Source organism: Phaseolus vulgaris, chromosome 3, assembly GCF_000499845.2.
Source record: "Phaseolus vulgaris cultivar G19833 chromosome 3, P. vulgaris v2.0, whole genome shotgun sequence".
In the NCBI taxonomy this organism is placed as follows: Eukaryota; Viridiplantae; Streptophyta; class Magnoliopsida; order Fabales; family Fabaceae; genus Phaseolus; species Phaseolus vulgaris.
This window is the reverse complement of record NC_023757.2, coordinates 41317620-41377228: the sequence shown is the minus strand read 5'-3', so window position 1 is coordinate 41377228 and position 59609 is coordinate 41317620. Positions and strand designations below refer to the sequence as shown.

Below are 59609 nucleotides of genomic sequence, written 5' to 3'. Positions count from 1 at the left end.
GAAGAATATGGGAGTAGTGCCCCCTACACGCATAGTCTTCAATGGAACTAAACAGCCACACACACTTCTATCAGTGCTTGACGTTAGCCAAAAGGACAGATTACTATACAGCCAGGCATCACAGCACATTGTTTCAACGCCTTCATAAATTCTGCTACTAGAAAGCCATACACAATTCACATCTCAACGCTGGCAAACTTATGCCATTGTCTTCAAAACCCTTTCCCTTTCCTTTCCTTTCCTTTCCTTTCCCCATATATATTTATATAATACTACTTTACTCATAAGCATAAACACAATATGGATGAAGCTTTCTTCATACAAGTTTTTACTTTTAATCAACCAACCATGGCATCTACTGAAATGAAACAAACTTTATAGTTGAAATGTATGATTAATTAGGGTTATTTTTGAAAGAGATAAGCGAAATTGAGAAGAATTTTGAATTGGTGATTGGGTGTATTTTTGAATTGTAATAGTCTAATTAATGTAAACGAGTTACGTCGATGTCTGATTGACAAGCACGAGTCCTTGTCCTTTGTCATCTTCTCAAATGTGCACATGTTACTGACCCATTGTGGGCTTGTCCTTTCTAGTTCTTTACTTTGAGATGGTGTTGGTGGAGGCTCCTCATGCCTACTTGAACATGTATTATACTCATGGATTAATTGAAGAATCCATGCCTTTCAACATCAAACATGTCTATGGTTTCGTATTCTTCTCCATCCAGTCCTAGCACAATAAGAATATTTCAAAATCCTGAATACGCAGATCTTGTGGAAGCGGCCGGTTGGTCACTTCTGTTTTCTTTCCCTTCTTCTAATTTGTACGTATTTTAGTTCCTCCTATATTTGCAAAGCCATGCAGTGAAAACTAAAAATATACACATGTCAGAGGACATGTTCAATCATCCTATCTTTTCTGGTTAAATTAATAAATAATAAGAACGACACAAAAATGAAAGAAATTGTTTTAGCGAATAGCTTTGATGATGGCAGATAGCTATTGTTGGAGAGCATATAAAAGTGAAATTCAGAAAAATTATGACGTTGTCCATGATTTGATCCAAAGGAGAGAAGATAAGGGTCCACACTTCATATATTAGAGAGTGGGGGAATGGTCTTATAATTATTAGAATCTTACAAGAGTTGTTGTCACAGTAGCAAGGGCCAGCAATCTGCCTTTTGAGTATCAAATTGGACCCACTGCAGATATAAAATTAACGGCTGAGTCTACTTAGGTAGTTTAATCTTTGAGGTTTGGGGCAAAACCAATTTACTCTCATCTCATGCTATGATGATGGGTGCCAAGTTTTGCCATGTATATATATACAGTTAGGTAGCTAAAATGTATTGTTTTGTTGCAGATTTCATATTTTTTCTAGTTTTGGAAGAGAGATAGGTGAGCTATCAATTGTGGAAGACAAGTCCAGGGTTGTATGGCTAGAGTGAGGACAAGCATTCCCTTCTTGAGCTCCCATTTTAAGTTTTGTCCTCTTCTGAATCAGAGGGCGCCACCTAGCTGTACTAAGACTTGCCGTTACTTATTATATATACCTCCAAAACAAACAGGTGATCTTCGTGCAATAAACACACACAATTGAGCCCTTCTCTTGCGTTCTAGCCAATTAAAACAACCACCGCTCCCTCTTCATCATGTGTTATTCCTTCATTGGCTCATGTACCAATAATCATTAATGCTTTCCTCACTAACTACTCTTACTACTACTCCTTTTCTGCCTGTCCTTATACATACCCCTCTTCAAAATTCATTTTATTTACACCACCAAAAACCTTCTCCTCAATTCCTCATGAATTATCTTACATTTTCCATCTCTTCATCCTACCTACTGCCTCCTCCTCGCCCCTACTGCCCAGCTATTTATAAATCTACATGCTAGGGTTAGGGTTACTCGCCAACTATATATTAATTGTATATAGACACAGCTACCGCTATATTATATTATATTATATATACATCTCTCTCTACATCTTCTTCTGCTTGCTTTTGGATGAAATCATGAACTGAAAGGATCCATCTGTCCATCCAAGACTCTTTTCTGTTGTCTGGTGTTCGCAATCGAGCGGCGGTTAGGGTTTTGCGAAGATGAAAAAGAGACAGGTGGTCGTCAAGAGAGATTACGCCACGTCTTCTGCGGTGGGGAATATTCGATACGGGGAGTGCCAGAAGAATCATGCCGCCAACACGGGAGGCTACGCAGTGGATGGTTGCAGGGAATTCATGGCTAGCGCCGGTGAGGGAACGAGTGCGGCGCTTACGTGTGCGGCTTGCGGCTGCCACAGGAACTTTCACAAGAAGGAAGTACTGCTCGGCGTAAACTGAACCAGACCAACCTTCTCGCTCTGTGATTCGTGAGTGAGTTCAATACCCTCTTTCTTATTCTCCCCCTCCATTCCTACCACCCACAATCAGAAACCAAAAAAAAAATAGAGAAACACAATATATATAATATATATATATCGAAGACTTTGTGTATCAAATTACCTGATTCAATTCACCTTTTCTTCTTCTATCTTGCTTCCTTTGGTGCTTGCAATTAAGTGTTGATTGCTGATACAATAGACATTGATTCTTGTGAAAGAAAATATTGAACTTGTGGACTTCTGTTCTTGGAATATTACTCAATTGTTCTCTTCTCCATCTTTTGCTCTTCCAAATCTTCTTCCTTTGTTGTTTACAAGGCTTAATCTTGCAAGGAAGGGACAATAAAATGAAGAGAAGATAAAGCGATCCACCATGTTCAAAACTTAGTACAATCATTTCTTAAGCCAATTACGCTCCTTTGTCATCTTCTTGTTAACCTTTTCTCATTCACCCGAAAATAGATGGAATCTTGGATAATGAATTTAGTGGAGATTACGCTTTAAGGACTACATCTTTCAAGAATAAAGAACATGACTTCAATATTTAATCATATATTGTATTTTCTCATTAATTATAATTAGTCGCTGTTTTATCTAAATAACTAAACTTAAATGTTAGTTTCTCGCTGAAAATAAACACAACAAATATTTATAATATTTATTTAAATTTTCTCCAAATTAGCATAAAATAATTAATCGAGAGAATTAATATTTTTAATGCATTAGAGTTCTTTTTATTTATTGAATGATTTTCATTTAATACTTTATAGACATTACTCTACTGCTCTTTTAGTTTTTTGTTGTTGTCTTTTTCTACTAAAAAGAACAAAATCTATACCAATTACATATGCACACGTTGAAACATTCTTTAATTTAATCATCATTATCCCTGCCTTTTAAAATACAGTCTAATGTTTATGTATGCCTGGAGACATATAATGAAAAGTAAAAAAATATTAAATTAGCAATATGTTAACTGTTTATTATCTACTTGTTAAGTGATTTTAAATATTCAGAAAATATATTTAAAATTCATACTATAAACTTATGAGTACCAAATAAAAAAAAATTCAATCTAATTAACTAGATTATATTAAATGTTTGACAGCATTTCCAATATGTTTCTCTTTTGAAAATAATACCCTAAACAACTCAAATCAATTTGTAATCATCTACAAAATGCCAAAATACCCTTGCTGGTTTTACATTAATTTTATATCGAATGTTTTTTCTACGTTATGTAATAGGTTATGTATTAGGGTTAGTTAACTCTTCAAATAAACCATATTTATTATTTCGTGCTGATAAAAAAAAATAACTGATTATTATTTTGAGTTTAGGCGGGGTCCATAAGCTTCTTTGTTTATGTGTATACAGTATATTGCACTAAACACTGAAATTTAGTGAGGTGAAGAAAAAATTCTTTTGGTTGTGTTTAAATGTTTTTTTATTGTTGAATCTACTATAGCTTTATAGGTGCGAAATAAATATTAACATTGACTGATAGATGAAAATTTGTTGATATAAAAATGTTGGTTTTGCTTTATTTCAGATTATAGTTTACCTTTTATGCAATAGTGTATTTTTTTTCAAAATATGAGTTATTTTTTTCAAAATATTAGTTATTTTTTTATTGGTTTAGCAAATAAAATCAGTCTAACAAATACTGGGTTTTTTTAATTGGTTTTGGAATTTCTACAGCATTTGTTCTTGAAAGTCTCCTTTTCTATATTAATTGTAAACACAATTGATAAAAAATATTGTTTTAGAAAAAAATAATACTATAATTACATTAATTTCTTCTTGATATACAATTTCAAATTCAAAATTTCAAATACATAATAAAAGAGATTCAAAATTAAAAATAATAACGTCAATTACAAGTACAATGTAACACCTATTTTGTCGTAATTTTATGTTAAATATTTAATATAAAAGATTTGAAAGATTATTTTATGAAAATTAATTATTTAAATTTATGAAAATGATGTATAACTTCTATAAATTGTTTTAAATTTATTTTCATAACTGTATTCAAACATTTAACATGTAAATTCTCGGAAACATTTTATTTACTAAGTGTTTAGAAAGAAAAACCTATTGACCAGTTCATCTTATTACGAAAAAAAAAAACATTATTCATTTAAAAATTAATTTAATTTATTTCAATTTCTTATTAAAATTTGGAAAAAAGGATAATTACTAATGAAGTATTTTTTTTTCATCGCACATTAATGAAGTATTTACTTTCAACTACTTATTTATGAGATTCGGCTAATCTCTGTCTGTACCAATGATTTGTTTTTAAACTACTTTAATTTTAATAACTTCTAAATGAAGCTAACATTATAAGTTAATTTCCAATGCAAAAATTAACACAGCCTTAATTTATCTCTTTATAGGTTTAGTTTCCTCATTTTTAAGACATAGGTCTACTTTTTCCTCCAATCCACAAAGATCTTATAACATCCTATTTAATAATATATTATTTACACTTTAATTTAAAAATATTTAATATTTTCTTACACAAAAGTGGCTTTTAATAAAAAAATATTTTTTGTATTTCTATTAAGATTCTAGATTTAACTTTATTGTATATGATCATACTTTAATAGAAAATTTTATAAAACTCAGATCTTAGATTTATAATTCTATATTTAAAATGTTCTAAATATATTTTAAAATAAAAATTTAATTTATAATTTTAATTAAATGAAAATAAATTTTATATAAATTTTATGTAAACAAATATTTTCACAATTTTTAAATAGTATAAAGAAGCTTAAATGTTCAAATTTATTAACATTATGCTTTTTAAATACAACTAAATTCAAATAATTTTAGTAATCTCTCAAATTTAAGTTTTATAAATAAAAGTATTATTAAAATAATAAGCTTCATCGTAAAAAAATCCAAATAATTAAAATAGGTGATCAACGAAATAGATGGATATTAAAAGAAAGGGAAGTCATTAATAATATAATAGATGAATATTTCATTCACTACAAAAAAAATGGGATATTTAGCGAAGGTTAATATAATCTTAGGAATTAATTTAATTAACAGAGAATTTTTTAATCTTCGTTAAGTTTCAAAGATTATTCTAAAATTTCATTAAAATAACAGAAGTTTATTTAACATTTGTTTAATTTCAAAGATTAATTTTAAAATATCGACAAAATTACGGAGGTTTTTTTAACCTTCATTAAATTCTAAAGGTTTATAAAACCTCAGTAAAATAACAGAGGTTTTGTTAACCTTTGTTAAATTTCAAAGATTTAGTGTAGAACCTCAATAAAACACTCTAAATTTTTTAAACTTCAATAAATAAATATAATTAAATCTATTTATAAATAAATAATTTAAAACTATGTAGTTTTAATATATTTTATATATTTTATAACTGAATTCTCTAAATTGAAAGTGTAACTTTACATTACAAATATGTTTTCTAAGGTTTCAAAAACTTATTTTAAAAGCAAAATAACCTTGGATCATAATTATTTCAACAACTAATCTTGAATAATAAATATTTCAACAGTGTTTTGTATATTTCTTATGATTTGCATATTTCTTATGATTGATGGTAGTTGATTTATAAAATTCCTAGTTTTTTTCGTTACAAGCTCATACTTCAAAAAACCTGACTTATGTTATTTTAGCTTTTGATGTACGTATATTTTATGTGCATAGTTTTAGTTATAATTGTTAAAATTTAATTCTCATAATTTTGAAATATTTTAAATTAAGACTCTTATTTTAAATGCATCCAATAATTAATTCACTGTGAAATTAAAAAGTAATAAAATTAATTTCTTCTCGCAATTTGTTCTTGCAATCTTTGAAGCCCTCATATCTAAGAACACACATGGCTTTGAAGCCCACATCTGACAGATAATACAATTATTTAGGATATATAAAGTTGGGGTAGTCGGTGATGGAAGAAGCAATATTGGAGTAAGAAGAAGATAATGTTTTATCTAGTGTTTCTTCTCTTTTAGATATAATAAACATAAATGTGGCTGAATTGTGATTTCCTGCTAGGACTGTCGTTGGCGGCCATTGAGCCTGTGTCGGAGAACAATGTGTATATGGTGGAAGAGAGAAATCAAGATGATCGTTAGAGATAATAGAAAATGGAGTTGAAGGTTATTTCAAACGGCAGGTCTTTTATAGAAATTTTGAAACTCGTGATATTTTACGAAGGTTTTAAACTCATGGTATTTTACGGAGATTTTGAAACTCATGATTACGGAGGTTCTTAAACTCATGGTATTTAACAGGGGTTTTGAAAGACTTTTTTTGAGGTTTAAAAAAACTCACAGAAAACACATTCTCATGTGATGGTTTAGCAGGATAGGGAACATATATATATATATATGACAACTATGGCAGACACAAGCAAACATTCGTATTGGTATTGTAGGGACCGTCTAGTGTGGAAAAGAGAAAGAAAAGTAGTGAACCCATAATGTCTCTCTTCTTTGCCTCTCCATTATTCGCAACTTTCCCTCTTCATTTCCTCAATATTCTTCAATATACTCAAAACTTATAAATCCATCCCTTTGATAATGTTATATCATCTCCACATATCTTTTCAAAATAACATATTTACGTCACAAAAATAAAATAAATTGAGCAAAAATATTGAAATTTCCTTTTTCACAAAGCAGGTGATAAAGTTCAATCATAGATTTTTTGTATGAAGATTTACCCGAGTATATTGGCACTATTTTTTTTTTCTGGTTTGGTTAGTTATTTTTGGACTGTGATGCATTGTTGAATTCTCTTGCACAATTGCTTATTTTGTCTGGCATACGATTAATAATACATCCTTTGACTTATAAAAAAAACGACACTAATTTTCTTTAGTTTTTTCAATTTGTGTTTGTCATCATTGACATATTTGAACCAGTTTTCCCGCTTCCTTGTGGTCTCAATTTTTTTAAAAAAAAGTTTCTACACACAAAAAATTGTGGTGCAAATATATCTAAGGTAAGGCATAACTTATTTGGTTTTTGGCCAATCCTAAATATTTTAAAATTATCATAAAATATTTCCCTTATTTTATTTTCTTTAGATATAAATCATACCATCTCCATGCTGAAAATAGACCAGTTATGGATTGGCCTACCAGAATCAAGGGTGTTGCTGGTGCAGCAGCTAGAGGAATAGCTTACCTGCATGAACACTGTCATCTATGCATTTTTTCAGGGAATTATGCAGTTTTTACTGCATAATTTTATAGCAACTCAAATACCTATTTTATTTATGAATGTGATTATTGTTTTGGTTGTTTATGATCTTTTTGTGGATGTTGGTTTTTTTAATAAGGATTGAGACATTTTAAAAATATTTTTTTATTTTAATTTTATTTTTTACTGATTAAAAAAATATATAATAAATATCTTGTAAATTTATTAACTATGAGACATATATTTATACATAAATAAAAGATAGTAAATTTATCCTGTCATGAATGGTTAGCTTCATAAAGAGTTGTATGATATCAACCACAGTAAACTTATTAAATTATTCATTACAATATTCAAATAGTGTTAATCATTTTAATAAATCAAGATACATCAATACATTACTTTGTATTTGTCAAACTCAAAGGTATTATTCCTCTAAATGTCTTAGCACTTCAACTTGTCAATTGCTACTTCAATCCACTCTTTGATGTCTTACCGATATGTCCTTCTTTAGATAAAAATTACACTCTTTGTTAGTGATAGAATTTTTTTTTTTATCAGACTTTAATTTAAAATAAAAAGGAGTTCTTATCCCGACCAGCAACTTAGTAAGTTTTATAATTTGAAAAAAAACACTACCTTTAAAAAAAAAGTTATTTTGACCCGCAAAAATTAATGTTTTCACTCTCATAATTTTTTTGGATCACATTTTGCAATAACTTAGATGTAATTTTTTAAATTAATTTTTTTAGATAAAATGGAATAAGAAAGGATTATAGATAGAAAAGACCTATAGGAAGAGTTAGTAACAAAAAGAAAATCCTAACTAACAAAGAAATTAAGAGTGGATCAAAATATACATTTGCTTTTTTTATCAAAAAATAAAATTAAAGTATTCGAGATACTCCGATCCTTATTTTTTTTTTTTTATAAAGTTTTCGTGTTAGGCATCACTATGCAACTTGACATCTCAGCTAAGCTGACACCTCAAGTAACAACAATCATTTGTCATCACATGAAAAAAAATATTATTAAAAAAAGAAAAAAGAAAGAAAATACAAAAATATGGGGGGACTAAACCAAAACCCATATGTTAACACAAACGATACATAGGTAGATTATACTTATTCATAAAGAATTCTAAGAACAGACTAGCTGGGAGTCTATTATACCAATGAAATGATTCTCTATGAATAAATCCTAAATTAGCCAACTTATCAGCACACGCATTCCCTTCACGAAAAATATGAGTTACCCTAAACCTGATTGTCCCACAAAAATTAAGACAAGTATTCCATCGATTCTGAAGCATCCACGGAACATTAGTCCTAGCAGTAAACACAGCACAAACCAAGGCAGAATCACATTCAAGCCAGACATTAGTAAGTCCCATTTTTTGAGCTTCCTCCATAGCATGTATAACTCCATAAAACTCAGCAACCAAAGCAGTTTGAACTTCAAGAAACGCTGAAAAAGCACCAATAAATTCTCCCATACTCCCACGAAAAATACCTCCACAAGTAGCAAGACCAGGATACCCCCTAGCAGCCCCATCAGTATTAATTTTGACCCAGCCTGGTGAAGGAAATTCCCATCTAATAGGAAGAGGACGAAGAACTTTACCACTACGAGTCTTAATACCGAAAAACTTAATCACGTTGAAGTCCAACATATCATTCTTCATTGAAGCTTTAGACGAATTTCCCACTAGACAAGTTAAATCTTTAATTATCAAAATAGCCTTAGAAACCCTAATCTTATCCTGAAATCTAGCATAATTCCTCATACGCCATATCATCCATATAGAAAAGGTTATCACCGCAAGCTTAATCAATTTAACCAAAGGACTACCATCACTCTTAATAAAAGAAAGTAGATCATCCTTATTAGAGAAATGAGAAGTAAGAAAAATTTGTCGTACCCAACTCCAAATATGCAATGCGTTAGAACATTCAAAAAATAGATGTTGAATAGATTCCTCTTGCTTTTCACAAAGCGAACACATAGAACATATATGCAAACCCTTATTCTGAATATGTTGATCTGTAGGAAGTCGCCCATGAAAATTTTTCCAGAGTACTAGAGTTTTGGAAGGCGGAATAGATGAAGACCAAATGAATTTACCCCAACCACCTGGAACTCCTGGTTCCAAGAAAAAAGTCCTAGCCGATTTAAGAGTGAAACGACCAGACTCATTTAGAATCCAATTAGGAATATCCTGTTCCTCTCTAATTATTATATGATTAAAAAAATGAGGCATCTGCTGTAAAGAGAAGAGAATATTCCAATCACAACCTGTCCAAAATTGAGAGACTGTATCCAGAATGCTAACACCATCAGATAACCCTGCAATATTTGCTAAAGAAGCAGTAGAGCACCATTTATCATTCCAGAAATTAATAAAAGAACCTGTACCAACAGTCCAAGAAGTATAGTCAAGTATGGTAGAATAAAATTGCTTAATTCCAGGCCAGAGAGAGGAAGATCTATAAACCGTTCTAAATTCATATTTTGATTTAAGAACCCTGGCTTTCAAGAGTAAAGACCAAGGTTTGTCGCTATAAGCAAAGTTCCAAGCAAGCTTAAGAAGATATGCATTATTTTCATGAGATCCTTATTTCCATGTATAAAATTGTTTCTATTACAAAAGTTTGAAAAAATAATTAAAAATATGAATATTCAATTATGCATGAAGTTATATTTACAGAAATTACATATAACGATTAACTAATAAGATTTAGATGTGTAGTCTAACAAATTTTATTTTTTTTTGGTAATAGTAGACATTTTTGTTTATATACTATGAAAACAATATATAACGGAAAATTCGTACTTTTTTATTAGATCAATCACAGTCAGCAAATCATAAACATCATGAACGGATCTAGTTTGTGACTGGTTTGGATTAGAAAAAGCATCTAGTACGACAAAAAAAAAACAAAATAAATTACTTTCAGACATGTTGGCACTTGTTGAGCGTTTGTTTCCAGAAAAAATGAGTTCCAAAACATTTTCTTCGATCTCATCTTTGCGTCTTTTGCGTCCTACGAGCCGTAATTGACCACTGTTTTATTACAAACTTATAGACAACTACATTCAGAAATACCTCTCTCCTTTTTCCTCCTATTTATTATATTAGAATCGATCATATATTTTTTGAGGGGCCTATATGTTCCTTATTACAAATGTTGTCTTTCTTTTTTTAACTAAACAAACTCAAAATTACCATTCGAACTTATTCACTCATTGCCCCAGGTTAATGTTTATGTTTAGTTTTATATTCAATTAATATTTTATTCATACAAAACATAAATACAGCAAACTTAACTTGGAGTAGATCAATCTAGACACTTAAACCAAAATAAAATAAAATTTTGACATAGATTGATCAAGTTGAACTACATGGTGGATTATATTGTTTCCATGATGCTAACTCATACCGATATGAGTTGGATGACTTGATTATTTAACTAACCAATAGACGTTCTAATATTACTTTTTGTCGTGTATCTATCTCTTTAGTCAGTTTGTTCAATATTACGAAGTGAACTTTAAGTCTAATTCAACATCATAAAACCGACTTATGAGGCGAGGTTTCCGTCAACATATAAACTATGAAGGGCTCTAATCTCTAGTTGATGTGGGATCTCTAACACATTTCTCTCACGTCGAGAGTGACAGTTCGTGCGTGGGACAACATATTATGGATGGTCCGATAACGGTCCGATAGCGGGTGACACGATAGACTCAACAAAAACTTGCTAAGATATAGTATCAGAGCCATTTTCGAGCCTATCCTAGCGAATGTTTGTTGGGCTTATCAGGTCACCCGCTATCGAGCCGTTATCGGACCACCCATAATATGTAATCTCACGCACGAGCTGTTACTCTCGGCGTGAGGGGTGTGTTGGAGATCCCACATCGACTAGAGATTAGAACATTTCATAGTACATAAGTGGGTGCAAACCTTACCTTATAAGTCGATTTTATGATATTTAGTTAGACTTAAATCCACTTCGTAATATTCAACACCATCAAATTGCTTAACACATTCTCTAGTATAAAAGTTAATTTTGCACAAGGCCTAATTTTTTATGTTGATACTGATATTCAATTGAAGGTTTTTATTGACTCTAACTAGGATTTATGTTCAAAGACAAAACAATCTACTATTGGCCTTTGCATATTTATTAGTACCTTTTTCATTTCTTGAAAATCCAAAAAGCAAATTACTATCTTTTGTTTTTCCTCTAAAGGTGAGACACCAATGACTTACTCATGTTTTTCATGATCTTCACAATCAAGTTACATGACACAACTTAAATCCTACTTTTCATGAAAGAACCAAACATATAAATATTGACTATCATGTCGTCCATGAAAAGCTCAATGCTCAATGTTAGTGTTGTGTGTGCGTGCGTGTGTGTGTGCGTGTGTGTATGTGTGTGAGAGATATGTGAGATTATAAATTTGTAGCTATTATTAAATGATAGAATCAAGAGAAAAGAATGATGTGTAATCTATGTATGATGCATGAAGTTTCTTGAACGAGTTTGATTCATGAAATTAAATTTTCGATATATTTGATAAAGGATAAAAAAAAGTACTCATTTGATGCTTATAAGTAACAATATTAAAGGACTAAGTTCATATATATTCTAATTTTTTCTGATGTGAAACATATGATCACTGAAGAACATATGATCATTGATATATTTTCTGTAGAACTATCCATTGTTGATTAGTTGAAAAATCTGAATTATTGAATATATATATATATATATATTATTAATTGTTGAATGATGCAAATGGTAGATCATAGAAGGAAGTTTGATACAATATATGGAATTAACGAGCACATGAATATGTTGTTGGTGGCTTGAGTGGTGCTTGCATTATACGTATACGTATACGTATACGTATGTCCTAGAAGAGTAGGCAGCAGGAAATGTTAAAAGTGTTGAAAAAGGTGATGTGGTAGGAAGTAGAAACTTATCCATTATACATAGGTAGAGGACCTACATTGCCATTTGCGAAGGTGTCTCTTTCAATTAACATTTATTTTATATATAGATATAATGTAGAAGACAAATGTGTTGAATCATCCCCTCATAATCCTATACTTCTACTAACAATACTAGTCGCAAATGGCTACATCCAAGTTCGACAAAGGCCTGCAATATCCTATTTTATTTTATTTTTAGTTAATCTGCCTCCACACTTTTTCATACCGATAACATAAATTGAGAAGAACATGATAGTAAGTGAACCTATAAACTTAAATTTCAACTAAAATAGATTCTGAATTAATATTAAAAAAGTAATTCAATTATCAATAATTTATTTACATAAAAAAGTACTATATATAATAATAAATATACTAATTAACAAATTGAATAGAAAAAAATAACTAATTAAAAATGGTAATAAGTTTTTTTTTTCTCATTATTCAGTAGAAATTTAAAGTTAGTGAATGAAGAATAAAATATAGAAATGTTTATTATAACAATTTAGAGATCCTAACTATAATTAGTGATGTAAAAAACAGTTTATAAGTAGTGGTGCTGTTGGGAGCGGTAGACGGCGACAATGTCGAAAAGTTCAGTACGATGATAATATTGTTTATAATTGTGACTTATAAAAACCTTGATGTTTGACGTGAACGTAAGAAGATGAAGTATGATAATTAAATAAAACTTAAATATGGTTTTATTATTTATCAAACATATCCTTTTCTGTATATTATTTTCTAATTTTATTTTATGTTTACAATTCATTTTGTTAACGTTAGTAGGAGTTGTTAACTTCCATGTGAACCACCACGTGCTTCCTTTTTTTTTGACGTCTGGAGAGATTTGAGTACCTCTACAGGATATACCTCAATAGAAAACTGAAGAGTATCGGCAGCAAGTGAAGACAAAATTGTTTAGGCCCAACAGAAACATTCGCTAGGATAGGCTCGAAATGGCTCTAATACCATATTAGGAAGTGGACTTTAGGCCTAACTCAACCCCATAAAACCGGCTCATAGGGTTGAGGTTTGCACCCACTTATATACAATGAAAGGCTCTAATCTCTAGTCGATGTGGGATCTCCAACAAATTTCTCGTAGTGTTGTGATTTTATCCTCTCTGAACAAACAAAACCCAAATTCATGAATTTTCTTTTTCTCCTCAAATCTAAACTCTCTGTCCTCTCTTCTCTCTTTTACCATTGTTTTAATAAATCATGGGTCAATCATATAAAGATTATTATATCATTTTCAATCTAAATTCTTATAGTAATATCTTTGTATAAGTAGCTATAAAGATCGTGATAGTTAATTTTAAAAAATATATATAACATGTAATATTACTTTTTCTTTTCCTTTGCTTTTGTCAAACTATATAAAGGAGAGGGTAAATGAGGTGAAAATGTAAAGAATTATTGAATTAGGGTAATTTGTCATTTTGATTAACAAAATTACCAAAAATATCGAGAAATATAAAAGAAATAAATGAAATTTTAAACTATTATATGATAAAAAAATTTATAATACACAAGAAAATTTAAACAAAAATATATATTTTACAATAAAACTTATTAATAGTATATGATAGTGTAATAAATTACAATAATTTTTATTTTATTAATAATATATTATTTAAAAATTAAGTAAGTTTATATATCATACTTGTAGATATGTCACTTGGTCTTAGAATAACAAAAACAAAAAATTTATTGCCTAATCTTCTTCCAAATGTAGTTTCTAATTATCTTTATTTATCTTTTAACATAGCACATTGTAAAAGAAATGATGGTATAGGAAAAGGGGATTTGAACAAAAGACTTTATTAGAAATCGCTAGTCAATATTATATATGTTAATTTTTAGTCTATAACTTTCGAGTTTTAAAATAGACTTATTGAATTAGATATATTTTTAAAAATAAGATGAAAAACTAATTAATAAATGTAAGTTCACATAAAAATATAATTACATAATTCTTTTATATAAATAATTTTTTTCTTTTAAAGTAAAATATGTTATTGTGTAATTATAATTTTAAATTTTTTTAAAGTAATTATTTTTTTAGCATTTTTATTTTTTTTTAGAAGTTGTATATTTTTTAAGTTAGATAAATAATTTTATTTGGAAGATTTTATCTAATATAAGAATTAACCAAAAAAGATATTTCTCAATTTATTTATTTTTTTTATATTAATTATTTTATAATTTGTATTGTGTGTACTTTTTACATAATCTTATATATTGTTATAATTTTTTAATTTAAATTACATAAAAAATAAGAAATAATCTAGCCAATGCAAAAAGTTATATAATAAATTAGTAATAAACATATGTAATAAATGATTAAAATAATATAGGGTTGGGCAACCATGTATCACTGTCATTTTAAATGGAATAAAGCAAGAAAACAAGCATGGGCGTTGGTGCTTGACCTTTCAATTTGAATCACATGGGTCTTCCTTCTTGATGCAACTTCTGAATAAACCTATATGATGTCTACCTAGTCAATTTCAAATCACCACGGGATCTTATCATATTATTTATTTCACCAAATTTTTAAATAAATTACCACTTTTATAATTTATATTTTTCTTTCTTCTCCTTTAATCACATTTATTATATTCCTTATTGTTTCTTTCATTCATGTAAAAATATACATTGTAAAATTAGTTATTAGTTATAATAAAGCTTAAAACATTTTTATATTTATAACATTTTATAAAAATATACACATATAAAAAGTTCCTCTATTTTCAAATAAGGAAGGTAGACGAGTAATAGCTATATAATAAATTTTATCTCTTTGTCTCCTATTTTTTTATCATTTTCAAGAAATCAGCACAATAACTACAAAAATAACTTAAAATAGTTTTTTTTTTTTACTTCATCAACTTATCATTACTATCATAGAGTCTTTAACCTTTATTTTCATGTGGTAAATGAGGGAATTGATTTCTCTGTATATATTGACATTATATTTAATTACATCTTTCTCAACACTACAATAAAATCATGAAATAAAACTAATTTAGATACCAAAATAATTAATTACAATAGTAACTAAATTAGAAATTACTTTATAAACAAAAAAAATTGGTTTATAAATTAGTTTATGTTATTCTTAAATAGTTTTTAAATTGGTACATAATTAGCAACCAAGGTTTTTGCTACAAAATTTAAAAACTAAATGATGGGTAGTTAAAACCTTGGTTGTTAATTAAATATCAATTTAGAAACTATTTAATAATAATATAAACTATTTTAAAAATTAATTCTTTTTTTAGTTTCTAAAATGATTTTTAATTTAGTTAATATTACAACTAATTATTTTGGTTTCTAAAAATTAGTTTTTATTTTATGATTTTATTGTAGTACAACTAACACATATAAGACAAATTATAATTGAATTATTTTTTTTAATAAAGATACATGAATAATGTTTTGCTTATGGTTTGTTAGAAATTGCATTAGTAAAAATCAACATCAATCAATTTCATATATGAGACGCATACACATGCAATCTTGCAGTACATAAATTCTAAACAGTATAATTGATTCCTCTCATATATGCAATATCTTGCAGTACATAGACTCTAAATATGTTGATCCCTCTCATATATACAATCTTGCAGTACATAAACTCTAAATAGTATAATTGATCTCTCTCATATTGTTCATTTTACTGTTTAGTGTACTACCAACATCAATGATGTACTTGTTATTTCATAAATAAATAATTAAGCCTTGAGTCAATTATTTCCTAAATGTTTAAACTATCACAGTGCTTGAGCTTATGCTTTTATATATTTTAGAAACTGTGTACCACTGTATGGACTCAACATTTGAATCACCATGTCCATCTTTTATATATGCCTTAACAAACACAGGCTTAGAGATGTTTGGAAAAAAAACCACTTTCATCCTTTGTAAACATGTTTAATAGGAAAGATAATGAGCAAAGCATCAACCAGCAGTTTTGATTACACATCTGCACATGCTGCATTTATGAAGATTATTTATCTGCTTCATTCATGATGGCAAATAATTGTATTATATATATGGTCCAATCCAATTTAGCTCTACTTTGCTGTTTGTGACCTATGAGTTGAATAAAATTAATTTTAAATGTTTAAATTATTGAATTATGTCCTCAACTTAAATTTGATTAAAAAAAATAGTACACTGTACATCCAATCAAAACATTTGTTTTCTTTTTAGTTTTTCCTTCAAATTTATAATCCGTTAACAAAATTAATCACAAATATAATAAGTATTTGGTGTTTTTTATATCTAAAAAAATAGTTGATGAAATAGTCTGAATTTACTGCATAAGGTTTTTAAAGCTTCCCTCTCATTGTTTCTTGACTACTATGATCCAACATATAACAGAAGTGCAGAAGGGTGTGTTTGAATAATTAGTACAAACAAACATACTGCAGGATTGGTGTCTGGTGTATGAAAGCATGGGGCTGAAGTTATGGTGCAATGGTCATCACAGTAGAGACAACTTTTTTATGACAAAAATACTGTCACCTAAAAAACTGTGCATATATTGATGACCCATTTTTAGGGGCAGTCTCGTAGGGTGGTAGGAGTGACAAATAGCACGACGGCACTGTCTAACGAGAGTAGGCGTAGAGCGGTGGAGCCAAGTAGCCACTATACATCACACGTAGCCTTTTGTAACTCTCAATAAGTCTAAAATAAGCAACAGTTTCATATCAGCTAAAGATCCATAAAAACTGTTAGAGAAAAGATTTTTACAGTACATGCAAGCTCACCCTCGTGCTCAATCACAGGCCAAACTAAGATAGATTCAACTCATATACAAAATTCTATCAAATCTATCCAAAGGACAACTTTTTTCTATTTTTTTCTGAGTGTTTGTTTGTCTGATATAAGCATGCATGCACTGATTTGATTAATGTTATAACATCTCTATCACCCTGACAAAACATAATCTATAACTCATAATATAACCCAACAGAAGACATTTATACATTATAAACATTTCACATATTATTTAAACATAATAAATATGTTTATGAATACAATTTTTATTTGCAGAGAGAATCTAAAATAAATCTCTATTGTCCTCTAAATGTTACTCTTGTACCTGTCATGTACCTGAACTTGTATTTATTCATTCCTGTACATAAAAGTTCATCATATAAACAACAAGTATCAAACTAAGCTATTAAAATAAATATTTATCCTAACACAAATATGTATAAAATAAAATACAAATATTATGATTGGCAAATCTATAAACCAAATTTAATACAAATATCAATAAATATAATATATATATATATATATTTAATATGAAATATTAATAGATATCTTTTGAAAACTCGTATTAACTATCTTATAACATCTGATAAAAAATACAATACTTATATTTACAAACAAATAAAAAAAATAATAGATAAAAATAAGTTCATTACAACTCAACTCTAACATATATATATATATATATATATATATATATATATATATATATATATATATACATGTTATTGTGTGTAAGATCCTTCTTACAACTTAGGTGTCAATATTTAATAGATAAAATTAAACAAAATTCACATATCATCCTAATCTTATGACCATAAATTCACAAAATTATCATTGTTCTCAATAAACATTATAATTCATTTAAACAAATCCACAATTCAATCTATATACTAAGTAATATTCATTTTGCATTTATAGAAGTATTTATACTTGATACATTCATGAAACTTAGAGGGAAAAAGATTTCACTAAGAGAAAATTGGTTTATTTGAGTGAAAATTTGAGCGAAAATTTGGCCAAACCAAAGGTTGAGTTGCGGAGCTATTTTTGTTTGAGAGAAAAATAAGACCGAAAGTAAAGGTTGATTTTTAGCTCAGCTTTTACTTGAGTGAAAATAAGATTTGAATTTTTGTTTTATTTTCATTTGAGTAAAAATATTTCTCTTTATTAAAAATATCATAAAAAAATCAATCATGCCGTAGAATAAATCTTTCTCAAATTTTATCCAATTTAATAAATACAATTCTCCTACATATTTAATTTGATAAAAAAATTATCATAAAAAATAAAAAATCAACAAGATAATACTTTGATGTTTTAACCCATGTAGAAGATGAAATAAATAAGTTAACCCAAGATAATCAATCCAACAAAGAGAACCCATGTAAAATTACCAATTTCTTAAAAAAAATTATGGAATTTAACGCTGCTAATTTTATTTAAGTTTAGTTTATGTTTATGCGGAATGAAGATTTGGTTAGGAAATATTTAAGAATATGCCTATTTTGTCCTGATTCTAAAGAGTAAAATAAAGAGATTGTAAAATAAAAGGAGTATATATGAAAAGTTTACAGCTCTACAAGAATCGAAAGAAAGAAGGATACCATATACTAAAGCGGAAAAAATATTAATGAGAACTAAAATAGTAAAAGTAAATAAATATTAAAATAAAATTTAATATAAGACTACACTCTTATTTTTTTTTATGTCTCCATAAATATAAAAATTCTTATATTGTTTTAAAAAATATTTTTAGATTATAATTTGAAAATTTTAACAATTCACAAGTATTTTTTTTATAAAAAACATATATTTCTAAAATAGATACTCTAAAAGTCATTTCTTAATGAAAAAATACACTATGAATTGCATAATTTTGTTAGAGTCCTATAACACATAGACAATAGTGATGGTGGCAAAGGAATAATTTGATCTTTTAATCAATGTGAAGAGTTGTATATGAAAATTATTGGGGTATAAAAAGAAATTGCCTAAACCATAAAAAAGAGAAAAGAAGGAAGACCACCATTGTTATTCCTAGAGGCCCAAAGCTAGCTGAGACGTGCTCCATCTTTCTTCTGTTCTTTTTTTTTTCAATGTGAATTAGGGATAATTTGTAATGAAATACTATAGCTTTATGCTTTGAAAAATTTGTACTTACATTTTATTATATTAAAATATATATAGTTTTATTGTTTTTATGAGTATTTAATTAAAAAATAAAAAATAATACAATTTATTTAATAACTTTTAAAATAGTATTAAAAAATTATTTAACCCTTACTTTTAAAAAGATATATAAATTATTATTTTTATTTTGAAATCAAAAATTGTTCAATTAAAATATAATATTAAATTTTTTTATCAAATAGTATATCCTCTTTTATATAATAGTATAGATATTATAAATTAAAATATATACTTTATAGTAAAAGATTATTACTTTTTTAAGAAATCATTTTTAATATTTTTTCCTTCTTTCATTCAGATCAATGGTTATGTATTTCACACACTATCCACTTAATTAATAAAAAATATCTTCTTAATCATATCAAAATACATTTTCTTTGTATTTATCCTTATTCTTGTCCTTCTTAAATGCCTATCCCTTATAATGTGTTATCTGTTACTTTTTTTTATTAATTTATTCACTCTTTTTAAAAAAAAAAATTGTTATAGTTTAATCAATTATGTAAATTTGAAACATAATATAGATATCCTGCATATGAAAAAAAAATTACACCTTCTTTATTTAGTAAATATACTTCCCTTATTTGTTCATTTTTTCCAAAATATTATTCTGATTTATTTTAAATTTTAAATTTTCTTGTTTTCTTTTGAAAAAAAAAGTGTTCATCTACTCATTTTCTCTTTTACATACCCATTTTTTTTTTTTTGTAGTTTTCTCACTCATTCTTTCACTTATATGATTTTCCCTGATTCCGCCACTGTACTGACATTTTTTAAGTGTCATTCACTCCTTTTGAAAATATTTATTGCAAATACTAATAATTTTTTATATAATAATATACCATTAAATAATAATAATAACAAAAGATCATTTTAAAATATTTCATTAAAATTCAATCTCAAAAGGTATGAATGGTAAGGGGATGAGTGAGAAAGGAGGAAATGATCAATCTATAAAAGATAATAAGAAAAAAATATTTTCAGAAAGCAATCAAAGTAATCTTAAAATAAGGATAAATTAGATAGGTATTTAAGAAAAATATTTCTAAAAAAGGAGGTATATTTATTGAATATAGGAGGTGTAATAAACTTTTTTCCAAAAAAATCATAGGTCCTAAAATCAATTTTGGTAAATAAATAAATCTCAGAGCAGTGTTTGGACTGATACTGCAGAATTTGATTGGAAGGTAACAAACAATGAATGTGATTGGTCAATTTTGATCACAACAAATTGGCCTCAAACAAAAACCTTCATGTTTCTCTTGTCCAAACCTGTGAAGGTGATCAGGTACTCTTTGTTGCCCAACTGAACCCCACTAGTTTTGACCACCCACATTCCAATTCCAATTTCAATTCCAATTTTTTTTCAATTTTTACTATAATCTTCTTATGCCCTCTCCTAATTGTGAGACTTCATCAGTTCATGCAAAATTGCAAATAATACTAACATACTCACCAGTATGCTTTAATATTTAGTGAAGAAATTCTGCTACCACATTATTCTGTTTTCCTCTTGTTTTATTTGCTGATTTTCTTAAGACTTTCCTTTCCTCTGACCCTGTTCTTCAACAATGTCAGACAACAACCTTGTTCCCCCAAGATTCTTCATGTTTTGTTTCATGATTATTGCTATGTTCCTTTTGGTTCTATATTCCTCTTTCCTCCTCCACTTCAGCAGCCATTCATTCATTCCTAGATCAGTCTTGGACCTTGTTCTTGCCAACAACACATCACTTGATTTCAAACCCAGTTTCAAGAGGGAACACATTACACCTCCCTTACATTCTCAAGTTTCAAAAGTTCAACCACAAAGGTGCCAACTTTTTAATTCAAGCCAGAAATCAACTTCTCCCAAACAGCTGAGGAAGATGGCGTGTGACACAACCCTTGCTCTCTTAAGGGTGTTCATGTATGACTTACCTCCAGAGTTTCACTTTGGGTTATTGGATTGGAAGGGGAGTGCGAACCAAACATGGCCAATTGTGAATAACCCAAAACATGTCCCTCCATATCCAGGTGGGCTTAATTTACAGCACAGTGTGGAGTACTGGCTCACTCTTGATCTTTTGTCGTCAAACATTGCAAATGTTTTTAGGCCTTGTAGCGCTATTAGAGTACAGAATGCAAGTCAAGCAGATGTGGTTTTTGTGCCATTTTTCTCATCTTTGAGTTACAACCAACATTCCAAAATCCATGGAAAGGAAAAAGTTAGTGTTAATAAAATGCTGCAAGGGAGATTGGTACAGTTCCTGATGGAGCGGGAAGAATGGAAACGTTCTGGAGGGACGGATCATGTGATTGTGGCCCACCATCCTAACAGTATGGTTCATGCAAGAAGAAAGTTAGGTTCTTCCATTTTCGTGCTTGCAGATTTTGGTCGATACCATTCTAAAATAGCCAATATTCAGAAGGATATAATAGCTCCATATAGGCATTTAGTAAACACTATACCAAGAGCAGAGTCAGCTTCATATAAGGAGCGTTCTACACTTCTATATTTCCAGGGGGCAATATATAGGAAATCTGTGAGTTTCTCCTTACTCTAATATTATCTATTTAGAAATGGCTATGCACTATTGTCCATTAGTAATTTGTTTTTTCATTAAAATTCATAGAAAATCATTTAAGAAAGGAATAGCAGGGTTACTGAGTTGAATCAAAACCAGTGATACTACTGTGAATTAGTTAAACATTCACATTCATCTAGAAATTCCAGGCACAGGTAGGATCAAATGGCAGCATGTGTTAGGACCATTTTGTTAAAATAGGAAAACTCATCTGCTACGGCAGCTTTTCTTAGAATCGTAGCAGCGAGTAATGATGTGATTTATACTACCTTTCATCATGTTATAAACATTATTGTAAGTAATATAAATCTACCAGATGAGTGTTTATTTATTGTAATTCATTTGGTTATCATGGTGAAATTCTTTAGGGAGGAGCTGTTCGCCGTGAAATATATCACCTCCTCAAAGATGAGAAAGATGTGCATTTTACGTTTGGAAGCATCAGAAGAAATGGAATTAAGCAGGCAAGCCAGGGCATGGCCTTATCCAAATTTTGCCTAAACATTGCTGGAGATACCCCATCCTCTAATCGCCTCTTTGATGCCATTGTGAGCCACTGTGTACCTGTGATCATTAGTGACGAAATTGAGCTACCATTTGAAGATGTTTTGGACTACTCAGAATTTAGCTTATTTGTCCGTGCCTCAGATGCTGTGAGGAAAGGTTACCTGCTGAATCTTCTTCGTTCAATCAAGCCAGAAAAGTGGACCAAGATGTGTGAAAGGTTAAAGGATATCACACAACACTTTGAGTATCAATATCCAAGCCAGCCTAGAGATGCAGTGAATATGATTTGGGAGCAAGTTGCACATAAGATATCTTCCCTACAGTTAAATTTGCACAGGAAAAATAGATACCATACCAGAGATCTTAGCTTCTTATTATGATCCACTGAAAGGCCAATCAAGGACCTATCAATGGGAGACTCAAGAACTTAGTTTTACTTATTTGCAAGTAACAAGCGTAGCTCCCTCCCTCGTTACAAATTTTCACGGAATCACTTTTTATCTTCTTCATGAAAAGACTATTGTTGTGTTTCTTTTAAATCTCATGGGATAATTGAAACGAGTGAGATACCACATTGATTTTTCCCTGCACTATTGGCAAGGACATTAATTATATGGAGAATTTTACTGTATACCCTTATAAGGTACCCATGTTTTTTCTTCGTTTAGATTTTGTAGGAAGATTCAGAAACAATAACCTACCTGTCATCAAAGTACCACAGCAAAGAGGTAAGTATTAATTTCATTCACAGACTAGGTGCTTTTTTTCCCGGTGTATATAACTGTTACGAGATCATATTGACGAGCACCGTATTACCCCTGGCTTTTGTAGTGTTTATGGATTGATGTGCAAATAAGTTAAATGGTAAAGGAGCTATGGACTGAAAGTGTATAGTAGATTTTAATTTTCAAGTGGAACTTTATCTTAACTTTATTTATTTGATGCAAGTATGGAATATGCATAGGTGAGCAATAGAATATTTAACCATATGCAGTAGCACCTGATTATGCAGGAAAGACTGTCTCCAAATTAAGACAAATTCTCATGTACTTTGACTACAATCAACATGACAAATGTTTTTTATTTACATATTCCGATGTTACTTATTTAATTTCTGTGCCACGTTTTAATGTTTTAATTGATTGTGCATATAATGATGTCTCCTAAATTAGTGGAAGAAAAAAGAGAGGATAAACATCAGTAGATGGGAAAAAAACCATATATATATTCTTCTTCACAAGGGGGCAAAAATAAAGATGCACTATCTTCAGTATTTGAGGACTAACAAGATCATTAGCTATCCAGCTATTGGTCAATTCCTACGATTGCTCTACTCTATTAGAAACAATGCTGGCTCAGAGACTTGTTCAGCATTTCAGCTGCAACTTTTCAACTGTCATGTAGACACAAGGTAGTAGAACTGAGAACAAATATAAAAGAAAACGTAGTAAACCAACCAACCAACCTTTTTTAGAAACGGTTAAGAACACAAAGAAGATTGTTTTGTCTTTGCATCGGGAATTGTCTTGTCATTTCTAAACAGGAGAAAAGGACATAGTTGAAGCAGGTCAACTTCTGTTGTGAATTGGGTCTGGTCCTTTTCTAACTGTCCTTTTGTTTGACCGATTAGGATCAATGGTCATGGAAGGAGCAGGTGCCAACTCCACCTTTGAATGCAAATCCTCCACTGCATAAACAGCCTTCAAGACACGGAAACTTCTAACAAATGGCAAAAGTCCCTCATCCCATCTGAGAGCAAGATCTTTGCTTCTGAAGCCAGAAACCTTAAATGGTTGAGAAGCTAAAATCCCAACACAAACTAAAACAAAGAAGCCTCTAAAACTGAAAAGACTCATGTTTGTTTGAGTGTAGGTAATGTGGGATAAGAGAAAGTTGTGTTTTTGAAGCAAAGAGGATATAGATAATGTGTTGGCAGAGGAAGTCCTCTATTTGATCATTGATGAAAGTAATGTTGTGTGAGAGTTGGAAGACTAAAAGCATAAAACATGAGAAAGGTGGAACATGTAGGGAAGGAAGTTGTAGATTCACCCCAATCATAAGTATGGTAAGGAAATATATATAAGGCTGTTTAAGAAGACACTGACAGGTTTTGAATGAAAGTTAATTGGACAATAGCATTGGGAAGCCAAGAATCTTTCCCTAGCATTTGGCATGCTCTTTTTTACCAAACAAAGACCCAACTAAGTGCCTCAACACTTTACTTTACTAATCTACCACGTCACCTCAACCAGTGACGTGTCCATAAAAACATTTGCTCACCATTTAAGAATATTAATGCATCTATATTGCTACATAATACACACACACTTGAAATCTCTCACTACAATAAATGAAAATATTTTATATTTATAATATATAAATAGATACAAAATTAGTTAATTTAAATTTAAAATTTACTTCTTAATAAACTAACTTTAAATTAGGTGAAATTTAAAATTGTATTTTTTTTAATAGAACCATAACTCACTCAAGTAAGTTGTTAAAAAGTTTTAAAAATATATACGACACTAAAACCTACAAAAAATAAATTAAAATTTCTTATGATAATTTTCGTAACGAAAATGCCATTATAAATTATTTTTTTAATTCAACTGTATATACAGAATTCAGTCTTGATTAAATTAAAATAAGATAGGTTCTATATATCTTATTTTCCAACCATTACCTTTCTTTTTAACATTATTTTTATTAAAAAAAATTATAACTTAGTTTTACGTTTATAATTTATTTTCTATATATTAATTTTAATATTATAGTTTTGAATGATGGTAGGACAAAAATAATAAATATATTTTATATTTTTAATAATTAAGAATTATAGTATATTATAATATGTGTAACATTAAAAATTATTATTATCCTTTATTTTTTTCTCCTTTACTTAATTTAAAACTAATATGAAATAATTTCAGTAATAATATACTAATATTTTTTGTAAATAAATATTCTTCAAATATAAAAATGATAAATATATAATTATAGAAAAAAAGTTAAAAATATTAAATTATTAATTAAAAAAATGCTTAAAAATTAAATGTTATTCATAATCTATTAAAAATTAAAAAATTACGTGATTATCTTATTTATATAAAATATAAAATATATTACTTATCATAATGTTTTGAACACGAGAATTCCGCGGTATATTATAGATAGAATCAAGACATTTAAGACATTTCTACTTTAAGCTTATAATAATGAATAAATTAAAAGAGACACCTTCTAAATTACTACCCCACACCAACAACTCTTCAACACCCACCTTCCACCTCTAAAGCTACTTGAATCTTAAACTAAAGGTATAATTACCTTATTCGTCCCTACATTTAGGGTCAATATTCAATTTAGTACAGTGATTTTAAAATCTTGCATTACAATTATTAATATGTGATAAGTGTCTAATTTCAGTAATATTTCATATTAAAATATAGGAGGATTTATTGCTAATTTACATATAAAATAATCCCTAATTTATGAATTTATACCTTTTTACATTTTTTATGATCTTTATTTGAATAAGAGTATTTTATTCTCAAATTTGGTGTTAATTGCAGATTTCTAAGGAAGATTGGAGATTTGGATTAAAGATGAATGATTTGAGCTAAAAAGATAAAGATAGAAGGTCCCAGAATGGAAAAAGATGCAAAGAAAGATTGGGCCTTTTTTATGTTTTATCATTTAGCCCATTAGCGCGATATAGGAAACAACCTAACCCTAGAAAACTAGGATAAATAGAGGGCTAGAGGCTCAACCTTATGGTGCCAGATTGAGAGAAAAACACCATAGAGTGAATTGTAACCCAATTGGGAGAATGGAAGGTGATAGAAGTATGCGTGGCTAATTCTACCCTTTGGGATTGAGAGTAATCTGCTCAAACTCTTATGTATTGAGGTGATATTTTATATATTAATATTCAGTTCTTGATTGATTATTGGTATTGTTGTTTTACTTTTAATTCTCCGTGACAAATTGAGAATCTTAAATCTGACCGGGAGGTATTTTTAGGGTTCGGACCTAAACAACAATACTTAACATATTTGAGTGCTAGGAATAGACTTGAAATGTTAATTGCTATTAAACGTCCGAGCTTCGTTCTAAGTTGTTCTTATAAGTATGCGAGGGATCGATAGTTAGGGAACATTCTTAAGGATTTTATATGCGAGGAATCGATATAAATGATTTTTATACGGGCATCAATTTCAATTAAAGAACTTAATATTAACATGCTAATCAAAATACATGAGAGTGAGAGAGATGAAACTTAATCCCAATTTTTCCAATTGAAGCAACTAATTCTTTGTTTGTTTTCTTATTGATCAGTGCCAACATAATCACTTCACACTCTTTTTTTATTGTTCTGTTGTTATATTTAGCGAATATTGTACTCGATGATTCACTGTTCTTTGTGGGATCGATATCCGTCCTTAGGGACAATTATTACTTCTGACAAACGCGGTGCACTTGCCGTAAAAAGTCACCAAGTTTTTGTTTGTTCCTACTCTGGAAGGAGAGATAGTCCCTACCTGAGATGATCCCACGCCTAAGCTCTCGGACAACCTTGGATGGGTACTTGGTTCCCCCAATTCCCAAAGCCCTTTCATCTTACGCCGTCATGGAGGAGTTTTACAAATGCTTCCCACAGTTGCTCCCTCATCTCCTAGTATATGTGATAGGTTTAGGGCATAGTTGGCATCTCCTCGTGCACTATTGTCTTCTCGAACCCCATTATTTATACGGCTGGTTTGTGGTCCATCTTGCTCACGCGTTTTCGTCGACGACCCGCTTCCCGACATGGGTGTACCCGGGTTCCTCAACAATTAAGGCAATATATGTGTTGTGATTTGTTCTCCCCATCCCAATGCCTTACCTCCTCCTCGCAGCTTTTCTCATAAAAGATTGTTTCTTCTACATAGGTCTCCAATGAAGAGACACTATCAGAAGAAGCAAAGTAGTTGTAGGTACACTTGCACTGACCTCCATTTTTTATTGGATACTCTTCTTCAATGTATATACTATACATTTGATCATTGATCTGCATGTCCTTCGCCAACCTAGCATTGCAGCTTTTCAATAAGCAAACTTGCAGTCTAGCGTACTCAAGGTTTTCCCATAACATCGTGGACTTACCAATAGACACCAACGTAGCCACTTCTCCTACCACTTTGGAGAACAGTCCTTGTTCCAAAGTGATATCGGAATAGCATCTCACCCAAACGATTTTGTGACCCGCTACATGTGATTTTGACCATGGTTCGATATTATCAAAGACACTCTCAAACCACTCTTTGTTGAGCTTTATTAGATCCTCCATGCACTCCCCTTCTCTTGGCGTTAACAGAGCTAGGTTGTCACCCATATACCTCACTCCATTCATACTCATACCCCCTTTCACAAATTCTTCACACAGCTGATCAAAGTCCAAATCTACACTAAACTAACCAATAACACTATTCTTCATCCACAACATGCCATGATGTTGTGTCGTAATTGTGGACCCCTTCCACTTCTTTTGAGATGCACCTTTTACTACGTCAACAAAGGACTTTTCCCTTTCTTTTCCATCCAAACCTCCTTTCTTCTCTTCTTCCTGTGTATCACATGTGCATCCAGATGCAGCTTCCTGGTGTCCCTTGGTACCTCCATGTGGAGATTCCTATAATCCCTTCTCGTCGCCTTATTGGGTTCAAGCTCATATCTCTGATATCTTGGGATGTTCACATATAACTTCACGTTCCTTATGTAAATTTGGTCTAACTTCCTCTCCATATGCCCTACATTTCCCACTTAAAAGAATCTCACAAACTTGAATCTTCTCCCCCATCTGTTTAACTTATGTGAAATAAATACTTCTTTCACCCTTGCCCATCTTTGGAAGATCTTAATCATGTCCAATTCCCCAAAGCCATTTGGAAAGTTTGAGAAGAATAACGTTGTAAAATTATTTGAAGATTTATGTGATTTACGGTCAAAACCATGGCCACCATGCCTCTGAGTGATGCGTGCTTTGCTCCCAATGATCTTATCCAAAAGACAACTTACTAAGTGTGTGTTAAGATAACATCTTCTCTTGAACTTTTATTCCAATATGGTTTTGAGTGTATTAACACTAACAAAAAGTCAAACATTTAAAGTAACAAAAAATTTACTACGACTAAATTAAGACATAATAATTTTTGCAAGAACTTTAAACATACTTAGCTAATTATTTTATATTAATTTCAAGTTAGCAAAAGAAAAGAATAATAGTTATTTTTATATTAATATAATTTTAATATGTTAAAATTATTAACTCTAAAAGTATGAAATGCATTTTATTATTTGTCTTTAGAGATGAAATTTTTATTTTTGATATATTAAAAAATTTATAATATCAACATTAACATATAAAAAATAAACTATAAGTTTGAAGTAAAATGAATAAAAAATATAATATTACAAAGAATATTATTAATAAAAATGAAAAATATCTTATATAATTTCCTAGATTATATTAATAATAAATAGATTACTTAATTAAATTATGTGCCTAAAAATATAATTATCTTAATTTAAAATATTATTTATTGGCTTAATTATATATATATATATTTATTTATTTATTTTTTACATCAAACTAGCTATAATAAATCAATAAATAATAAAAAATGGTTTGAAAATTCCAGAAATGATGACACGTTTCTATGTAAAATAAACCATACAACTAGCTGAAGAAGACTTTATATGAAATTCGTACAATTTGTTTTCAAATTTATATAAATGGACAAATTTTTAAAATATTGGAAATATAGGTAAGTTGCGTCTATTTGGTGAAGAAGTCATGTTATCACAACACAACTTAGTATTGATTAGTTGAAGTCGTCTAAGGTGTATACGATTTTAGTGTTGATGGAGTAGTTGTGTGTGGACAACACAACTTTGATTAGGTTAATTTTGTATTTATTTATAGTGAAGTCGTGTAAGGGGATTCAACTATAATTCAACATTTTTTTTCATTTATACTGAAGTCTTACAAGGATGGAATGAATCACACTAACATTTAGTTCAACCATTTTTTTTTAATTTAAAAAATAAAAATTGTCAATTGAAATAATTATATTGACTTATTTATAATTTAATCATCATTATTATAAATACACAGCCTTAATAATTTCATTTAACTAATTCAAATTTGATTATAACAATAACTTATATTGATAGGTAAAAAGTAAATTGTTTTAATTGAGGTCATGTCCTTAATATTAGTAAAAATCTAACAATTGTTTAATTGAAGTCGTTTCACTCCTACACCACTTTAGTATAAATAAATAAATAATGGTTAAACTATAATTGTGCTTATTTTGTACAATTTTGGTGTAAATTCAAAAACTAAAACTAGCTCTAATCAAAGTCATGCTACTATAACAGAATTTCTTCATTAATAATAGAGTTGTGTAACTTTTTTTTTATAATGAATTGTGTAATGCACAAGACTTATCCATATTTATAATTTTTCAAAAATTTATCCATTCACATAAATTAAAAACAAATTACATTAATATTATAAATACATTCATGAAAAGCGAAGCTATTAAAGTTAAGGTGGTTATTTTAAAAAAATTAGAAAATTAAATAATAAATTTCAAATAGTTGTATAAATTTATTAGATTTTCAAGATATCATTAACCAGTTTCTTACAATTATATGAAGGGAGAAGTTTCTTTTTGACACCAAACAGTAAATAGCATACATTTTACAATAATTATAATAATATTTTTAATTAAAAAATAAAATAAATATAATTAAAATAATAATTTATTAGGGTGTGAAGTGTATGCATTGTAATGGTGTTAAAGTATCACCATCCTATATAAAGACATATTTGGAGGGACTAAAAAGTATATTTAAACTATTTTAATTATTTTTTTTATTTTATTTCTTTAATCAGGTAGCCTTAAATTAGGATTACAATGTCTCTTTTTGGTGAACAAAATTGGAGAAATGATTTGTGTTTGTTTTGTTTATTATGTAGTGTTAAGAGAGGTGAACCTCATTGACCATGACATGAGCACTAGAAATAAAAGGTAGAAGAATTGAAGTGACTGGTTTAGAATGGTAACTTAACATAGACAAGAAAGCCATTAAAAGTAGAGCATTTTGGGAGAAGGTGGGGAATAGCAACCACTCCATAAAAACATACCAACCAATAACTGTCTTTTGTGTTCCCATCACTTTCTTTATGCTAACTATCTTTAGAATTCCAAGCTCTTCTCTCCATGCAAAAATATATTTGCAGCCTCTGTTTCTTGTGTTTAATGCAATTCCTTTATGCTTTTCTCACAAATCCTTCCATGTCTTAGCTCAAAACCCTCCATTCAAAAGGAGTTTAAAGAAAACCTTTGTTAACTTCCAAATATGGCCAATCTTCCTTTATTTTTCTCGATAATCCATGAAGACCAACCTCACTCAACTCTCTTCTATCCAATATCCTCTTATCTCTTACCCTCTTTTTTTCTTTTTATATTTTACAATTTTATGGTTCCAATAAACAGTATAATTCACATGTTTCACCACCTTAAGAGAAAAAAGAATCAGTGGGGGAAGAATAGAATCTTGTTCTACGAACATGGTCAATTACTTGGATACTCTTGCTGCCCCACTACTTTAGAGCTATGTATTAAAGTAAAAGAAATATCTAACCATTGTTTAAGAAAAAGAAATAAATGAACGATGGCTTTACAAAATAATACTTCACCTTCAGTAACAACAGCTTTTCAGTTCCATCAATTGTAATATATTAATATACAATCGGAATTAGTTCAAAATGATCCCAACTCACGGCCATGCATATGCTCCTCTATGTTTCATCTTTTCACGGGTTCGTTATATTGTAGTTTATCTTAACCCTGTGCTGAAGGTGTTACGGGTACTTCTAATTTAAGAAACCATTTTTGAAAACCAGACATGGAGCTTCTGAAACTTGTATCAAAACAATGTTTCTGTCATGTCTTAGCTACAATGCAATAAACACGTAGTCCCTTGTGGAGCTATAAGGACTAAATGCACTGACCCAAAATAAGTAAATAAGCAGAAATGAAAGCACAAAAGTAGGCAAAAGCAAACTGAAATTGGTAAGAAAAAACAAGTTATTAATGTTCTATAAATCTGTCAATAGTGGTCCCTATCCCCATTGTTGTCTCCTATTACTATAACATTGACTACAATGGTGGATCAACAAAAGGATAAAGATATTTGGCAGTGTACTTATTTTTGGATATGTATATTAAATGTTAAGGAATTGCTAAATAATCGAAAAGAAGAAAGACCTTCTTCTGGGGCAGATGTCGATTGCCTAATGGGCATGAGTGGATGGTCTTAAAGTGTGACAGAGGAATAGAGTAGAATTGCAGCTTAGAGACTTGTTTCAAAGAAACAGACAACAAATACAAAGTGATATATGATAAGATACAACTCCAAAGGTACCAGATATAGCATATTGAAAAATTAAAAGCCCAGCTAGTAAAACATGAAAAACTAACAGAAACAAGAATGCAGAAGAAAAAAATCGACAGAAGCAACTGCTATGAAAGATACTTTGAACTTGGAAGCACCATCGACTACATACCATGCTGTTTTACTGGTTATGAAGCCTTAAGAACTTTGCAATAATTGAAGATTTAGATAATTTCGTAAAAGATGGAAAATGGAAAGTGTCAGAATATTACTTAATTTCCCTCTGAGACCACAAAAGACATAATACTTGCATTTGCATGGCAATTGGAGTAGATTTAACACTGCCAACAGAGTTTGGCACAATTGTTGTAGAATAACTCTAGACAAATTCACCATGCATCTACCACAAACGAAAATACAGATTCTTCAAACGAAACAGTTGGAAGGAAAACTAAGAAAAACAAGAAAGACACACAAAATAGTTTAATTAAAATGGTAACGAACTTTAGTTTACATACAAAATTCAAAATGAACTAGTATTACAACTCGAAATTTTTATTTTAGTAAACTCTCGACCAACTCTCTTAGTTTTCTCTGTTATTACAATTGAACAATAAGTCTCGGTTAATGATTTGAATTATCTCTTATTATAATACTCGCAGTTACAGTCTTTATTTATACAATAATTAGAAAATACTAATTGCATGTTTTTGAAACAAAACTTGAATTAAACTATCTTACAAACTTAAGTTTCGTAAAAAAATGTTTAAAATAATATGATTGCTGTTTGGATATTTTTCTTAAAAAATTGTTAATGAAATGAAGTTTATTTGGATAATACAAGACAGGTACTTTTAGTTAATGTTGTTGAATAGATCTTTTCAGTAGAACCATTGGCTGATTTTTTTATTCAAACTCAATTTGGGTAAAAAAAATGAAGTTCAACGTGATACAAAATATTAGTTAAGTGATGCAAAAAGAATGTTGAAGGAGGCCAATTGACTATATCCTAAATAGCTTAGTCTCCTAATTGTACTAAGTTTGTTATTGATTAGTTACCTAACTTGTTTCAAATCAATCAAAGATGTTAATAATATGTCTTGAAATAGAACTTGAATCCTTTCACTATTTTTAAATTGAAATTTTGAGTCCTTCATTTTTCTTCCAAGATTGTTTATAGTGAATCATATTTTATTAATATCAACAGGTGTTAGTCGTAAGTTGTGGGTTAAAATAGAACAGGGATAGAATTTTAGAGGAATACATTTGGGGTAGAAATATGAAAAAAGAGGGTGAATATAATAATTTCATTTTATTGAATGGCCAGAAAATTGAATTTAAACAAGCTTCGGCCCAGAAAACAACAGTGAGGCCGAATTAATTGGGCTGTGAACAAAGAAAAATTAGGTCAATCCTCCCGCTCCCAATTTTGCTTTTAATGAAGTTTTCAAACTAACAATACCAACAGCCACGTTCGCACACCATGGCGGAACCGGAAATCGTCGACCCCTCCACCACTGACGCCGCCGTAGATATGGCTGTCGAGAGTTCCGAACCCGCCGCCGTTGACTCAGCATCGAATGGTGAGCCCAACCAGAAGCGGAGTAGAGAGAACCATGATGGCGAAGTAGACGGTGTTTCGAAGAAGCATAAGGTGGAGCCGGAAGAGGAAAGAGAACCTTTGACCGGAGAGGATGAAAAAGAGAAGAAACCCTCGGGTCCCGTGAAATTGGGTTTCTTAAGTTTCGCTTCTTCCGTGGAAATGTTCGATTACTTCAACAATCTCCTTCATACTTGGCCTCCTTATCTCAATCTTAACCAGGTATTCCAACACTCGTAACAGTTATCGTTTTTTATTTTTTCTCTTTTTCTTGGATAAAAGAATCGTATTTTTAATTTGCCTGTGACTACTGCATTTCTAAGATACTGTGCCCATACTTTGTCTTGTATGGGTTTTGATTGATATGACTCAATTTCTTCAAAATATGTGGCTTCATACTTTTCAGCTCTTGAGCTTCAAATGGCAAATATATTTTGATTGAATTGGATTGTGCTGCATTGTTAAATACACACAATTAATCCATTTAAAATTCATTGAAGTTGTCCAAACCATCAGAATTATCCTATTCCGTTTTATTGACTAGGTTGGATGTTTATATATATATATATATATATATATATATATATATATATATATATATCTTTATGTTATGTGTGGTCACATAAAAAGTTACTATACCAAGTGATCGCGTGCAAAGACACCGATTGTGAAATAAGATGACCAAAAATAAGTTAGGTTATTTTGGACACTTGCAAAGAAATATATTGTATGATTTTTAGTCAAGTGAAAAGGGAGAAAGAGATTACGCAAGACATTGTTTCTTAAGATTTGGTTAAGACTTTTGTTGTGTTTATTTATCATGTTTGGCAGGTCGGTGTCAAATAGTTCAAGAAATGCACTGAAAACACTTATTTTAAATAATGCATGGGCATTTCAAGATTGAACTGCATGCAAGTGCATTGTCAGCAGCAAATATGTATATTTTAAATTAGCTCGGTCTTACTATGTTGCCTCAGTAATGTTTCTTGATAATACAGTGGAAGCAACCTGAATACTTACTTATGGTTGTTTTTGTGCGGCAGTATGAACATACAATGTTGCTGGAATTGCTCAAGAACGGCCATACAGGGCCCGATGAAAAGATTGGTGGGGGAATACGAGTTTTTCAAGTCCGCAAGCATCCTATGTGGAAAAGTAGGTGCTTCTTCCTCATACGGGATAATGAATCTGTTGATGATTTTAGCTTCCGCAAATGTGTAGATTCTATTCTTCCCTTGCCAGAAGAGATGCAAGTGAAACATGATGCAAACAGGGCATTAGGTGGAGCAAAAAATCATAGAGGAAAGAGTGGTGGTGGGAAAGGTGGGCGTGGGCATGGGAAAAAAGGAGGATCAAGACATTGAGTGCAATGTGAATGGTATAGTCTTTGTTGTGTTTTAGGATCTAAATGTTTTTTGTATCCTTGCCCAGCTTATTTCATTATTCCTACAGTAACTGTATACTTCAGAATTCAGATATATTACCAGCTTATTTCATAATTCCTAGTTATATTTCTGTTCTGTCCTAATCCTTTGCATATTACAAAATTAAGCCAACAGTGCAAGTTCAGTCGTAGTAACCAATCTGGGTATTCTTAGGTCATTTTATATTTGGATTAAAAGTGAAACAGAAAAAAAGACGACAAAGGAAAGAAATATATGTAAGATAAAAAACAATATACAATTGTCTTCTTTAGATGGAAAGAGGAAAGAAAGAAATTAAAGGAAAATCCTTATCTGGTGTGCCTTGGTTTTCTGAAAATTATGTCTTTATATATTGGATCAGTCCATTTGACTTCTTGATTATATTTTTTACAAATTCATTAATTAAAAAATGTAACTTGATTTTTATATGTATGTTTTACAAATTTAACTACTATTTTTTCAAAGCCAATGGTAACACCATATATATTTTAAAAAATTATGTTATTTGAAAAAGAAATAAAATAATGATTTTATATAAAGTATATTATTATCATTTGATCAAATTCATTTTTTTTCCATTACGATACCTATGAAAAGTTTCACTTTCTCTTCTTTTTTTGTTTTTATCATTTATTTTTCCTCCAACAACTACACTATTTATCATTTAAAATGTAAAACATAAAAGAGATATGAGTTGTCTAATTTGTACTCTCATACTATTTCTTAGAGAAATAAATGAAAAAAATAATACATTTATGTCTCAAACATATAAAAAAAATATTGAATATTTTTCATCAAATAAACAAGAAAAAAACAAAACAAAAATATCTTATAATAGTTTAAAGTTTGTTTATAAGATTCGTACGAGTGAATAAAATGACAGTAATAAATTTATTTGTTGGATTGGACCTATAGAGTTGAACCTCTCCCTCACACAAATAATATTTTCTTAAAATATTCATCGGTTAGTTATGCTAGGTTTTCTTTATTTTGATGCTAATAATAAGCATTTTTCATTTACATAAATAAAATATTGTATTAAGAATTTGTTTGAGAATTAATTGAACTATATTTTATAGTGTAATCATTTATAATAAATTGATCCAATTTTATTAATGAAATTAATATATAACGTGTTAATATTTAAAGACAGATAAATACTAACTTGAATTCGCATTTAATTTCACGATAATTTGATATTAAAAAAATAATTTTCATTTGAGGAGCTTTCTATCCACTTTTTCATGAAAAATTATCATAATACTTTTGGTAATAAATTAATTTAATTAATTAACTATATAATAAATTTATACTACCGATGTATTAAAATTCAAGGTTATATTTAGGTTAGAATTTAAGCATGCATTGTGAAAATACTTTTTACCCGTCAATCAAGCAGTTTATGTTCAATATCATTTTCAAGATAATTATTATAAAAATAATTTTATTTACTGTATGTGATAAATTGTGATTGAACCATAACTAAAAAAAGGCTATCGTAAATTCGGAGTTTTTACACCTAATGTTCATTCATTTGCGTGATTAATTGTGTAAATAAATATAATTAATTTTATTTACGAATGATTAAAAATAAATAAATCGAATAAGATACAATTATCAATAAATATCATGAAATTGAATAATCATACGTGGTTATTTATACATATATAAATATGAATAAAAAAATGAATTATATGGGTGTGAAAGCAACTATACAATGGAGGTACTTGTTAGTAACAGTCGGGGAAAATAAATAGTGTTTTTCTTCTGTCCGTTACAGGTCCATGAATATGATAATGGTGAGTTGAATTCGTTATCCTTCAGTTAGAACTTAATTAAAACGTAGAATAAATGAATGAATTAAGGGCATTAAAAGGGTGAAAATAAAGAATGAGTAAATAGATAATAGTAGCCTTGTGTCATTAATTATCTCTGCAAATCAAATATTATCAGTAATGATTATTGGTAGATGGAGTAGCAGAGAGGTAAATGATTATGATAATTGCGTCATGGTAATTTGTTAAACTTTCATGTCCATCTATTGCTTGGAAGAAAACGGGAAAACGTGCAGCATGCAACCATGCATGTCCCAGAGATTCATTATTTAAGACCATCATATCAATAACTGCAAACTTAGCATGCCTAATCGCTCATTCCCAACCAAATTTGTTGAAACTGACTGCGAATTGATAATTCATAGGAACATTTCCTCAACTTGATTAATTATGAGTCTATGTTAAAAACCCCTTCATGTAGCCACCATCTACTAATATATTATCTCTCTCTCTCTCTCTTTTACAGCAAGAGAATTCATTTAGGTTGAAACTTTGAAACGAGTGACTGAAAAATCTCATGATAAAAAAGCAAAAAAGGAAGGAAAACAGCGAGTTAATTAATTTTGCATCTGATCCAAAGGTTGAGATTGAGCATTTGGAACCCTTGGATATAATTATGCTGATAATTAAATTGATCTTGTAACTCTCACAAGCATACTCTTTACCATTAAAATGCATTCATGCATACAAGACGGCGCACATTCTCCAAGCAATTAATTACTTCCATTTGTTACAAATGATACACTATCATCATCATCATCATCATCAACGACGATGTAGTAAATTCATATTCATATTTCGTATATATATTACCAACTTCCTTTCATATTCCCACGTTCTACCTACTGTTTCATCCTTTCATTACTTCTGCATGATCATGGAGTCTCATCCTCTTATGGGTTGGAGCTCTTATTATCAAATAGACGAAAAGTCATTTCCATTTACGTGCCAATTTTCTTACAGGTAAACCATTATCTTCTACACCTTCCATGATGTAATGCTAGTAAGTTGTTTTAGGTTTTGAGTTGTAATTATTGGAATGCCTTTTCTCAGCGAAATCTCTGGAGTGTATCCTCCACTGCACGATTTAGCCATACAAGAGTACCACCATGATGCTGTTCCTCTTATGGAGTATTACCCTTCAGATCCTTTATATGAAACACTCGCCATCGAACCAACACCAAGCCTGCGAGGTTATACTTACGTCAACATCAAGAACATGAGTTTTCCAAGTCTTTAAATTTTATAACGACACTGCTATTTTACTTGTCCTTATTTAGATGTTGGTTGTCTTGTTACAGCAGACTACGATTTCTATGATATTAATAAGGGGCTTTCTGTGTGGAACGAAGTGGATGCTGTGTTTGATACGGAAGTGGGCTTTTTATTTCGTAAGAACGAAGAACGTGGAGGAGGTTTGGAGGAAATGATGGAGAATAAGCAAGGGAGAGAAGAGAGAACGAACTCTAGCAGTAGCAGAATGTTATCAAGGAAGACCATATCTCAGTACTTTTACATGCCAATAACACAAGCTGCCAGAGAACTTAATGTGGGGCTGACACTATTGAAGAAAAGGTGCAGAGAGTTGGGTATAAGAAGGTGGCCCCACAGGAAGCTGATGAGCTTGCAAACTCTGATAAATAATGTACAGGTGCGTACGTTCTCTTTGTGAGACATATGTGTGTGGGTAAAGATCCTAGCTAATGTGTTGATTATTTAATGTACTTTATGGTGATAAAATGAGGGTAGCTATTTCCTAATTTTGTCAATGGGAAGTGGGCTGCAGGAGCTTCTGAAAGAGGAGGGGCCAGAGAGTGAAGAGAAGTTGAAATATGCCATTGAGACATTGGAAAGTGAAAAGAAGCTTCTGGAGGAAATGCCAGATATTGAACTGGAAGATAACACAAAAAGGCTTAGACAGGCATGTTTCAAGGCCAACTACAAGAAAAGAAAGCTAGGGCAGAGGGAACCACAGTGTTCTTCTTGGAGTGCCTGTGGTACAAGTATTGACGCAATGCCAGAATATAGTAATGAAAGTGAAGAAGAACTAGACATCAAGTATCTTATCTCTCAGTTATAGCTTAAATATCTATTAAACTTCTCAACTATATATCAAAATATTAGCAATGGAGTGTGGTTGGTGTTCTTTTTGTTGGGTTCAAAAGGTGGTGTTCTGTTTGTGAGTAATTGAGGTTCATGGAACAAAATCATTGGCGACGAATATTTAAAACTGAGATAAGGAATATGAGTATTTAGATCTTTCTATACGGTGTTTATAGTCATAGTAATGTGTTTAGTATTGGTACCATTGAATTCTTTATGGTTATTTTTGTGTGGTCTTAATTGGGAGTATACTGTTGCTTTGAATTGCTGAAGTTAAGAAGTGCAGAGAGAGGAACATAAAGTTTGATGTTGTTTTCTGTGTCCGCCAGCACCTTACGCGGAAAAGTACGTACCTATTATCTCTTTACTATCATGGTGGATGAATCTTTCGATGTTATTTATGAATGTGTGGATATTCTTAATTCTTATTCTTCCGTTCATTCAAAAATATTCATTTCAAAACTAAGATAACGTTTTTTCTCTTCATATTTTTTACTCTTTATTTTCAAAACTATTTCTTTTTCATCTTTAAAAGAAGATAATTTTAGATATTGGATCAAGAGAGAGTTTTTTTTAAACTAAAATTTAAACTTGCAAAAATACTCATACATAATTTTTTTTACTCATTTTAGTTCATAACTTATTACATTATCATTTACTTTCCTTTTTCTATCTTTTTATAGCCTCTCACTTCTCCACTTACATACCTTAAAATTTTATCTCCGTAAATTAATATCATGTAATAAGATGTAACGAGAAAGATTGTTTCTGATATGAAAGTGTTAATTAATATGTGATTATTACAAGACAATAATAAGAATTAAAAATTGTGTGTCAATAAATAAGATATCACCGTTGTAGTAGTATATGATTGGTTATTTTCGTGGGAGTTATTTTTACATTGCTGATTCATTTACTCGCAATAATAAACTCGTTTGGTCGTAGTAATTGTTTATATGACAGATTTCTGAAATAATAGAATAAAAATAAAGTAAAATATGCTTATGTTTAATTACTTTGTATACTTAATTTTTATACAAACTTTTTCATTTAATTTCATTAGGTGTATAATTGATTTTATAATTAATCAAAAGTTCCATCTATTCCATTTTTATTTATTTTCTCGTGAGTATGAATAAACGAATTTATTCAACCATCAACTAAAGTAAATGGAAATAAGATATTTTTCTTCCGAAAAAAAAAATAGAAATAGGAACTGGGACTTGAAGTTATAAATTTTTTCTTTCTTTTTTTCTTTTCCTGAATTGGTGATTTTCTTAAGCAAGGAATGTGATTTAATACAAATAAATTAAGTAATTTGGAACCTTCAGGATGATGAAATATCATACTAAGAAAACGAATCCACTCTGCAAAATATAATAATATATTATCTTTTCTTATTTTTACTTCATGAATCAAATCCACATGTGAACTTCTATTAGGCCAGTCCATCATATTAATCTTAATTTTAATTTACACAAGGTTAAAAATTATTATTTATAATATGTTACATGTAAGTATATATCACCACTACATCACACATAACGTCAGTAGTTTAATTCAACAAGGAAGCTTTAAAATATTGTTTTAAATTTATTTGTTTTTTATTGTTAGATTTTTTCCCCAATTGTATCTTTTTATTATTATTAAAAATGCCCTTAATTACTTTAATTTAAAAAAAATAAATGTCAACCTATTACACAGAAACATAACTTGAAAAAAAAACTGAAAATCATTAAATCTTGTATATACGTCAACCTATCTACATCAAAACTCTCTAAAATGATAAAGTAAAGCATGAATCTAACAATAATTAAGGCTTGAGAAGTGACTCTCTCTTCTTTCAAGATCACTCCAATATCGAAATTACATTGTCCTTCAAATCTTTATAATTAATAATAAAGATGAAGCAAATCAAATCAAGTGCTACAACACGCATCCTTGTTGTAGTCTCTAGAATAAGATACAAAACAAATATAGTTTTATTAGACAAGACAACTGACAAAATAATATCTCAGAAAATATTATGTAAAACAACTCCACACATTCACCATCTTAAATGAATCCAGTTTCTTTTATCTGCAGAGACGTAATAAACAAAATAAATAAATAAATAAATAAGACAAAACCAGAAAGACTGATACTCAAATTCAATAATGATAAGACCTTTTTTAATTCAAAATCAATGTAGAAATCCTCCTATCTAATTGAGGTGACATCCTCATGCGGTGAATCAAGTAATAATCTTGTTTATGTTGTTTTTATTTATATTTGTTTACGAATCTTCAAAAGACTAATTAATATTTATTTATTATTTAAATACTCTTAGAGATTAATCTTGCATGAAAAGAGAACAAGAGAAGAAGTTGTTAAAAGTGATAAATATAATTTCCTTGTGTTTATTTTTTAATGGTGTTTGGATTGGAGAGTGAATGTGTGAGGATTTGAAGGAGTGGATGTGTGAAAATGTGAGAAGAAACTGTGAAAAAAAGTGTGGTTGTTTGGATTGAGATATGTTAAAGTAGATGTATGAAGAAAGTTTATGAAAGTTTGTAAGTGATATGATGGTTGTGAGTGAGTTTTAATTTTTTTTTAAATTGTTAAATGTTACTTTACAAATTTATTATTGTCTATTATATTTTTTAATAATGAAATTAGTTATTTTTGTTTAAAAATAAACAACTTTCATATATTTCGTAAATTTAAAAATTAAAATTAAAAAATAAATATATATATTAAATATAAAGAGATATAATTTTAAAATTATAATTAGAAAAAAAAATGTATTCAACAAATTAAATAAAAACAAAACTTCAAATAATTTCTTAAAATATTTAACATACATTATAAAATTAGAAAATAAATCAGATCTTATATAAATAAAAGATAATATTTTTTATTATTAAAAACCCTATAGTAATAAAAAATAAAAAAATACTAAAAATAATATAGCGTAATTAACAATAGAAAATAATTTCATAAAAAATTATTATTAAATAAATTACTAACTCATAAACATAATAATTATAAAAAAAAATATTAATATAAACGCAACAACAAATTAAATAAAAAGATAACTTCAAATAATTTCTTAAAATATTAAATATATACTATAAAATTAGAAAATAAATCACATATTATATTATCTATTTTTTTCATTGTGAACCGTATATCCATAAAAGCAAATAGAGCTTAAGAGGAAGGGGTAATTAGTGGTAGAAACGAAATTATCTAAAATAATTTGTTAAAAGAGATTGAATAGACTCACTGACATAGTGGTTAAAAAAAATAAACGAAATTCTACACATATTTGGTTGAACATTGAAAAAAAAATTATAACAAAATAAGTTAATATTTTTTAAAAAAGAACTTAATATTAAAACAACTTTCTTTTAGACCCAAATGAAAATTTATTTATAAACCTCTCTTTACATTTTCACTCATGAAAAGAGTAACATGTTAAATTAATATTTTTAAGGATTGAAGTGTAAAAAAATCATTTCGTCATCACTTCACTATTTTTTATGGATCAAATTAATTACTACTCAAATATACATTAATACAATATTAAAAAATTTAATATAAAAAATGACTAAAATATAAATATAATTAAGGTTTAAAATCTATCCAAGATAGTGATTCTAATAGAAGAAGAAAATATATATTTTCGCAATTTATTATTTTAATAATTTATCCCATGCTTTCACTGTTCCACAGTGGAATTCTTTTGAAAATGGGTTCCCTTGGGCATGTTCAACTTCTTTGGTTGTAGTTCGTTGGTGATCACTGAAATGATCCATGTAATCAGAAGCTACTCCAGGGTTTCACCGTAAACCTCAAACGTTGAGCATCACATGGCTCTAGAACCCGTTATTTCTGCAATAAAATCTGTTTCCCAAAAGACCCAGTTGCTCCAAATCCACGCTCACATTATACGCACAAACCTCATTCAATACCCCCCAGTTTCTATTCAGTTCTTGTCCCGTATAGCTCTCTCTGGTCCATTGCAAGATGCCAACTACTCCCACCGTTTTTTTGAGCATTTCACCCATCCCTTGGTTTCTCATTACAACACCATGATCAGGGCCTGTTCCATGAGTGATTCCCCGCGAAAGGGTCTCCTTTTGTATCGGGATATGAGAAGAAGAGGCATTGCTGCAGACCCTGTATCGGCTTCCTTTGCTGTTAAGTCTTGTATCAGGCTTTTGTATTTTCTTGGGGGGGTTCAGGTTCATTGTAACATATTGAAAGATGGGCACCAATGGGATACCCTTTTGCTCACTGTTGTAATGGACTTGTATTCGCAATGCCAGAGGGGAGGTGATGCGTGTAAGGTGTTTGATGAGATGCCTCAAAGGGACACTGTTGCTTGGAATGTGATGATCTCTTGCTGTGTTCGAAATAATAGGACTCGGGACGCTTTGAGTTTGTTTGATGATATGCAGCGTTCGAACGATAAATGTGAGCCTGATGATGTTACTTGTTTGCTTCTTCTTCAGGCCTGTGCTCATTTGAATGCCTTGGAATTTGGTGAACGAATTCATGGTTATATAATGGAGCGTGGTTATGGTGTTGCTCTCAATTTATCAAATGCACTCATCTCTATGTATTCACGTTGTGGTTGTTTAGATAAGGCTTATGAGATGTTTAAGAGAACAGGAAATAAATGTGTGGTTTCATGGAGTGCTATGATCTCTGGTTTGGCAATGAATGGATATGGGAGGGAAGCTATCGAGACATTCGAAGAGATGCTGAGAATTGGCATTCAGCCTGATGATCAGACATTCACGGGTGTCCTTTCAGCTTGCAGTCATTCTGGAATGGTTGATGAGGGAATGTCAGTTTTTGACCGTATGAACAGAGAGTTTGGAATAACTCCCAACGTTCGTCACTATGGGTGCATGGTTGATCTCTTGGGCCGTGTTGGCCTGCTTGATAAGGCTTATCAGCTTATTATGTCAATGGTGGTGAAGCCAGATTCCACAATATGGAGGACTTTGCTTGGGGCTTGCAGAATTCATGGCCATGTTACACTTGGTGAACAAGTAATCGGGCATTTGATTGAATTGAAAGCTCAAGAAGCTGGGGATTACGTTTTACTTTTGAATATTTATTCTTCAGCTGGACACTGGGAGAAGGTAGCAGAGGTGAGGAAATTGATGAAAGATAAAGCAATCCAAACAACGCCTGGCTGTAGCACAATCGAATTGAAAGGAGTAGTACACGAGTTTGTTGTGGACGACGTTTCACATTCGAAAAATCGTTTGATTCATGAGAAACTGGATGAGATTAATCATCAGCTGAGGATTGCTGGTTATGTTGTTGAACTTTCATCTGAGTTACATAAGATGGATGACAAAGAAAAGGGCTATGTGCTCTCACATCACAGTGAAAAATTGGCTGTTGCTTTTGGGGTTCTTGCAACTCCACCTGGCACAACACTGAGAGTGGCCAGTAATGTCCGTATATGTGTTGATTGCCACAATTTTCTAAAACTTTTTTCTGGGGTTTACAACCGTGATGTACTTCTTAGGGACCATAATCGGTTTCACCACTTCAAGGGAGGGCACTGCTCATGTAGGGACTATTGGTAGGGAAATCATGGGCTGGTGATAATTGTCTCATGTCGAGCGCCAAGTGTTATTAAAATGTAGAATTGCTAACTTTACGGCCTGTTATTTGTAGAACCTTGGATGGAATATTGGCTTAATTGAAATGCACCCATAAATACAAGCAGGCTTAACTGCATTGCTAGTGGGTCAGTGAAGGATATATAACCATTGGCTTTATTCGTGTATTATTTCATGGCACCACAGCGCCTGTTAGTGTGTCCGAAGCTGATGGGTAGATCATTCAAGAACGATCCTGCTGGACATGTTATCAGACACCTACCAAACACCAGTGGCCTGAGTGCAAAACATCAAATCTGCTATCCCGCAAATTTGTTGTTGGCATGAGAATTTTGTTTTTCAGTTTTTGAAGAACTTTTGCTTATATGGATTAGTACAAAAAATAATGAGCTAGAGTCATTTTACCTGAGACAGGGTAGGTTCGTCACGCGGGGATTTTGTTGTCATTCCTCAAAGTGCTAACAAGGATACAATCCCTGCGAACTGGATCAACTCTCTCAATACAGCTTTTGTCGATTCAAAATCTATCAAGTGAACAATAACAAAGCACTCTGATAATGTCGAATTGATAATTTTCGATGCATTCCATTCAGAGAATGGCATCTGACAGTTTTTTCTCCCATCTTTTTTTACTTAAAATTGCTCTTCTACGTCTGGCGAGTGACTTAGGAGTAAGAATATTATCAAAATCTAATTCATTCTAACCGGGTAAGATAACTAATTGCGGACAATTTTGATCGTGAAAAAATATTTTACTAATAAGAAATTACAAATACAACTTAAAATTCATGAGTCGTAGGATTAAAACACCTCGTCCTGCAGTTTCAAACTGCAATCTTCTACGCGCAGAATATTTGTATCTATCAACTAAAGGGCGCATTGATCTGGCATTGATGACCGAAAAGTGTACTGCATGTTCAACTAGGCCAGAGCTTGTCTGGATTCTAAATGATTCATCGAAAAACCAAAAGCTGGTCCAGTGGCCGTATTATTCAAACATTTATGTTTCTCCGATTCTACATTATAATGGTGACATCTTCGGAGATTTTTATCAAAACCTAAGCTTGGTATAGAACAGAAATGGAAGCTCCCTCCCGTTCTACTAACAAAACTGGAAGTAGAATTGATACTACGGAAAATTTGAATCCTAAGTTCTGGAAGCAGAAAAGATGCTACAACAAATCCGCAACCTAATTTCTCCTAGTATTTATGCTCAAATAAATTCATAACCCAAGAAATCACCGTTGATAAAATAAAGCTAAGCAGCAACAGCTTGCTTCTGAGCAAAAGCAATCCCCTTCTCTATGCTGGACTTGAGTTCTGGCTTAAGGGCTTCCAAAGCCTTCTGCTCATAATCAGTCAACCCTTGGAGGTCAGATGGAATTAAAGCCTCGATACCTTTCTTACCAAGCTTCACCCTTGAAGCAAAGAATGGAAGGTCAGTCAAATCTGATTGCACAAATGAGCATTCATACACATCCCCGTCTCCATCAAGTGCTCGCAGAGACGATTCAACAAATCTAGCAGCTGCATATGCCATCGACAAGGTAGCAGACCCAGCACCTGCCTTTGCTTCCACAACTTCAGTTCCGGCATTTTGAATCCTGACCGTTAACTCCTCAACCTCTTCATCAGTGAAACTCGCTGAGGGTCTTGTCTTTGACAACAGAGGAAGAATGGTAATCCCGGCATGGCCCCCAACAACAGGGACATCAACATCAATCAGCTTCAGGTTCTTCCTCTGGGCAACAAATGTGTTTGCCCTCACAACATCCAGTGTGGTAACACCAAAGAGCTTTTTAGGATCATAGACACCCTTCTGTTTCAAAACTTCTGCAGCAATAGGCACAGTAGAGTTCACTGGGTTACTGATAATTAGAATAAAAGCACCAGGGCAATTATCCGCAACAGCCGAAACCAAGTCCCTGACTATTCCAGCATTGATGTTGAAAAGGTCATCACGAGTCATGCCAGGCTTCCTTGGAACACCGGCAGGAATGACAACAACATTCACACCATTCAAACAATTTGCCAACTCAGAAGCTCCAGTGAAATCCTTGACTTGTGAGGGTGTGTTGCAGTGACTGATATCAGCAGCGACTCCCTTGACATTTGCAATATCATAGAGATGCAAGTCGGACACTAAAGGGGACATCTTGATGAGAAGCGAGAGCGGCTGCCCAATCCCTCCAGCAGCACCAAGAACTGCAACTTTGTACGAAGCCTGAGGCTGCAACTGGTAGTTGAATTTCTGGCTGTTTTCCTTCTGAGCCTTGGATGCAAAGGATGCCCGCAGAGCAGAACCACTTTTGTTACCTAAGAAAGATAATTCTGACTCACATCTCACAGATGACATAGCCTTGAGGCCACAGAAACTCTTCAAAGGATTCTGGGAGTTGAATTTCAACCCAAAAGACCTTGATTGAGGAAGAGAGCTTCCTCTTTGGCCAAGGGAGGCGGTGGATCCAATAGTAAAAGTAGCTGCAGGTGCCGCTGCCATCTCAACCTGCGATACAAAAAAATGGCACGAGATATGTTCCATTAAACCACAGAAACCTGTCTGAAAGCTAACAAAAACACCAAAGAAACAATAAAACGCAAGGCTTATTTTCCAACAGATTTATGAGCTAAACACTAGCCCAACAAATTATTCAACATATGCTAAGAAACAGGTTGGAACCTAAAAGCGCAATGAAATGACACGCAGCATGGAAAGCGGCGAAAACTAGCATGCATGGTCGAGATTAGTAATGAGAGCATAATTTGAAATGGAAATTCGACATTGATAATAGAAGCGAGAAATGAAAAGCAGAGAAGGGGAAACGGAAGAGAAAAACGCTTGAACAGATCTGGAATGAGGGAAAGGATTGAGATCTGAGGGGAGAAAGAGAAAAACGCACCTGGGAATGAACGATGATGAGAAAGACGAAGAGCTTTAAGAAGCAAAGTTGGGTTGAAATCTCCGCCTGAGAGATTGGATTGGTATGGATGGTGGACGAATGCAAACACCAGCCGAATGCAGAATAAATATACACACTCTACCCTTTACCTTACCAAACGCTAAAGAGAAAATTAATCTACTCCCAAAATGCTTCTTCACTCTGCTGCCACGTCCTCCCATCACTTTTCTTCTTTTATATCAATTATTTACCTCTTAATTATCTTTTTAATCTTGTCAATTTACTTTATAAATTCAAAAACTAAAACACTTTTTAGTTTAACATAATTTTTCAAACATTTAAATTGTATCTTAAATTTTAAGAAACTAAAATGTTTCATTTATTTAAGACATCAAAACTGGGGTAAATTCCCTCTCTAGCACCATTTACATTTTTATTTTCTTATCTAACACTCTTTTGTTTTTATTTCCCTATTTAGCATTATTTTGTTTTTATTTCTCTGTCTAGCATCCTTTTGTTTTTATTTCCCTATCTAGCACCATTTTATTTTTTATTTCCCTATCTAGCACCATTTCAAAAATAAATAAATAAATAATAAATTATTATTTTTTTGATAATTTTAATTTTGAATGCATTAAAAAATAAATATTTTTAATGTTTAAAATAGTTAGAAATATAATTAATGAATAAAGAAATGAATGTTTACAAAATAAAAATAATAAATTAAAAATGTTTAGTTTAAAATTATTTTTTTTAAGAATAAAGAAAATAAAAAATTAAACTCTACAACAACATGAAAGTTGAATCTATAAACATAAATTAGTATATATTTTTTTATTATTAATGATGTAATCATGTTAATTTCAAGTAAAAAATACAGAACATAATTATAAAAAAAAAACAAAGTCAATTAGTATTAATTAATAGTGGACACATAAATAATATTGAAGTGTCTACCCTAAATGCAAAATCCTAAAAAAAACTAATGCAAATGTTACATTTAATGCTTAAAAATGATAAGAAAAAAATGCAAAAATAAATAAGTATAGAAAATAAAAACAACAATAATAAAATAAAAACAGAAAACAGAAATAAATAAAGAATGGCAAAAAAAAATAATAACTAAAAACATAAAAGATATAAAATAAAGACAAAACAAAATAAGATAAAGATAAGATATAAAAAAAATCCAAATAAAATAAATATAAGAGATATAAGGCGATAGTAAATAAGTATATGTTGATCATAAGAATGAAAATAAATGAAAGTTGATAATTCATTTAATACTTTCTTCAATGGTACATTAAATAATTTGTACGAAATGAAACATAATTAATGACGAGAAGTGCACAATCTAGTAATGTTGGGACATGTTTTTTTATGTGTGTCCTAGTATTTGACAATATGAACATTTTTTTGTTCGCTCATGTTGTTCTCTTATGTCCATATTAGTCCTTTTTCAACTTGTTTTTTTTTTATAATTATGTCGTGTATTTTTTACTTGAAATTAACATTATTACATCATCAATAATAATAAAAATAAATACTAATGTATGTTTATAAATTCAACTTTTATGTTGTTGTAGAGTTTAGTTTTTTATTTTCTTCATTCATAAACATTTTAAATTTATTACTTTTTATTTTTTTTTGTAAAAACTCATTTATTTATTCATTAATTATATTTTAAACTATTTTAAACATTAAAAATATTTATTTTTTAATGCATTCAAAATTAAAATTATCAAAAAAAAATGTATTTATTTATTTATTTTTGAAATGGTGCTAGATAGGAAAATAAAAAATAAAAATGTGTTAGATAGGGAAATAAAAAAAATTGCTAGATAGGAAAATAAAAACAAAAGGGTGATAGATAGGAAAATAAAAGTGTAAATGGTGCTAGATAGAAAATTTACCTCCAAGACTGGATTTCTTTTAATATATAATAATTATTTATATTTAAGAGCTAATAGATATAATCTTATGCATAATGGGTAAATTCATCTCTCTCCTTAATTTTAAACAATTTATATTTCAAATTTATATAATGATACTTGTATTCATAAATACTTTAGAAAGTAATTTCTATTAAATATGTTTTAAGGTAATGAACCTATCTTTCTGAATTTATTTGTAAAATTTATGTTAAAAAGTCATGCAATCAATTGCATTCATAAATAGAAATTATGTATAGGTCGTGGGTATACAACTGTTGTGAGAGTAAATTATTTATATAGTTAAATCCACAGTTGATAAGAAAAAAATAACGTTTAATTACATTTTTTACACTATTATTTTATTTTATGCCATTATTAATAAAAGTTTCATGAAGTCTTTTAATTTTTAAGAAATGCAATGATATAATCAATTTTTAGCTAATTAGCAAGGAATTATTACAAAAATATTAACTGTTTTAATTTACATAAAATGCAATTTATAATCAACAAGTAGTGATAATTTATAAATCTGCTGACATCAATTCAATACTATTATATTTTTAATAATTGAGGTACTTAATTGAATCTTAAACTAGTTGCACGGTTAAATTTATAAAATTGATAGACTTGGAATTTTTATTAATAATAGAGCTAAATTAAAAAAAAATACTAGAATAAAAAATATTTAAGCCAAATAATAATAATAGAAAATGCACGAAATCTTTATGTAACTTGGACCCTTGAATATAACCAAAAGGTAAATGGCGCACATTGTTAAAAGCATATAAAATGAAGAAAAACTTTGAGACTAGTTGTGCCTATCATTACATCATTAACATGGACATATCATTAAATTTAACCTCAAATCACTTTCCTTCATCCTTTTTTTAAACCAGAATATGGACGAATCAAACTATTATTTTGGATTATTGAGTAGGTGCAAAAGTGCTGTTATGGGATTTGCATGAAAATTTTCAATCCTTCTGCTTACACGTACATATATAATCACCATATCACTTAATAACAAGGAGATCATGTCACTGGGAGATTACATAACGCAAAAAAAGAATTATAAATATGAGAGACAGAGAGACGATGAGTATTGTCATACGTTAAGTTTATTCATCTCCCTCCTTATGGCACTGGCCCTAACTAAGCTCCCAATGGTGTTAATGGCCAATTTCAGATCCTCCAGTGGATTGCCAGGCACCACTGTCTTGTACAAATAGCTATCAAAGGTCATCTTCTGCACATACTCATCAGCACACATCTCCACAAACGCTTCCCTCGCAGGGTTGGACCTGTAAAACACCTTCTGAAGCACATCCAACACCTTGTAAGTGGGCCAATAAGCCTTATCCCACTTCTCCAAGTACTTTCTCAAGTCCCCTTCTTCCACCATCCTCTTCCCATTCTCTGAACCTTCAACAATTGCCTCTGCACACATCCTCCCACTCTTGGCCGCAAAATATATCCCCTCTCCGGAGCATTTCGTTACATACCCAGCAGCATCACCCACCAGGGCCACTCTTCCCAACAACCTTCGCGGCCGCGGATGTTCCGGGATAGGGTGAGCCTCCACTCTGATGATCTTGCCTCCCAAAATTTTGTCTTCTGCTCTTTTCCTTGTTGCTAGTTGGAACTTCTTGATGTCCCCCTTGTGTGTCACGGTACCAGTGCCAACAGCCACATGGTCACATTTTGGAAATACCCACCCGTAGAAATCCGGAGAAACATCATCGCCCACGTACATCTCCGCAAGGTCCTCGTAATACGCCATCTTATCATCCGGAATTTTTACCCTCTCCTGAGAAATGCAATCAAAACGACACATGCTAGTGTTATTACCTTCCCAAAATCATAACAGCAACACTCACACGCCAATAACATCCATTTGAAAGTTCAAACACACATATACAATGCATTTTCCGCCATAGTAATTCACAAATCAGAAGCCTATATTCTTTTTTTTTTTTAAAAAGGAAATCACCAACTTTGAAGAAAATTCCCTACATCCCAGACAAGAAAAAGAGCATTCATATGTAAGGAAAAAACTTTGATGTAGTTTCTTGACTGTTATTTGTGCTGTTCTTTCACAATTATTTAGTTACTAAAAGTTTCATCACCAGCAAATTTGATTCGTGACTCCACGAAAAGGCATAACCAACTAAATCCATTACTCTGGCATCTACCAGACAACTCAATAAGTAGCTTGGGGGTGGTTGAATAAGATCTTTAACATTGGAGAGCAATTTTACTACGTTTCTGAACAAAATTGGTCACGACCAAATTGACTGCTGGTAGAATCCAATTGACAGTTTACAACATGAGAAACTCTTTGATAACGACAAGAACCCAAGTAACAGTTATAAATTCACAAAAAAAAGAAAGAAATTGCGGGGCATACTTCTTATTAAACAAGTATCCCGTATAAATTTATAAACTCTAACCAATGATGATACGAAGTGAGTAAAAGATGTTGGAGAGTGTGGAAGAAGAAATAGAGTAGTACCTGAAAAGCGATGGCGTACTCATATTCACCAGCATCAATAGACTTGGCGACTCTAGAATTAGCGCCATCAGCACCAATGACAGCGTCAACTTCCAAGGTACGCTTCTCACCAGCCCCGCCGGTTTTGTTATCGTAGGAAGAGTAATGGAGAACGTAGGGGGTGTTGTTATCCTTCGGAATATCCATTTTCGTGAACAGCCCGTTGATGACATTGGCCCCATTCTCCTTCGCCCGCTCTCTCAGGTAAGCGTCCAGCACCTCTCGCCGGACCATGCCTATGTACTCGTGCGGCTTAAGCGTTCTCCCGATGTCCACCGCCACGTTCGACGGCGATATCATCTTCATCTTCGTCACCCGCCGGTCGATGATGTCCAGCGGCAGGTCGAACTCCCCCACCATGCACAGCGGAATCGCTCCCCCGCACGGCTTGCAGTTGTCCAGCTTCCGCTCGAAAAGGAAAGTCTCCACGCCACCCTTCGCCAGCGTCTCCGCCGCCGCTCCGCCGGCGGGACCACCGCCCACCACCGCTACTCGTAGGTTGCGCCCCTGCAGCTTGGGGCTGAACTTCCCGGCCACGATCCTTAACTTGCGGTGGGGAGGGGGGAGTCTTGGCTGGGCGGCGAAATGCTGTGCATCCGGCGAGGTTTGGCGGAGGCCGACGAAGGTTTTGAGAGCAATAGAATTCATGGTGAAAGAGTGGGGAGTGAGAGTGAGACAGTGAGAGGGGTTTGATTTTTTTTTATGTATGTGTGCTTGTTTCAGGGGATACGGTTGGGATTTGAGGTGGTTTGTGAGCGTTGGATGGGTGGAATTGAGGGTGGCGATTTGATGTGGATAGATTTTGAGATGATGAAGGTTTGTGGAAAGTGTGTGTCTTTGTCCTGTCCTTGGAGTTGTTCGGTCTTAGTTTTATTTTGAGTGGCTGTCATGGTTCCACGTTATAGCTCACTGTTTATCTTTAATGCTCTCGTAACACTTCCCACTGTGCTTCACACTTCATTAATTCGCTCAAGTTTTGACACGTCATCATCACCTTCTCTATTTTCATACTTAATTTATTATAAGTATGCAAAATTCTAAAAAATAAAATAAACTTATTTTCCATTCTCTTTTTCTCTTACCATTCTTTTCCTCATTTCACAAATGTGGTGTGATGCATGAAATGGAAGCAGGATACCGCAAAATATAAAAGGAACTTTTTGGCGCTTCTTCTCTCCTACCTTTTTCCCATACCCTTGTGTGCCTGTTCGCCTAAAAACAATACCCTAAGTTGGGTAAGGGTTCGTTTTTCTTCTTTTTGTCATTTTCATTTTCTACTTATAACTCACTCGGTGAGTAATTATAACTCACCTAATTTTGGTTGTCTTGCTTCACTTTTTTAATTTTCTAGTACTAATTTTTTATATTTAATTTAATACTTTTTTATGCATTATAAAAATTGTTAGTATAAAGTTAATATTTGATAATTCTCATCCATTTGAAACTTTGTTTTATATTTTAACTATTTTCAGGATAACAATTAAGGATGATTTGTTGATTAAATTTTGTAAGAAGGATAATCATAAATATTTGGAGTATTCAGATTACTTTGGTCAATAATAAAAATGATTTTCATGAATATAAAGATAGTTTTATTTTTATTTATTTCTTCATCCATTTGGTTATGTCATTATAATGGATATATTAACTTATACTTGGTATTGTTAGAGTATGTTGTGAGCCATAAGAGAGAGAAAACAACATAATATTATTGATGTGTGTAAACCCACTATGTGGAGAGCAGTTATAAGCAAAATATATATAGGACTCATGGAGTGGGTTAGAACGGTATCTTTAACACCCCTTAAACTCATGGTAGTTTGATAGTCACTACGAGTTTAGTTCTGAGCAAGAGGAAACTTGAGTCAGATATAGATTTAGTGAGAGGGTTTGCCACTTCATAGCGAGCAGGGATATGAAGCAGCTTTACATGTTGTTGTTGAATGTGATCTCTAACAAACATGCACCATTGGAAGCCATGACAGAGAAGGGCCCCATATATCAGTGTAAATCAATTTAAGAGGTTTACTGTAAGTATGAAAAGAAAGATAAAAAGGTAACTGATGGCATTTTCCACGAACATTATCACAAACATGTATATTACAGTGTGACAAAATTTATTTAAGAAGTTTAAAACTACAGTGGCCAAAGCATTCATTCTAAGTGTTTAAAGTGATTTTATCAGTAGTGAAAGATATAATATTTATAGAGCAACCAGAAATAGATTTTAAGGCATGAAAGATATGTAAGTCGTCTTTAAGAATGTTTTGTATAAGAACTCTTTTCGTAACCTAAAGAACAACATAGCATGTGTTAGAATGAAATTAAAAAAGAACATTGTTATCACGACAGAATTTGGAAACGCTTATAAGATTCTTAGTAATCTCAGGGACATGAAGAAGATCTTTTAAAACAAGAGTGTTATTGGAAATAGAAGAACAAAGATTAGCATAATCGATATGAGAGATATGCAAACCTTTTCAATTACCCATTTTTACTATGTTAGTGCCATCATAGGAATTCTTGTTAGTGTAAGTAGAGGAGTTATTCGTGATGTGGTGTGTTGTGCCACTGTCTGGGTACCACATAGGATCTTCAAGAGAAGAAGGAACTAACAGAGAAGAATCATGGGACTCGTTGTCTTGTAGAGACATATGAGTGAAATTTGCGTGAGCCCTATTTGAAGAGTGTTGATCATATCATTACCAGAAGAATGCCCAGGTTTCTTGCGAATTTGACAAGTAGGCCGAGAAGTAGTGGAAGAAGAATTCCAAGAGCCATTGTGTTGAGGTCTGAAGTTGAAAGAACGAGGCCCATGAAAAGAATTTGAACAAGAGTAGCCATGATTACAACGAAAATTGTTAAACTTGTTCTTTGATTCCATGAGGCATTGGATTCCACGAAAATTGTTCTTTCATTTCTGGATTGCATTGGATTCCATGAGGCAGCAGCAGCCGCTGGAGAGGTGAGAGGATCAAGAAGGCGATGTTTATCGAGATGTTCTACTTGCGCTAACAGAAGAGCTTCTATTTCATTTATGGTATATGGTTTTGACCTTGACATGATGGTGGCCCTAAAAGGATCATAGTCCTCTAATAGACTATCAAGAATGGCCTCCACTTGATCTTTCAATCGTGACTGGAGCACTTATGGCCTCTAGGGAATCAGCAATTTTTTTTATTGTCTAAAAGATAGGCACCTATAGTTAGATCATTCTTAGAGGTCTTGAGGTGCAGTTTGTATTTTTTTATCTATGCATGAGTGTTTGATGCAAAACACATATGTAAAGTGGAGTGGACCAGATTTGAGATGAAGATTGAAGACATATCATTTTGGTAAGAAATGGAAGTCATAGAGGCAAACATCCAGACAATGATGAGGTTGTCTTGCTGCTTGCAGAAGGAGTAAGTAGGATTGGAGCAAGTAGAAGGACCATCAGCAGTAAAAAGAAGGCGTGAGGGTATCAGAGTTGTCAAGATATTTGGTTAATAGAAGACCATCAACAGTTGCAAGAACCTATTGTTTCCATAGTAGGAAGTTATCATAAAAAACTTTGAGAGAAGTAGGCGTTGTGAAATTATGCAAGGTTGGAACGAAAGACCTCATGAATGCAGGGGACATGCCCTTAGTAAAGATGGAAGAAGACACGAGAAAAAGACAGCAGAAAAAAAAAATCTCTTGATACCTACCATGTTAGAGTATGTAGTGAACCATAAGAGAAAAAAAACGATAGAATATTATTGAAAACCCACTATGTGCATAGAAAAATTACAAGAAAAATATATATAAGACCTATACATCGGGTTACAAGAGTATCCTAACAGGTATATAGTTATATCCCATGTAAACTATTTTCTTTTTCTATTGACCTATAGGGAGAAAAAGTTTCTTAAGTGAAAAACTTTAACACAGATAAAATATAAAGTTGCTTAAGTGAAGAACTTTAACACACATAAAAAAAATGGATTGCGTGACAGATAAAAGTTCAAGAAACAAAAATTACTTGACATGAAAATTATATTTTTTTTACACAATTTGATGTTATTAATAGATAAGAATTTAATTTCCATGTGAGATATCCACAAAAATTTCGTTAATTCTTTTATGTTTATCATATTTTTCATCAATGTGTTTTAATATATAATTTTTTTTAAAAGATGTCATTGGTAACAATGGCGATTTCAGGGATGATGTAGAGATGTCATGATCAACCAAATTCGTTGAATTCCTTTAAACTTTTGTATATAAAATGTTTTTTTGTTTATTGGAAGAAAAAATAAATAGATAGTAAGCAAAAAGTTGTTTTTGCCTTAAAAGAGAACTGAGTAAATTGTCAAGAGTTTAAATATTTTACATTATTTGTTATGAATATCTATTGTGTTTATTACATCAAATTTGTCTCTTATTTACAAATATTTTCTGCAAAATTATATCTGTGTGTAACTTTATGTTATTCACAAATTATATTCGTTGATAAGGTTATATGTAGTATATGGAACATATCTTCTTTGCTTGTTTAATAATGTCCATTTGTGATTAATTTAGTTTTTAGATTCTTTTCTAAAATTGGTTAAGTTAGATTAGACACAAGAATTAACTTTCACTAAAAATTATAAACTTGTTACTAATATCCAAGGTATTGATGTTAATCACAAAAGTAATCGTATAGTCTAAATTAACTCCATACAACATAATTTTACACAATGTAAGTTTTTATGTAGTCTGATCCAGTGCAAAATAGGAATACAGAGTGCAATTTAACTTTATTTTAATTGGTTTTCTATATTAATTACCGTTCCATTAAATCCTAATTTTTTCCATAGGGTCACTATCCTAAATAAACATATCTAATGATACTAACTTGTTATTTGTCACATAACACAGTAAAAACTTAAGGGTATAATGATCATATAAATTACCTACATTACAAGAAGATCATAAATTAAAAATCAATTTTAAAGACAAAAAATAAAATAATTAATTGTTATAATGTTTAAATTAGATATTAATTTTTATTTTTTTTTAAATTAGTTTATATTATTCTTAAATAGTTTTTAAATTGGTATCTAATTAGCTATCAAGATTTTAACTACCAATTATTTAGATTTTAAATTTGATAGCAAAAAGATAGTTAATTAGATACCAATTTAGAAACATTTAACAATAATAGAAATTAATTTAGAAATTAAAATTTTTTGTAATCTCTAAAATATCTTTAATTTAGTCAATATAGTAACTAATTATTTTTTGTCTCGATTTTTATTTAATGATTTTCTTGTAGTGATATTTAAAATAATATAAAAATGTTAAAAATTATAAGGTAAGACTGACTATATTTTAATGTTTAAGCTTTTGCATTACCCTAATATTATTATCTCTTACATTCATATTTTTTTAAATAAAATAGATATGTTAATTACTTTTTGGTGATATGTACTAATATTAACTTTATTTCTTATATAAAATATTATTTTATGCGAAATAATGATAAAAAAATTAAAATATAAAGCAAACTATCGTCATATCCTTATTTTATATTTAAACCAAAAAAAAAAACATCAACACGTTCTAAATATATGACAATTATTGCAAATGCACCTTTTTTTCTAGTTTCATCTCTTATCTATATACTCATATATGTAAGCTAAATTATTTAAAATTTAAAACATATATTTTTCATGCTATTTTAAATTATTACTTTGTTTTTCAACTATATCCATATATAAGTAACGAAGATCGAATGTTACAAAATTATAAAAACAAATCAACTGCAAACACGTAGAATAATGGTAAAACTATACATGAACAAAAAGTGTGATGCATTGATTTGGAAAGTCGTGATGATGGTAGTGAAAGTTGTTATGTGCTTATTACAATTTTGGGATGAGAGGTAATGATTCACGCATATGTGCATAACTATGTAATATACCAATATGCCTTTTTGTTTCTTTGTACTTTTTGGGTCATATACTTATTTTAATGTCCTATTAATAATCTTTTATTTTTTTGTTAAAAAATAGGAAAATTATATAATTTAAGGCAAGTTTAATGATTCTAAATTTTTTTAAATTATGAAAAATGAATTATGTGATCATTAATTTACTATTTTTTTTTTCATTTCACCCTTTGCGTTATTATATTAGAAAACCTATATCTTTTTAATGTATGTATCCTTTTTATAAGATTAAAATAAATTTAAATTTATCAAAACTTAGTTTATTTTGTGGTTGTTCATTAATAAGCTATATCAATTTAGCTTGTGTCTTGATATAGAGTTTGTTTTCTAATTTTTTTAATGGATATATAATAAGTAAATATGATTTAGTACAAGTTTTCTTATAATTATTTTAGCAATGAAAGAGTGAGAAAGTATTTTTCATTTGATTCTAGACAAGAGTATGAACAACTTTAACCTAAAACATTTCTAATTGGTTGGTCAAGAATAAGTATATTATGTAAGGTGTGTAAAAAATAGATACTCTTATTAGTATTTGCTTTTATATATAATAAAAAAAACTTAACACATGAACCTCCTCTTTGCCATTAAAGATGGAATGAGCCATTTGTGATACGCTTGGGTCCGGGCCATGATTCAACAGATTCTAACTTTGTAATGTTTCCATGTGAGAAGGTTTTGACATCTTTATCATTTTGAGAAGGTTGTATGGATAACTTTTTGTATCTGGTAGTTGTGCAATATGAAAAAAGATTTGGAAAGATTATACAATTCAGTAATGATGATTCACTTTCACGTCAAAGGTGACGCGGAGACGGCTACAAGTGTTAGTAAGATTTCCTACAAACGTTACTAAAATAATAAAATATTTATAAAATTTAAATTAATTCAATTCTATAAAACTAATTTAATAAAATCAAGTATATATATATATATTATAATTTAGTTATATTTTAATTGATGTTAAATTTTTTTAAAAATGACTTGAAAGGTATATCTGAACTTTGGAGATTTGAAATTATCTTCTTTATATTTAAAAATATGATGATTGAAATTATGATTAACACACTATGCATTAGAGATTTTAGACAAATAGAACTAAAATATCGTTTACTAATGATAATTTAGTATAATAGTGTTGATACTAGTTAGATGGTCTAATGTGTTTTATTGTAACTTGTTGGAGATTTACTAAAAATAAAATATTTTATAATGTATAAGTTGATACAAATTTCATGAGTAGGTTGAATTAAACTTAAACTTATTTTTTATATAACTACCTTAACATTTTTTTAATGATTTTGTGTTATTTTGGTTCTTTAAGTTTTATCTATAGAGACCATGTATAGATGATACACTATATTTTATGAGATTTTTTTTTTCCGAAAAGATGTTAAGTTTGGGAAGGGAATAACCAAGAAGATAGAACTAAGGTGTTTACAAAATCCTTGTCAAAATAGAAATAATGTATTAATGTCAAGACTAGTTAAATTATCTAAAACATCTTGTAACTCTAATGAAAATTCAAGTTATAAATTATCAAGTTTCTTTAAATAATCTCTAAATACAAATTATAATA

General features: G+C 30.6%; 6 protein-coding genes across 6 annotated transcripts; 4 read left to right on the top strand and 2 right to left on the bottom strand.

Annotated features, from left to right (window-relative positions):
- Nucleotides 1-20831: 20831 nt before the first annotated feature.
- LOC137807764 (probable arabinosyltransferase ARAD1) lies at nucleotides 20832-23579 on the top strand. Its single transcript, XM_068608549.1, has 2 exons — nucleotides 20832-22098; nucleotides 22509-23579. Exons 1-2 carry the CDS (start codon nucleotides 21145-21147, stop codon nucleotides 23025-23027), a joined length of 1473 nt encoding a protein of 490 aa, XP_068464650.1. The 5' UTR covers nucleotides 20832-21144; the 3' UTR covers nucleotides 23028-23579.
- A 9879-nt stretch (nucleotides 23580-33458) lies between these two features.
- LOC137807763 (protein EMBRYO DEFECTIVE 514-like) lies at nucleotides 33459-35206 on the top strand. The gene is made up of 2 exons (XM_068608548.1): nucleotides 33459-33919; nucleotides 34741-35206. The coding sequence occupies exons 1-2, from the start codon at nucleotides 33581-33583 to the stop codon at nucleotides 35059-35061; spliced, it is 660 nt and encodes a 219-aa protein (XP_068464649.1). The 5' UTR covers nucleotides 33459-33580; the 3' UTR covers nucleotides 35062-35206.
- A 2789-nt stretch (nucleotides 35207-37995) lies between these two features.
- On the top strand, nucleotides 37996-39076 carry LOC137805643 (protein RKD1-like). The gene is made up of 3 exons (XM_068605583.1): nucleotides 37996-38149; nucleotides 38258-38607; nucleotides 38743-39076. The coding sequence occupies exons 1-3, from the start codon at nucleotides 37996-37998 to the stop codon at nucleotides 39034-39036; spliced, it is 798 nt and encodes a 265-aa protein (XP_068461684.1). The 3' UTR covers nucleotides 39037-39076.
- A 3707-nt stretch (nucleotides 39077-42783) lies between these two features.
- LOC137807766 (pentatricopeptide repeat-containing protein At3g47530) lies at nucleotides 42784-44848 on the top strand. Its single transcript, XM_068608552.1, has one exon. It carries the CDS (start codon nucleotides 42914-42916, stop codon nucleotides 44651-44653), a length of 1740 nt encoding a protein of 579 aa, XP_068464653.1. The 5' UTR covers nucleotides 42784-42913; the 3' UTR covers nucleotides 44654-44848.
- Nucleotides 44849-45641: 793 nt separating this feature from the next.
- On the bottom strand, nucleotides 45642-47825 carry LOC137807769 (malate dehydrogenase, chloroplastic). The gene is made up of 2 exons (XM_068608554.1): nucleotides 47590-47825; nucleotides 45642-47195 (listed from the first exon to the last, which is right to left on the bottom strand). Exon 2 carries the CDS (start codon nucleotides 47187-47189, stop codon nucleotides 45948-45950), a length of 1242 nt encoding a protein of 413 aa, XP_068464655.1. The 5' UTR covers nucleotides 47190-47195; nucleotides 47590-47825; the 3' UTR covers nucleotides 45642-45947.
- Nucleotides 47826-50423: 2598 nt separating this feature from the next.
- Nucleotides 50424-53194, bottom strand: LOC137807767 (geranylgeranyl diphosphate reductase, chloroplastic). The gene is made up of 2 exons (XM_068608553.1): nucleotides 52036-53194; nucleotides 50424-51330 (listed from the first exon to the last, which is right to left on the bottom strand). The coding sequence occupies exons 1-2, from the start codon at nucleotides 52720-52722 to the stop codon at nucleotides 50629-50631; spliced, it is 1389 nt and encodes a 462-aa protein (XP_068464654.1). The 5' UTR covers nucleotides 52723-53194; the 3' UTR covers nucleotides 50424-50628.
- Nucleotides 53195-59609: the final 6415 nt, after the last annotated feature.

Bases quoted from the DNA above. Each gene is read 5' to 3' on its own strand.
- LOC137807763 (XM_068608548.1), top strand. From the start codon at position 33,581: ATGGCGGAACCGGAAATCGTCGACCCCTCCACCACTGACGCCGCCGTA. The intron at 33,920-34,740 runs GTATTCCAACAC...TTTGTGCGGCAG, and splicing joins CTTATCTCAATCTTAACCAG to TATGAACATACAATGTTGCT.
- LOC137807767 (XM_068608553.1), bottom strand. From the start codon at position 52,722: ATGAATTCTATTGCTCTCAAAACCTTCGTCGGCCTCCGCCAAACCTCG. The intron at 51,331-52,035 runs GTACTACTCTAT...TGCATTTCTCAG, and splicing joins AGTACGCCATCGCTTTTCAG to GAGAGGGTAAAAATTCCGGA.
- LOC137805643 (XM_068605583.1), top strand. From the start codon at position 37,996: ATGCCTTTTCTCAGCGAAATCTCTGGAGTGTATCCTCCACTGCACGAT. The intron at 38,150-38,257 runs GTTATACTTACG...GTCTTGTTACAG, and splicing joins ACCAACACCAAGCCTGCGAG to CAGACTACGATTTCTATGAT. The intron at 38,608-38,742 runs GTGCGTACGTTC...AGTGGGCTGCAG, and splicing joins CTCTGATAAATAATGTACAG to GAGCTTCTGAAAGAGGAGGG.
- LOC137807764 (XM_068608549.1), top strand. From the start codon at position 21,145: ATGTCAGACAACAACCTTGTTCCCCCAAGATTCTTCATGTTTTGTTTC. The intron at 22,099-22,508 runs GTGAGTTTCTCC...GAAATTCTTTAG, and splicing joins GGGCAATATATAGGAAATCT to GGAGGAGCTGTTCGCCGTGA.
- LOC137807766 (XM_068608552.1), top strand. From the start codon at position 42,914: ATGGCTCTAGAACCCGTTATTTCTGCAATAAAATCTGTTTCCCAAAAG.
- LOC137807769 (XM_068608554.1), bottom strand. From the start codon at position 47,189: ATGGCAGCGGCACCTGCAGCTACTTTTACTATTGGATCCACCGCCTCC.